Source organism: Balaenoptera borealis, assembly GCF_965194805.1.
Source record: "Balaenoptera borealis genome assembly, chromosome: 19".
NCBI lineage: Eukaryota > Metazoa > Chordata > Mammalia > Artiodactyla > Balaenopteridae > Balaenoptera > Balaenoptera borealis.
Genome location: NC_138878.1, coordinates 59,986,456 through 60,056,057, shown reverse-complemented (window position 1 = coordinate 60,056,057; position 69,602 = coordinate 59,986,456). Strand labels below are relative to the sequence as shown.

Sequence of the window (69,602 nt, the reverse complement as noted above, 5' to 3'; positions counted from 1 at the left end):
AGCCATTAAAGGGTTTGGGGAAGGGAGTGATTGACTGGACTTGACTTCTTAGTCAAACCAGGACATAAGGCCAGATTCAAGCGGAGGGGAAACAGACTCCACCTCTCGATGGGAGAAATACCAGGCATAGACAGGGAGGGAAAGAATTGACACTGGCCATTTTGGAGACAATTCTCCGCAGTGCGCCCTCTGGCGGCGGCTGACAGAGAAGAAGCCGGAGTCTGTTTGCCCCGCTCCAGAGCGGACACGACTAACTCCACCTTCCTGACCCCAGTGTGAGCATCTGTCAGGGGCAGGTAATAAATTGTGGGAAGATGTTGGCTTGAATAAGAATCTGTAGAGAGAAGAGTTCTGACTACAGGCCACAGCCGTAAGGTCTTTTTTTTTTTTTTTTTTGTCGCACTGCGTGGCATACGGGATCTTAGTTCCCTGACCAGGGATGGAACCCGCGCTCGCTGCAGTGGAAGCGCAGAGTCTTGACCACTGGACCGCCAGGGAAGTCCTTGTAAGGAAAATTTGGAACAGAATCTTCTGGGAACCATGGTCACTTCAACAACTTTTTTTTCATAGACAGCTGGTAACCAAAGGATATCATGGAGCAAAAAGATGGACCGTAAAAGGTGGATTTGTTTAAAAGGAGTCCTCTGTTGATTCCATTCACCTAGAAGTCCATGATCTGTCATTCCTGTGACACTCTCTAATCAAATTGTTTCATTTGATGACTCCCAAGGCATTCATTTTAAGTTTTGTGTAGAGAACATAAGAAAGTACTTGCTGTCTGAAGCCAGAGGGAAAAGATCTGAATTTTTTCAGGGTTGGCAGACTGATGTTACAAAGTGTATTCCACAACAGAAAAATGGCAACGACTGTGGAATCTTTTGCTCCACACACAGAAAAAGGCACTGCAAGTGCCTCTCCAGAGGGCAGCCTTTCCAGTGTTCACCAGAAGACATGCTTGAGTGTGGAAGAGGATTTACAAGTTGCTGTGTGAGTGCTGGCTCCTGAGCTGAAACTCAGCAGGGACTCTGGGAAGTCTGACCAAGTCAGAGCAGATGATTTTGTTGCTTGAATCTCCAAACACCTATTTGAGTTCTTACAGGTATTTCAGATCAATGATGTTGGGCCACTCTTGCTACCTCAGGTTTATCTTTTTGTCCTTATTCATTTCTCCAGTTACCATGTACTATTTTTTAATGCTCGGGTTGGTTTCATTTTTAATTTGATGAATTCCATGCATCCCCTCTCCCTCATATTTAATATTTATATCCAAATGCATGCATACAGACAGAGCATGTGGTACAGAGGGTGTTTTTAAGTCTAAAAATGAAATAATCTATTTAGATATATAAGACTCAAATTCTTCAATTTAGGTTTAATCGGGGTGAGGGCTTTGTGGCAAAGTGAGGCCAGACTGTCCTGGTCCTTGTGGGCTCTGCTAGGGGTTTTATCCTGGGAACACTGGGGGCTATGGAATTGCTTAGAACGGGGAAGGGCATCATCAACGCTCCGTCTTGGCAAGAAACCTCGGCCAGGGTGACAGGTGCTGAGCCCCAAATGGGGCAAACGTGGGGAAGATGGGAGGGTCACTGCCTAGAGCTGTGTGGGAGGGGCTGAGGGGAGGGGAGGGGCCAGGGCAAGGCCAGGGTCATGCCCTGGATGACAGAGAGGGCGGGGCAGCCGCCCCTGAGATGGGGCAGAAGAGGAGGAGGAGGAGGAGGAGGCTTGGGATGAGAGGATGATTGGGTCATAGTGAAGGTTTACCTGTCTTCCTCAATATGGTAATAGATTTGTTTTTTATTACAAAAGTAATATAGGCTAATGGAAAGAATTTGGATAAATATAAAATCTCACACACACACACACACACAATGAGCTAGGATTCTACAACCAAAAAATAATTCCTATTGTTATTTGGTTGTATACTTATAACCTCTGTTACATAGATATAGATAATGATATAGATATAAATGTAAATAAGGATATACATATGGATATAGATGTAGATAAGGATGCAGCTATAGATACGGATATAGATAAGGATATGGTTATAGGTATGGATATAGACTTAGATACAGACATAGACAGATATATATTATAGTGAGTTGAATGGTAACCCCCCCAAAAAATATATGTCCACATCCTAACCCAACCCCTGTAATCTGTGATTGTGACTTCATTTGGAAAAAAGGTCTTTGCAAATGTAATTAAAGATCTCAAGATGAGATCATCCTGAGATAAACAACAAGGATCTACTGCATAGCACAGGGAACTATATTCAATAACTTGTAATAACCTATAATGGAAAAGAATCTGAAAAAGAATATATGTATAACTGAATCACTTTGCTGTACACCTGAAACTAACACATTGTAAATCAACTATACTTCAATAAAAAAATAAAACCATATTCCATATTAAAAAAAAAGAGATGAGATCATCCTGAATTATCCAAGTGGGCCCTAAATCCAATGACAAGTGTTATTATGAGAGAAAGAAGAGAAGCCCATGTAAAGATGGAGGCAGAGATTGGAGCCAAGAAATGCCAGGAGAGAGAAGCTGGAAGAGGCGAGGATGAAGTCTCCCCTAGAGCCCTGCTGACATCTTGATTTCAAACTTCCGGCCTCTAGAATTGTGAGAGAATACATTTCTGTTGTTTTAAGCCACCCAGTTTGTGGGGATTTGTTACGGCAGCCTTAGGAAACTAACACAAATCTGGATATAGATTGGATCTGGATATCATTGTAGATATACATACAGATAAGGACGCAGCTGTAGATACGGCTGTAGCTCTAGATAAGGATACAGCTGTCAGTGTAGATATGGATGCAGATGTACTTAGACGGAAACCTACAGACAGAGATAACACAGATCTTGAGGAAACCCTGATACAGGAATGGAGCCAACCTGGGCTAACCATGGGGCACTGCCAGAGGGAGGCCGCCGCAGATGTCACAGACACAGCCTCCCACAAATGCTCCACAGCCAAACTCTCAAGGTTTTCTGGAGAATCCCAAGTATCTGAAACGGCTTTCTTTAATGGCCTCAGAAAGCCTGCTCTTTTCTAGTTGCTAGATAATCATTTTGCCCCCCACCACCAAAGTGTAAAAACAAAACTCGTCCCCAAACCGTCTGAAGCTTTCTCTTATCTTTCTTGTATAAATCGTGTTTTGCCTTCACGCACTGACAGCAGTCCAAGGCCGTCTGCCTCCCCTTCCCATGCTGATAACTGTCTTCAAGTTAGACACAGGGGTTTGGAGCCCAGGAAAGAGGAGGGAGCTAGAAAGGGCTGAGAGAGGGGGCGCTGGGCCACTAGGGAAAGTCAGGAGGGGAGTGCCCACCAAGCCGCTTGGGGATCCAGCAGCCAGGGCCTTTAACCCAGCTCCGAATGAGTCATGGGGCAGCTCTGGGAAAGAGGTCCCAAGAAAACTCCTTTAAACATCTCTGTCTTAGGGACAGGAAAACAGGCCCAGATAGGAGGGGACATAGAAAAGGGTAAATGCCAAATACTTCGATTCGGGATCAGTTAAAATTGGTAGTTGAAACCAAGTGATGCAAATTAGAAATATGTGTGTCATACAAATGATTAGGGGAAAAAATGCAGAATAGAGAAAAGGTACTCCCTTTACCCCGGTACTTTACTGCCATCTGCTGGAACGGTGTTGTAATGAATATAGAACACCACTACGTTAACAGCGCCCCCTAGAGCTGTAGAATAGACAGTCACAAAAGTACCTAATGAGAAATCTTGAAAGGACAGATGGTTAACAAAAATGCTTTGAGAATTGCAAAGCTCTGAGGGATTTATAAGCCTTTATTATCCGCGGTAAGACTGCAAACCATCTGTCCTAAAAGGAAAGAAAGAGATCATCCAGGTGGGATGAATTCTTATTTAACTTAAATCTTTACATATTCTGTGTCTCATCATCGTGAAAATTTAGTTTGTCTGTTTTGTTTGCTGAAAGGGGTCAAAAGCTTTCCCCCAAATGTTCTGCTTTTAGCATTAGCGTCAAAGGTCTCATTATCTCCGATTCAAGAAGCTCTGCCCCTTCCTAGTTGTGTCCTCAGGTAAACTGCTGCCTGACTCTGTGCCTCAGTCTCCTCATCTGTAAAATGGTGATTCTTGTTATGAGGAGCCAATGTGTTCATGCCTGCAATGCGCCTGACACAGGGAGTGCTCACTATTACTGCAGACTGGTTAAAGGCACAGACTTGAGCCCAGCTCTGTGTTCAAATTCCAGCTCTGCTGCTTGCTGGCTGTGTGACCTGGGACACATAACTTAACCTCTCTGTCCTTCAGTTTGCTTATCTGTAAAATGGGCATCAGAAAGCGTGCCTATTCACACAAATGAACTTATCTATGAAACAGAAACAGACTCATAAACATAGAGAACAGACTTGTGGTTGCCAAGGGTGGGGAGAGGGAAGGATTTGGGATTGGGATTAGCAGATGCAAACTAGTATATATAGGATGGATAAACAAGGTCCTTCTGCATAGCACAGGGAACTTATATTCAATACCCTGTGATAAATCATGATGGAAAAGAATATGAAAAAGAATGTTTATGTATAACTGAATTACTTTGCTGTACAGCAGAAATTAACATTGTAAATCAACTACACTTCAATAAATTTTTTTAAAAAGTGCGTCTATTCATAGTGTTGGCATAAGAATTAAATGTTCATGCATGTAAAGTCCTTAGAGCCGGCCATGTAGCAATTACTTTATGAGTTGCCTGAAAAGGTGTCCATTTTATAGGTGAGGAAACTGAAGCTTGCACAGATGCAAGGGTTTCCTTGAAGGTCTTCTCTCGAGACCTAACTCAATGTTGGTGGGAGAGAGCCCACAGGTCTGGGCAGATTGCTATCCTGCCCAGGGTCTCTGCGAGGCCAGGGTGGGTGGTGTCCCCCCCACCCCTGCCCTGCCTGACTTCTTTCCCCCCACATTTGCATCCCACATCCCTGTTTTTAAAGTGAATGCGTTTATTTTTTATTGTGGAAAAAATACATAGCATACAATTTACCATTTAAACCATTTTAAAGTGCACAATTCAAGTGCATTTAGTACATTCACTGTGTTGTGCAACTTCCACGTCTATCTAGTTCCAAAATATTTCCACCCTTAAAAAACACTCGTATCTGTTATGCAGTCACTCCCCTTTCTCCCTGCCCTCCAGCCCCTGGCAACCACTAATCTTCTTTCTGTCTCTATGGATTTGCCTCTTCTGGACATTTCAGATCAATGGAATCGTACAGTGTGTGGCCTTTTGCGTCCCGCTTCTTCAGTTAGCATCATGTTTTCAAGGGTTCTGTTGTAACATGGATCAGAACTTCATTTCTTTTTAAGGCTGAGTTGATATTCCATTGTATGAATAGACCACATTTTTTAAATCCATTCATCTGTTGGTGGGCATTTGGGTAATTTCCGCCTTTTGGCTATAGTGAATAATGCTGCTATGAACCTTCGTGTACTAGTTTTTGTTTGAACACCTGTTTTCACTTCCTTTAGGCATATACCTAGGGGTGGAATTGCTGTGTGTCAGGACTGTACCTAGGAATGGTATTTCTGTTTAACCTCTTGAGGAACTACTAAACGGTGTGCCACAGCAGCAGTGGAAGTTTCCATTCCCACCATGAACATGGGAGGGTTCCAATGTCCCCGTGACTGCTGGATTTTAAAGTACAAGCTGCAAAGCATGAGGCCCCCTGAGGCTGCCCCTTTAGTCATCCCGAGATGGACGCTCACGCCAGCCTTCCCGACACTCTCAGGCTTCAGCTGCTTCTGCCCATGTTCATTCTCCAATTCCTCAAGCTGGCTCCCTCATTCTTTGGGCCTCTAGCCTTGTGGTCATATTAACTCTGGATGTAGGCAGACCTGGGGGTCCAAATCCTGACTCCTTGCTTATTCTGTGTGCTCCGGGCAAGTGGCCTCAGTTTCCTCACCCTCATCGTGCAAACACCAGAAGGAAACCTGAGGGAATTTCCCTGAAATCTGGGTGGAGGGAAAGGCGTTCTAACTCTGACTCACAAGCCAGAAGCAATAAAAGAAAAACCAATACATTTGATTTCTTAAAAATAGGGAATTCCCTGGTGGTCCAGTGGTTAGGGCTTGTCACTTTTACTGCCGGGGGCCCGGGTTCAATCCCTGGTTGGGGAACTAAGATCCCACAAGCTGCGTGGTGAAAAATAAAAAAATAAATAAGTAAACTCTTACATGGCAAAAACCCCACAAGCAAAGCCTAAAGATAAAAGACAGGTTGGGATATAGTAAATTTTATGTGATGTGGTTTTGTTTTTTTTTTCCCCACAATACTAGTATTAAAAAAAAAAATGGGAGAAAATTATTTGCAACATACATGACAAATACAGGGCCTTTTAGTACCTCACTATGTACTGTTCTGGCTGGAGATCCACTACCAGAGTCTGATCAGGAAGAAACATCAGACAAACATCAGACAGACCCCAAATAAACGTTCTTTAAACAAAGAGGATGGGGAGAGTTGTCTTCTTCACAAATGTCAATACCATAAAAGATAAAGAGGCTGAGGAAATGTTTCCGATTAGAGACCAAAGAGACAGGAGAACTAAATGTAACCCAGGGCATTATTGATCGGGTCAACAGATGCAATTGGAATACAGTCAGTAGGATAAATACAAATAGCACAGCAATGTTAAATTTACTAGTGGATAACTGTAGTGTGATTATGTGAAAGCATCCTTAATCTTAGGAAAAACACACTGAAGTGCATAAGGATAAAGGATCATGAGGTATGCCATGCAATTTACCCTCAAATGACTCAGGAAAAAAGTGTGTGTGTGATACATACAGAGACACACACACACACCAGTGCAAGCAAATGGAACAAAATGTTTTGTAATAGGTGAATCCAGGCAAATGGTACACAGGGGTGTTCTTCGGACCTTTCTTGCCACTTTTTACGTTTAAAGTTGTTTCCAAATACAGAGTTAAAAAAGAAAAAAAGAAACCGTCGCTATTTTAAGAGGACTGCCAGCAGTATGCAGTCTGGAATCGAGTCATCCTTAAAATAAAAAGCCAAACCGAACAGCTGACAAATTAAATGCTAGCTACGCGCCTCTTTCTATAGGAATAATTGCATCTCTGGGCTTAAAGTGAATTCTAAGCAACTTGAGACCAACCAATAAATTTACTTTTAAACAGAAATCTAAGTAAATTATTAAAAAAACTTCCTCTGAATGTGCAGTCAACATGGGTCTTGGTGAGGCCTCGCGTGGCAGGCAGTATTCTGGGGAGGGGACTGGTCCAGTGTCTCCCATCTATTTCCCCAGCCCCTTGAATCTGGGTCGGTCTACATGACTTGGTCGATGGACACGATGTGGGGGAGGGGATGCATCGGGACTTCCGAGAGCAGGTCGTGAGGTCCTGCGGCTTCTGTCTGGGCATCCAGGATGCTCCCTGGTGGGTCCCGGCTGCCACGCTGTGAGAAGCCCGGGCCACAGGGAAGGCCAGTGTGGGCACTCCAGCCACAGTTCCCAGCCAGCAGCCCGCCCCGGCCGCCAGGCGTGGGAGTGAGCCATCCTGGACGTCCAGCCAGGCCAGTCTTCAGGTGAGTCCAGGCCCAGAGGCCACCTGACCACAAATGCCTGAGACTTCAAGTGAGAACTGCACGGCCGCCTTGTCAACCCATGAAACAGAGAAAGATGGGTGTGTGTGTGTGTTTTTAAAGTGAGTCTTAGGGTTTGCTGTGCAGTAAAGGATTCACCTCGCCCAAAGAAAGGTCTGGCCAAGGCGGGGCTCTAAGCCCTGGGAACATCCTCCCAGATAAGGGTCTTTTTTTACTCTGGGTGGCCTATACGTACCCGAGATTTATGCTGGGGACCCTGGGCCACATGGCATCAGCTAGTCCCTCTGGAGACTAAGGTCAGCCATGTGGGATGGGTGGCCAACGTGACCAAGCCCAGTAAAGACCCTTTAAACCAAAGCCCAGGTGACCTTCCCTGTGCATGTTGTCACATGGTTGCTGGGAGAAACCAGCGCCATCCGTGTGACTTCACTGGCAGAGACGACCGGAGCCCGTGGCTGGTCTCTCCTGGGCTCCGCCCTGTGTGCCTCTTCTCTTTGCTGATTTTTTTTTTTCCTTGCTGTGATAAACTGTAACCGTGTGTATAACAGCTTTTCTGGGTTCTGTGAGTTCTTCTAGCAAATGACTGAACATGAGGGTGGGCCTGGGGACTCCTGAACTCCTGGGTTACCAGCAGGAGTAACCACAACACCCAGGATGCCGGGCGTCTCACCTGCCGGAATTCCCCCTGTAGGTCTGAAGGACTCCTCAGAACACCTGTTTCCCATGGGAAGTAAATGCAATTGGCACGTTGGGATTCGTGCCTATTTTCCCCAGGACAGCCCAGTGCATACCCCTGGAAGGTGGTTCATTCACACCCACTGCAATGCCGACTTGCCGTGGAGAAGAGGACCTACCCGCAGGGCCTCTCTGAATGCCCAAACAGAATCAGGACTGAGATCGCCTCATTTCTGTCCCCGGCACGGGGGGGGGGGGGGGGGGGGGCAACCTGAGGGGGTCAAGGTACTCACTGGACTCCACCCTCCATCTGCTGTCATCTGGAAAAGGTGGATCCAAAAGAGCTCAGACTTAAAAACAGACATCTCTCCAGTGGCCCAAGCCAGGGAGAGCAGCCTGAAGGGGATGCAACAGTAACCTCTGACGGAGAATAAAAGGGGAAGTGGTAGAAAATACCTCCAGGCTTCCATGGCGGGTGGAGACGTCTGCTTCACTGTGTGATGCAAGGACCGAGGCCGGCCTGCCCAAGAGGGGTCTGCCCCGCTGGGCCGTGAGCAGCCTCAGTGAACACTTGCCGACGGGGATCGGCAGAGGCAAGGAGCAGCTTCTGCTAGCTTTTGCTCTGCCCTGGTCTCCCCCACTGCACGTGAGCCGTTGATGGGCACTCTCTGTCCCAGGCGGCAGCTCTCCCTCAGGAGCCCTCTATGATGGGCAAAGGGGCTGCTGGGCTGGCTGGCCCCAAGACCGGCCTGTCCAGCTCCAGGGTGCCCCAGGGAGATGAGAGATGAGGGGATGGGACTTTATGAAGCGGTCACCCCCATCCCCAGCAGCTCCCAAGGCTCCACCATCGGAGACAAGCTGACTTACAATAATGACTTTATTTTAACATATTTAATTACAGACATAAAAGAGCCAGGAAGGGGGTGAGCCCCAGCCTAGCCCCGCCCTGCGGCTGCCAGGAGCGGGTGAGGTGCAGGTGAGGCCTCCCTGATGACCCTCCTTCCAGGGGTCTTCCTATGGCGGGGACCTATTGCTTTAGCAGGGGAGGGGCCACGCAAGCAAGGGGGCGGGGAAGCCTCTGGGCCCCGCCCCACCCAGCAGTGCTGGCCTCCCTCCAGAATGCCCGCTCGGTGCCCCACCCTCCGCCTCTCCACCTCCTTCTTCTTTGTCCAGGGAGCAGACCATCTGGCCAGCCCCCCACCCCCTCTGCAAACCTAAAGGGGAATAAATACAAACTTTACAAAGTAAAAGGGGGGTCCAACGTTGCCCTGGGCCGGGCCTGGGGTCGGATGGGGAGCAGGGGCCCTGTCACGTGGGCCTCACATCATCCCTAACTGCAGCAGCGTGCTGGCGTAGGCCATGGGCTTGACGTCGGGATGAGGCTGAGAAACCAGAGGCACACAGGTTAGACACGGACAGAAATGGGCCGGTGCGTGGAGGAGGGTCTTCTGAGCACCAGATGCAGAAACCAGCCCTACCCCTGAGAGCCGTTATGCACTCATAAGAGCCTCTTCCCCCCGGGGCCCAGGCCAGGGAGAGCAGGGGACCCAAGGGGGTGACTCACCACTGCTGTGAACTGGTGGAACTGGGGCCGCAGGTCAGAGCCCCGGAGGTGGATGTAGGCAGCTTTGTTCCCCATCTGGTCGCTGCGGGGACAAGGGCAGAGGGGCCGGTGTGGTCCATCAGAGGCTGGGTGGGCCTGGGGCATCAAGGAGGAGGAGGAGCAGGGAGAGGGAGGGAGAAGAGCCCTGGACAGAGTCAAGGACACAGACGGACAGAGAGGCTGACCAGGCAAGAGAGAGGAATCCAGGTGAAGAGGGGCCCAGGGGGCCCAGGCAGAAGGAGTGAGGATGAGGGGGAGAGAGGGCCACGTGGGAGCCGGGGGCGGGGAGAAGAGGGCCCAGGGAGCAGGGCTGGCAGAGGGCCTTCCTGACAGGGTGGGCAGAGGGCACGGGCAGCCCCACAGAGGCAGGACTCTTGCCAAAACCTGGTCTCCAGGCTGACCATGCCCTGGCTCTAGTCAACAGGAAACACAGGGGACAGAGGAACATGGTGTCTGGCCACCTGGGGATGGAACGGCCAGAGCACAAGAGACTCTGGTTTCTTCAATCAAAAACCAGCAAGGGGGAGGGCAAGAAGAACAGGCAACTCGAAGATCAGGAGACTGAAAACGTGGCCCTTGTTTGGGTCCTGCTTGGAAGAAATCGACTAAAATGAGACACTGATGAGAGACGTGGGGAAATGGAACGCTGGCTGGGTTCAGGTGACCTCTTTTCAAGGTGTGACAGTGGTATCACAGTTACATACAGAAAAGAAGAGTTCCTTCTTTCAGAAATACACTAGGGCAACAACGGGCAGAAGAGAGAATGCCTGGGGTTTGCTTTACAATAGCCCACGGCAGGGGTAGGGGTGGTGAGAGCTGGTAACTGCTGAACCTGGGTGACAGGTACGTGGGCGTTCATCACACTATTTTATCTACTCGTATGTATCCTTGGAATTTTCTATCACAAAAAGTTAAAAAAAGAAAACCACCAGTGGGCGGAGAAGACAGGCCCAGATGGGTGGGGCAGGCGGGGACGTACCAGTAGTTGGGGGCAGAGAAGACGGTGACGCAGCGGCCGCTGTGCGCCACCTCATAGCCCTCGGCCTTGACCTCGTGGCTACGGATGATGTAGTCCAGGTTGTTCTCCTCCAGGAAGGCCTTGGTGACGTCGGGCCCGAACTGGCAACTCACACCCCGCTTGCTGACCGAGCGCCCGTTCTGGGGAGACAGGGAGCTCAGGGTGCCCGCTGCCCCTCCAGCCCGCCCGCTCTGCCCACAGCCCGCACCTGCCGGCCACGGCCCCGGGCAGACTGACCTGCGGCTGCGGGTCCGACCAGAGCAGGTCGCACATGGGACCTGGAAGGGAGCAGAGGGGAGCGTCGGGGCCTGATGGAGGGCAGGGGAGGGGCCATCCACCGCGGAGCAGGCATGGGGCACGTGGGACAGGACCCTGAGCCGCTGCCCGCCTCCCCGCTGACCTCCCCCCGGGAACAGACCCCATTCAATCCGTTAGGGCCCCAATGCTGGAGGGAGCGTTTTTTTTGTTTGGTTGGTTTTTTTAGCCGCACCACACGGCATGCAGGATCATAGCTCCCCAACCAGGGATGGAACCCGAGCCCCCTACAGAGGAGCGCGGAGTCCCAACCACTGGAGCGCCCTGGGGCCAGGGAAGTCCCTGGAGGGAGCTTTAAACACTGCAGTTCTGACCAGATCCCTCTGTTGCTCAAGCCTCTGTGGCTCCCACTGCCCTAGGAACAAAGACCAAGCTCTCCACCCGGACCTGAGGCCGGACAGGCTCTGGCCTCACCAGCCCCTCCGCGCCCCGCGCTTGCCGGGCTGCACTCCTGCGAGAAGGCACCTCCTCCTCCCGCCCCGTCGGCGTTCGCGTGGTGCCCCCAGGAGGCCCCCCCACGGCCCGCTACCTCCCCACTCCACCCACACCCTCTCCCCACAGCTGTGTGCGGTTAACACTCCGCTGTCTGTCCCATCACGTCACTCCAGGGGCAGCCGGTGAACTCACAAATAAACAAATGACCGCTGTGTGCTGCGGACACTCATGCTCCCCGGCCAGCACTGCCTCACGAGGGAGGTGCACTGACCCAAGTTACAGGTCAGGAAACTGAGGCTCAGCCTTGCTGTCTCCTGCCGAGGGCGCAAAGCCCATCCGGGGCAGGGCTGGAGCCCCCGAGCCCCAGGAGGGAGGGGCTGTCCCCAGGCACCTGAATCTGGGGGCTGCCGACTCCGCTCGATCTTCCTGATGTCGTCCAGGGTGACGCCGTCCTCACTGAACAAGCCCCCGTGCATGATCTGGGGTTCAGGAGGGAACAGCAGCGTGAGGGCAGGGGCCAGCCACACCCCAACCCTCTGGCTCGCTGCACCGCATGGCGGCGGCGGCGGCGGCGGGGGCGGGCCTGCCTCACCAGCACTTTGCCGTTGATACACTGGGCCAGCGGGAGCCACTCGAACACCTCGCTGAAGAGCTCGTACATCTGGGCTGTGTACTTGGCCTTCACCTCACCCTCAAAGCCGTAGATCTGGTTCATGTTGTCTGTCTCATGGTTGCCTGGCCGACAGCAGGACAAAGAGAAACCTCAGCACCGCTGGGCGCCCTCTGGCTCAGACCCCGGCCAAGGCTGAGGAGGACAGGCCGGTGGCCCCAAGCCAGTGGCACCCACACAGCAGCTCACTGGTCCCTCCCAGAAACCCGGCGGGGTGGAGACACAGTTTTCAGTCCCCTTTCTAGAGGGGCAAACGGGCCGAGAAGGCACATGGCCACAAGGCCCAGGCCTGCACTGATCATCACGGAGTGGGTGAGGCCTGGGTTCAGCCCTGGCCCTGACCCCAAGTGACCAGAAGCGTGTCCCTTGCCCCGGTGAGCCTTGGGCTCCTTCTTGAAGGACTTGCCGTACGTTTCCGGCTGGAAGTACCAAGGAGGGGGAGGTATTGACAAAAAAGAGGCCCCCTGCAGAATGCCTGCTGTGGGCCAGCCCCACGCCGTGCTCTTATCTTCCCACCCGCAACCTCATTCCTCCCTCCTGGGGCTTGGGGGAGACAAGGAAGCTGCCAGGCCCCCACTGAGCATCTGCCACATGCCAGGTCCTGCTGCAAGAACTCCCCGAACCTGGCTGTGAACCTGCCCGGTGTCAGCACTCATGCACCCAGGAGCCCCCAACCCAGCCCGCTGCCCTCACTTCCTCCTGGTTCTCGTCCTCTCCTGGCTGCATCTCCCGCTCAGCGCCCCACCTCTCAGCAGGCAGGTCCTCCACCGGCGGCCCTCACTCCCTGGTGAGCTCATCCTGCCCAGTACCACATGCACGCTGAGGAACCCACACTTTACAGCCCCCCAGGCGCCCCCAGACCGCTCCTCTCAGCCTCACAGCCACGTCCAGAGCCAGGCTGCCCACCCTCCAGCCCACACCCTGCTCCTCCTGCCCCCCCGTCCGTCAGTGGCAGCCACAGGCCTCCAGATGCTCCAGTCAAAACCTTGGAGTTCCCCCTTTGACCCCTTCTTTCTCTCACACCCTCCTCCAGCCCACTGGCAAACACTCTGCGTTCTTTGAAAAGTGAGCCCCAATCCAACCACTGTTCCCACCTGGGTCCAGCCACCACCAGTCTCCCTGCTCCCACTCTCAGCCCTTGGCTTGTTCCCCACACGGAGGCCCAAGGGATCCTCTTAACACCAGAGAGAGCTCCTGACCCTCCTCTGATCAGAGCCTTCCCATGACCAAGTCCTCACCGGGGCCCACAGAGCTCCATTAACGTGATGCCGCTGCACAGTGCACAACCTGCCCGACCTTACAGGGCAGGCCCGTGCATGATCTCAGTGAAGACACAAAACAAACACAACTGCAACTGGTATCCCCACTTCTTAGATAAGAAATGGGAGGCTCACAGAGGAAAAAGCGAGGGCTCTGCCCAGGTCCCCACACTGACCCCAGACCCTGCTGCCTTCCAGCTCACCTCGAAGTAGGTGAAAGTGATCAGGGTACAGGAGCTTAAAGCCGAAAAGGGTGAGGATCACTTCTACAGAGAAGGAGCCGCGGTCCACGAAGTCGCCATTAAATATCTGCCCTGTTAAGGAAAACAAGGGTGGGGGGAAGTGCTCCCTCCTCAGCCCCTCCACACCCCGGCTCCTCTCGGCACTGCCCTGGGGTCGAGAATGCCAGCAGGGCTTGGGGCATCTGGGCTTTCGTCTCTCCTCACTGTGTGGGTCTGGCCCAGCAGCTTGGCCTCTCTGAGCCTCGGGGTGGTAGTAAGGTCTCCAACCTCGTCTGCTCCTCAGGGAAACTGATGGCAGAGGGGGAGACCCCAGGTGGTCAGCCGGCTTCAGCTCTCCTCCCAATACAGGCCCAAAGCCACAGGGCAAATGAGACACAGGCCCTCCCACCCGACACTGCACAGGCCTGGTAGCCCCACCCAGTGGCCATTCATCAGGCAATTGTAACATCAGCAAATACTTATTCAGCATGGACCGCGGGCCACTGAGCACGTCACAGGTATTAACACACTATTCCTCTCAGTAGCCCGATAAGGGAAGCCCACTTTACCACTATCTCTTCTCCCCATTTTACAAACAAGGAACCCAAGGAACTGTGAGGTGAAGTGACCTGCCACAGCCATAGCTGGAAAACGGCACAGCCAAGAGGGAAGCCAGGTGTGGGCAGGGCCAGGCGCCCCACATATATGCTCCTATACCACACACATCCAGCCCTGTTTCAAGCCGGGGAGAAGCTGGGGCTCGGACACCCTGGCCACCTGCCCAGGTCACACAGCAGGCGGGGACTGGCCCTGGCCTGTCTGGCCCCAGAGCCCGGAGCGCAAGGCCGCCAGCCGCTCCACCCCACCTCAGTGCCAGAGCAAGCACTCAGGCCTCTCCCTTCTCAGGCTCATGCCTGCCTCCCAGAAAGGGGTTCCTCTCCCTCCTGCACCCCACACCCGGGAGGCGGGGCAGGGGAGGGGCCTGCCCTTCCGAGGAAGGATACGTAGGGGTTGGTGTCCGAGGGTAAACCGTTGAGCTCAAATATGTTGAGGAGGTCATAGAACTGGCCGTGGGTGTCCCCGCACACTGTAATCTTCTCTGTCTGGAAGAAAAGAGGCCACCGGAGAGGGAGGGGCCCAGAGAGAGATGTGGGGAGGGGGCAGGGGGGAGGGGAGGGGTGAGAGGTCACAGCAGACCGAGAAGAACCATGCAAAACACACAGGCAGAAGGCACAGAAATGAAGAGGGGAGGAGAGAGACAGCCAGGAGGAGAGGGACAGGGTGGGGGAGGAGGGCAGACATCAGGGAGAGAGAAGGCAGACCAAGCCCGGTGGGTCTGTGAGTTTCTGAGCTCCGTGGCCCCTCCCCAGCCAGGGAGCCGCCCGCCCCGGCCCGCCCGCCCGCACACCGCCCCCAGCGCGCACCTCTTTGAGCGTGGTCTCCACGAGCGTGCTCAGCTTGGAGAGGACCTCTTTGACCTGTACCAGAATCTGGAAGGCAGGGCAGGCTGTGAGTGGGGCCAGCTGGAGGGCCTGCCGCCCACCCCAGCCCCAGAGAGACTGTACTGGCCAGGAGACGCTGCTGGGCTGAGGGTGAGGGCGAGGCGGGGAGAGGAGACGAAGGGGCGGGGGAGGTCTGGCCGCGCGGGTGCTGGCCGGGAGCAGAGGCGGCCCCCAAGCTGTGACCCGCGTGTCCTCTGCGGCATTTAAACATCAGGATTATTTCATGGGAAAACCTAGATTCTTGGTTTCTCTTAAGACAGTCAGCATGGATGGACCTAGAGACTGTCATACAGAGTCAAGTAAGTCAGAAAGAGAAAAATAAATACTGTATGTTAACACATATATATGGAATCTAAAAAAAAAAAAATTGGTTCTGAAGAACCTAGGGGCAGGACAGGAATAAAGATGCAGACATAGAGAATGGACCTGAGGACACAGGGAGGGGGAAGGGTAAGCTGGGACGAAGTGAGAGAGTGGCATGGACTTATATATACTACCAAATGTAAAATAGATAGCTAGTAGGAAGCAGCCGCATAGCACAGGGAGATCAGCTCCGTGCTTTGTGACCACCTTAGAGGGGTGGGATGGGGAGGGTGGGAGGGAGATGCAAGAGGGAGGAGATATAGGGATATATGTATAGCTGATTCATTTTGTTATAAAGCGGACACTAACACACCACCGTAAAGCAATTATACTCCAATAAAGATGTTAAAAAAAAACCAAAAACAATCAGCATCATGAAGAAACACACAGGATGAAGCCAGATGTGGAACACTTTATAAAACAACTGGCTTGGAAATGTCTAAATGTCAATGTCACGAAAATCTCCCAAAAAGGCTTGAGACTGCTCTAGATGAAAAAAAGGTTAAAAAGGCAGGTCATATGCAGTAATTGATCCTTCAATGGATTCCGGATTTTGTTTTTTTATTATTATTATTTTTGGCCACGCCACACAGCTTGTGGGATTCTTAGCTCCCCAACCAGGGATTGAACACAGGTCCTCGGCAGTGAAAGCACAGAGTCCTAACCACTGGACTGCCAGGGAATTCCCCAGATTTTGGATTTTTTTTTTTTTTTTTTAAAAACAGCTAAAAAGAATGTCTGGGGGGAAAAACTGGGGAAAATTAAAATATTTGTCTAGAAACACAGAGTATTAGTTCTTTCAGATTGAAGATGACCTTGACAATGTCATGTACACCTGACAATGTCTGCAGATCTTATGGACAGCCTGTGGACTGTTTGCATTAGTCAGTATTATTGTATTGGTACTAAATTACTAAGGTGGGATGACTAAATCATAGTCACGTAGGAGAACGTCCTGTTTTTAGGGGATACAGATTATGATGCAACTCATTCTCAAATGGTTCAGGAAAAAGAAGAAAGTGTATGTGTATACACACACCCATATACATAGAAAGATGACGTGAATGTGTCAAAATGTTAACGGTGAACCTAGGTGAAAGGGGTATGATGTTAACCGCACTGTTCTTTTGACTTTTCTGTAGGCTTGACAATGTTCTAAATACAAAGCTGGGAAAACAGAGTGTGAAAGAAAAGAGGAGGGAATTCCTTGGTGGTCCAGTGGTTAGGACTTGGCACTTTCACTGCCAGGGCCTGGGTTCAATCCCTGGTCGGGGAATTAAGAATCCCACGAGCTGCACAGCAGGGCCTGGAAAAAAAAAAAAAAAGTAGGAGATGTCCACTTCAGGTCAGAATGTAAAGAGTTTGTAAAAGACTGTCATTCTTGCCCTAATGACGAGGACAAGCCAAAAAAAAAAAAAACAAACAAACAAACAAAAAAACCCCTGAAACATCTGAGAGCAAGGACACAAAGAAACCTAAATTAATCAACCCTTCCCTGGGAGAAAGGGACCGTGAGTGCATTCCTCCTGGCAGCGCGCCAGGAGGGCAAGACCCTTCAAGGCTGAGAAGAGGGGAAGCCGGCAGAACCCTCGTGCCTGCGTGGGCTGGCATTACAGAGCCCCGAGGGGCCCCGCCGCAGAAGGCCTCCGCCCTCGCCCTCGGATTCTCTCCCACGGCCACCCAGAAGGCGAGGCACAAGGCGGCGTGGTAGATAGAGGCCATCTGAGGCACAAAAGTGGGGGTGAGACTAAGGGCGGAGAACTCCCCAGCCACCCCATCTTGGCAGCAGGGCTGAAAATCAGAGCGCTTTCCTCCAGTTCCAAAAGCTGGAGACTTTACAGCATAAAGACATCCCTGGGATTTTGCCAGGACTAAGATCCCAAGCCCTGCTGATGGGAGAGTCCTGATTCCACTCCGAAAACATCTGAAACCGGCGGTGAACTAAGTCTAATAAGACCTGCCCCTAAACTGCAGATGAGGTGGACACAGACCCTCACAATAGCAGCCCGACAGAATCAGGTCCTGCCGTTACCTGAAGGAAAGTTTTGTCTCGGTCGCTACTACTCTTTTACACAAAATGTCTGGCATACGATAAAAAATTATAAGACGCAGAGAGCACACGACAGAAGCAGACCCAGAGATGGTGGAATATCCAGACAGAGACTTTAAAATAACTATGAAAAAAATGTGTTAAAGGATCTAGCAGAAAAGGTAAATGACATGCATGAACATATGGGGAAGAGAGATGAAAGCTATTGAAAAAAATAACCCAATGGAAATGCTAGAAATAAAGAATTCATTTGCAGGGTGCCCGGCACACCACGGGCTCAGCAAGTGTTCGCTGCCGGTACCACCCTTCTCCTCTCGCGCCCTGTGATGGGGTTCAGGCCCGGCTGTGATGCTATCCTGGGGTCACAAGCGCGTTCAGCCCTCGACAGGGGCGTTACCTGGTAGGCGCATTTCCGGTGCAGTTTCTTCTGGTCCTTGTACCACTGCATGAGCTCTTTCATGAAAGTGATTGTCACCTTGCCGTCCTCAAGCTTGGGTCCGCTGTACTCATCCTCGATGGCTGGTGTGTGAATGGGGGGATGAGAGTCAGAGGCCATGGCCACTGTGAGGGTGGGAAGTAGGGCCTGGCTCCCAGGCACGGGGCAGACACGGCGCTGGACACACAGGTTGAGAGGGGGATGGAGTGAGAGAAGATGCCACTCCCCGGCTGGGTCCTCTCATGGCCCGCTCCTCCCGTTCAGGTCAGCTCAAAGGCCCTCTCCCCGACTTGACTTGACGGCACTTAACACTGTTAACTGACTAGTCAATCCTCTCTCCCCACTAGGACACCAGCTCCAGGAGGGCAGGGACTGTTTTGTTCTCAGCTGTATCCCCAGTGCCTAGAACAGTGGCACCTACTAGGTGCCCAATAACCATCTGTGGAATGAATGACAGACTCAGCTGAGCGCCCAGAGGACCTATGGACAAACCAGACACAGGAGGCCCGTGACGGGTGAGTGCAACCGCGGAGGGCAGGGTGGGTGGTACAGCAGGGAAGCTCGCCCAAACCCGGGACCTCCAGCCCCAGCTCTGGATTGTGGAGTCCCCAGAAGCGCAGGCGAAGGAGCAACAGGCAGTGTGTGCGGACAGGCACCAGAAGCACCAGAGCCCCATCCCCCCGGCGCCCCAGCATGCACTGGGAATGGAGGGCTCAGGCAAAGACGAGGAACGCTCTGGGCCAGGCACAGCGGGGCACCCCGGCCTGACTCACTCATGCTCTCGATGTCGAGCGAGTCCACAACGGAGCGCCTGTGCTCGTCGCCTGCGATGGCCCGCTCGAAGGCCTTCTGCTTCACGATCTTGTTGCACTCCTGGTATTTCATCTTGGCATCCTTGTCGTGGGGCTTCACCTTCACCACCTGGGTGCATGGGTGGGTGAGAGGGGAGGGAAGGAAAGAGGCATCAACAGCCAGGCCGGGGTCGGGGCAGAGGAGCCATAGGGAGACGGGGACGCCGCGGCTGCCCTCGGCCTGCCTGGCCCGGGGCTTCACGACTGCTGAGCAGAGCAGCCGCGCCGGGTGCACTAGGGGTGCAAGCCTGGGCTCGCCTCACCTCTAGGCCTCGGCCTCTGCATCCCCAAACTGGGCCTGACAGAGCTGCCCACACAGGGCTGCCGGGTGGGTAAACGTGCTAACCCACGCAGATGCTCTTAATAAATCGTAGCTCTGACCATCATCAAAATAAAACTGGCCCCGCTTCAGCTTCCTCATTGGAATCAGAGCGGGCTGAGGTGCACTTTACTGATACCGTTACAGTCAATGCCAAGGGGGGCGGGATTGACAGGAAAGGGTGGGACGGATCCAAAGTCCTAATTTACAGCCCAGACTCATCTGAAGAGGCAATGACTTGCTGGATAACCCGGCCTCGCTGAGCCGAAGTTTTCTCATCTGCAAGATGGGGGAGATGACAGGCTCCACCTGCCAGGGCTGTTGGGGGTGATACACAGGGCCTGGCATGCAGCCTGGGCTCTGCGGGCAGCAGCGGGCACCTAGTGGTGACGTGGCCCTTGTTCAACCTTGGGCGCTGGGGAGACCCAGGACAAGTGAGTTCCCTCAGTTTCCTCCTGTGTAAGGTAGAGGTGACAGTGCATCTACCCTAGGGGGCTGGGAGGACTAAACAAGTGAACACTTGTGAAGTGTGTGCAGCGGTGCCAGGCGGGAGTCAAGTCCACATTAGCGCAGGCTGCTCTTCACGGCCCCCTTTCGTGGGCTGCTGCATTCATTAAACGAGATCGTATGGAGGAAGCAGCAGGCACACGGCTTTGGGACACACTTAGTTCTCAGGAAAAGGAGCCTGTCCTCTCCGCTCTCCCTACCTTCTATCCCGCTTCCTACAAACTCTGATCCTCCAAGCTGAGAGGCAGGCAGGGCTGCATTCAGATCCCAGCTCTGCTACTTACTTGCTGGGTGACCCTGGGCAAGTGAATTCACCCCTCTGAGCCTCAGTTTAGTTATCTGTAACTGTTCCTGTAATTATTAGTGGACCCTGCCTGACCTGCGCACTCTGTTGGCCTCCCCAGGAGCGGACTCCCACAGCTCCTGTGCCGGGGGGCAGAAAGGGGGGTGCCAGGACTGGTCCTCAAGGGCAGGGATGCCCCCCAGTGGAAAGCCTGGCAGAGTGAGTCAGAAGCCTGGGAAAAGGCATCTGCTAATAACCCCTGAGGGTCGGTGTGGCTCACGCCCCTGAGAATGGGTGTGCAGGCCAGGCGGTGGGGCAGGAAGCTGGTTCGGGGCAGGCTCAGGCTAAGGCACCCTGCCAGGCAGCTCCACCCGGGGTAGGGGTGCGGTGCCAGGCTTGGGAGAAAGGCAGCACCAGACCTTCCCTGGAGTCCTCCCCACCAAGGAGACCTTACGAGTCCACACCTCAGGACGAAGTCCAAACCACCACTGGGCCTGGCCCACAGAGGCCCGCCCACCCCTCCACGTTCCCTGTTTGCCCAGCACTACCAGCCAGACCAAACTCCCAAGTCCCCAAGTGTGCCAGCTCCTTCTCACCTCCAGGCCTTGTACAGGCTGCCCCCGGCCCAGAACACCTCATTTCTACCTCCAGCGACTTTCTAGCCCCTCCTCCTCCTCCAGGTCTCAGCTCCCCTTTCCCCTCTCCCCCAGGCTGGGTCAGGCACCCCCTCTGGGCTCACACAGGGCCCTGGGCTCCCCCCGCCCGCCCCAGCCCTGAGCACTGCTGGAGACGGGTCTGCCTCCCCACTGGAAGGCGGCCATGGCCATGAGGGCAGGGCTGAGGCCGTGTCCCAGCTGTGAACGAATGCCCGGAGCGGATGGATGCCCCACTAAGCATCCCCTCTGAGCCACCACCCTGCTCTCAGAGAGCTCACAGGCTGGGCTGCGGGATGCAGGCAGACACCGACGACCCCGGGAATAAAGGGGCGGCAGCAGCGACAGCACACAGCTAAGTGTTCCAACACTCACCATGTGCCTGACGCTGTAAGCGATTACCTTGCTCACTGTATCCTTAGAGCAGCTCTATGTGATGTTATCACATCTCCATTTGACAGATTAGGAACCTGAGGCCCAGAGAGGTGAGGGCACTGACCCGAGAAGACAGGATTCAGTTCTCTCCCTGCTTAAGGTCCTGCTCCCCTAGGCACGCTGGGATGTGCTCCCCCCCCCCACCGACCGCTGCCACCGTCCCCACAGTGCCCCGCACGCCCTCCAGGGACACACCGTCGTGGTCACGAGTGCAGGCTCTGGGGCCAGGCCTCCAGGGTCTGCATCCAGGCCTTCCAGGGCAGGCAGCCATACCTCTCCAGCCTCCCTCAGCTTCTAGAAAGCGAGGGAGGTTGGAGAGGTGGAGGGTGGCTGTGAGAATTTAACATCAGGCCCAGCGCAGGGCCCAGCAGCGAGCGAGTGCCTGTTCCAGGGCCTGGGGCTGCTGCGACTGCTCCTATAACTGGCTGCCTGGCTGGGAAAGGGAAGTGACCCTGCCAGGCTCCCGCTCCTGGGGAAGGTCGTTTGCTCCAGGTTGGAGGGGCCTAGTGGGTCCCAAGGCCTGTTGGGTCAGAACTGAATGCTGGACTTTTCTTTAACAAGTGGGATCTGGGTTGTATCCGTGTCAGTATCCAGATTCTGATCGTGATGCCAGATATGTCACTGGGAAAACTGGGAGAGTGGGATCTCTGTGTTACCTCTTACGGCTGCGTGTGAAGCTACAACGCTCTCAAAATAAAAAGCTGCTTTTAAAAAGTGGTATTTTCAGCTGGGGGTATTCACAGGCAGTAACTACAATGACTCGAATCAATGAAACGATAACATAGGCTTGTGATCCCCACGTGAAGCCATGGGGGCTGCGCGTGTTTGGGAATTGGGAACTCTTGGATTTTAGAAAGGTGACACAGTGCACCCGCGTGCTGTATGTTACAGGACACCTCCAGCAAGTCCGGCTGGCACCTGGTAACCACACACACTCCCGTTTCTGCAGTGAAACTTCTAGTCGCACTACATGGGGGCAAACGAGACCATCAACGGCCTATTAGTTCAGGTCAGATTTTGCCACCAAATGAGTTGCCCAAACTTACCAGACTATTTTTCACAATGGCTCGGGTTTAGAACTGAGGTGAAGGACTGTAGTCTGGGAGCAAAAGCTGACTTCAGGGGACCCACATGACAACGTGTGGCGGGCCATTACGATTATTTCCAATGCAGAGGTGATGGGATGCAGCCCAGAGAGAGGCCGTGCCTGCCCGTGGCACACGGGCAACCAAAGAAGCCAGGGGTCTGGGGGAGGCAGTGGGAAGCAGGACACTAGCGTTTTCACCCCACGGGTCGAGACCCTCCAGTGAATTCATCTAGGAGGTCACACCAACATTCCTTCCATAATAAATCAGAGTGAGACCATCGGAGTACACTGCCTGAGCTAAGGGCGATGATTGTGTCAACAAGTCTGGGACCAGGCTGTGCCTTCCTGGCTGCGGGACCTTAGGGCAGTGACTACTCTCTGGGCCTCGGTCTTCTCACCTGTAAATCAGGGATAGTAAGAGTCCCCACTGCGTAGGGTTGTCATGAAGATCACATGAGTTACCACAGCACGAAGGTCACCAGCGCGCCCGGCCCCTGAGAGCGCCGTGTCAGGTGTCAGCTGTGACCGTTCCTGTTACTATCATACGTCCATACCTTAGCGGGACGGGCGTTCGTACAGGCTAGCGAGGCAAAACGCATTGCTAACTGACTGTGTTGGGCTATGCTGTAAGAAGAAACCCAAACGCAAACCATATTACAAACCAAACCCCAAAAATCCCAGGAGAGGGTGAGGAGTGCTGAAGGAGTCCCCCAGATCCGGCCTGGGCCCGTGTGACTCACCACCTGAGTTCCAGCCACAGACGGGAAAGAACACAGGTGGAATCTTCTGAGAAGAGGACCCAATAAGGGGGCAGGGAATCCTGGAGCCAGAGTCCCCCGGAAAGGATGAGCTTGGAGATGAGGGGCGTTGGTGGGGGGATTCAACATGGACCCATGGAAAGGGGAGATCAGGTCCTGCCCTGGAGGGAGAGCAGAAGAGAGATGCCCCACCCCCCCCCGCCCCCTAACAAGGCCCTGTGCCTGCACACAGCCCTTCCTGGGGGCCGCAGGCTCTTCCCCAGACACCCCCAGGAGAAAGCGCACCCAGTACTGAGCAGGGGCAGGCCCTACTCTGAACGTACTACTCTTGCCGAATCCTCACAAGGCCACTGAGGCAGGCTCTGCTGTTCTCTTCCGTTTACAGATGAGGACACTGGGGCCGAAGATCCAAAGCTCTCAGAGATACACAGCTCATAGCCGGGCGTCCTGACCGTGGAGCCGGTGCCTCCAGCCCCTGCATGAGTGACCTTCAGAACCTGAGACTATGACTCACAGTAAGAAATAGATATTTTATCAAATCTAATACACATCCGTATTCACATAAATGAAAAATACTCTTTCACAAATATATACGTACTTCCTCCAAACAATGAACTGCTGTCTTCTTCTCTATTCTATTTGATGAAGACAGAAGTGCTGGTCTCCAACTGTTACACTGACTTCACGGCCCACTAACCATTACAAGCATGGACTATGGGTTCAAGTCTCAGCCCTGCCACTTCGCTGCTGGGTGACCTTGGAGGAGGGACTTCCTCTCTCTAGACCTCTTTTTCCTTCTTGTAAAGTGGATTGAACGCATTTTCCTTCTTGTAAAAAGCATGTCAAGAGCTCACAGCAGAGCTAGGCCCACAGTGAGTAGGCAGGTGAGGAAACTGAGGCTGAGAAAAGAAAGGTCCTTCACCTGAGGGCCCAGGCTGCTGTGAGACAGAGCCTCAGGCTCTTTGTTTAACCAAGGTCACATCTTGGTTCCGCCTCCAAGGATGCCATGATTTAAGAGGGGGCCGGGGCACATCCTCCGTGAAACTCCAGCATGTCACAAGATAGCCCTGGAGGTAGAGACTCTGGATGGGGAGTCACCCCAGGGCCCAGCCCCTCTGCCCTGCACCCAGAGTCTGATGAAACATGTCAGAAAGGACGGCCTGCAGGCAGGCAGCTGGCCCAGGCGGGCAAGGATCTCAGGCTCGTGCAGGGGCTCCCCAGGGCTGCTGGCAGAGTCCTCACAGGGCAATGGGCCGTGACCCAGCCCCCAGGGCATCCTCAAGGCCCGGGAGAAAACTCAGAAGCAGTATGTCCACAAGACGGCTGCAAGTGACCTCTCAGCCTCATGGAATATGCGGGGCGAGGCCCCAGTCTGGGCCAGAGCTGTGCCGCAGACCTGTGCTTGGGGTTCCTCTCATCTCCTGCCCCCTCCCATCTCCTCCAGGCCCCTCCCCCCATTTGGGGACCTGCAGGAAAGCCCTGCCCCCATCCAACCCCACCTGTCTTCCGAGTTACTCTTTACTGAGCCCTCCAGCCCTATGATCTTTACGCACACCACTTCACCAGAGCCCAACAGCCGCCCAGGAGGTGGCCACTCCTCTTGTCACCATTCTCCAAATGAGGACGCCAAGGGACAAGGGAGAGGCTTGGCTGGGGAACGGCCTGGGAGCCCACGCTTGTAAGGGCTCTGTTCCGCTGCTCCTTCCTCCCTCCTCCTCCCGGGGGGTCACCCCAGCCCCCTCCTCCATTCCGCCCCTCAGTCTCTGAATTATCTCCTCCTCCAGGCCTCTGCCCCACCCTGACACAGGTGCCCCCGGCCCAGCGCCTGGCTCGAGCCTGCACTTGGCCTGACAGCCGCCCTCCTCTCGGGGCCAGCAGCCAGCCCCAACCGTCTGACCTGGCTCCCTCCATCTGCAGCCTGTGGCTCTCAGCCTCCCCTGTCGCCTCTCCCGACACAACAGAAGCTGCTCAGAGTGCGTGACAAATGACAGGAAAGGAGGGAGTGCCGGGTGCGTTGCGGGGAGGGGGGCAGAATGATCATTCATTCAACGAACACTAAGCCCCTGTTGGATGCCAAGCACCAAGCCAATGTCCAGAATAAACAAAACCCCTACTCTCGAGGAGCGACTCTCTCGAGTGGGAAAGACGCAGGCCGGAGGGCTGGGCTGCCTGCGTTCAGACCCCAGCTCTGCCGCTCGCCTGCTGCGTGCTGGTGGCAGGGGACTTGAGCCGTCTGGGCCTCAGTCACCCCATCTGTACGATGGGAGTAATCACAGTTCCCACCTCGCAGGGCTGCCGCGCAAGTCACTCGGCCAGCTGACGAGAAGCGTATAGCGCATGCCTGGCACGAAGGCGTGTGCTCCGGGGGTCCTTACCACTAGCGCTATCATCAGAGCACTTACAGTGATGGGGTGGCAGATGAGCGAGTGAACTGGTGAATTCTTGCCGTCCTCTGGGTCCCCTCCCTTGTCACCTCGTTAAAACACACCCCCCGTTTGCTGTCCCTCTACAGCATATCACCCTAGTCTATTTTCTCCCAGGCCCATATCCTCACCTGCAACGATTCTGTGTACCCTCACAATGACGGGTTTGTTTTTTGCCCTCCTCTGAATTATAAGCTCCACCAGAAGAGCTGTGTGCCTCTTGTTCACCAACAATAACAGCAACAATTATCATAATACTTAATTATTACAGAACAGCCCCTAGCATGACTACATGCTAGGGGCTGTTCTAAACACTTGGAAAGCAGAGGCTCATTTATTCTTCACGGCAACCCTGAGAGGTAGGTCTTACTGTCCTCCCATTTCACAGATGTGGGAAAGAAGGCACAGAGAGGCCAGGCAACTTGTCCCAGGTCACCAGGCAACGATGGCAGAGCTGGGCTACAAGCCCGGCTGGCATCTGTTGGATGAGCAGGCGGTGAGTAAACGTGTGAATGGCCTCCGCAGACCTTCCCCATCTAGTCCAGCCGCACACCCAGAGGCCGTCCTCCCCCAGCCCGCCCCGCCCGCCCCTCAGCACCCGCCCGGCTCAGAAGCTGCAAGCTGGCTCGCCCCCCGAGGCCCGGCTCACCGTCTCGTAGTCGCGCAGGGCGGCCCGGAACTTGCCCAGTGCCATGTTGCTGGCGGCCCGGCGGTAGTAGCCCTTGATGTACCTCTTGTCCATCTCGATGGCCCGCGTGGCGTCGGCCAGCGCGTAGCCATAGCACTCAGTGCGCAGGTAGGCCAGGCTGCGGTTGCCATAGTAGATGGCATTGCTGGGGCTCAGCTCGATGGCCTGGCTGTAGAACTTGATCGCGTTCTCGTAGTCCTTGGCTGTGAAGATGGAGGAGGAGACGCATGAGGCAAGGCTGCCACCGCCCAGCCAGAAGAGGCCCCTAGGCTGGGTACTCGCCCAGTCCCCCAATTTACAGATGGGGAAACTGAGGTCCACAGCTGAGCTCAGAAACGTCTCTTCAGCCCACCCCCCTTCCCTGTCCTGACTTGTCCCACCCTAGCACAGGCCTTGTCTCCTCAGGCCCAAATCCCTAAGACCCCAAATCACTTCCACACACCCATCCACCCAACCATCACCCCCCACAAGGCCCCAGGTGGACAATACTTCTTCCAGGACTTCAGGAGGGTCTTACTGAACGTTCCCCATGGCCTGGAGAGGATATGTTACTGAGTGCCAGACCTGAGCTGTGAACCAGCAAATGTGAGTCTGCCCTGAGCCCCTTGGTTGCCCAGCCCCCCAAAGCAAGTAAACAAGCCCGAAGAGGGGTTCTAGTAGGAGAATAAGAAGTGGGAAAGGAAAAGGAACCTACTTAGGTCTCAAGAAGGGGACATTTCAGCAGAGACCCAAAGGAAGTGACAAACCAGACCAGAGGAAGAGCTTTCCCAACAGAAGGAACAGCAGGTGCAAAGGCCCTGGGCGGGGGGGGGGGGGGAAGGGGTGACAGAGTATTATTTCCAGGACCAGCAAGGGGGTGGTGTGGCTGGGGTGGAGGGAGCTGGGGGAGGGCAGGAGATGAGGGCAGGGAGGCTGGCAGGACAGATCCCAAAGACCACAGCCAGAGCTGGGTGTGGACATCAATGTTCTAAGTGTGGAGTGACAGGAGGTGACATCTGGCCAAGGGGAAAGGTCAATTTTATTTGAAATGAGCTACGGCCATGCCTTGCACGTTACATCTCGGCCCGTGGAATCCTCACATCCCCACGGCATAAGCACTGCCTGGTGCTCACTTTACAGCAAGCCACAGAGGTCTTGTTCAAGGTCAAACACTCAGTTTGTATCTGCAGAGCTGTCTTGGGCCCCGCCCGTGTGGCCATTCAACAGGCAGGAGACCAAAGCTAGGAGGTGTACCCGAACTGCGGGGGCCATGATGTGCCAGGTGCCACGTGGGGCTCTTGGTACCTGAGTCGCCTCACTGAACCCTCATGGCAACCCTGAGGACAGCTGCTTTAGCCCCATTCTCCAGACGAGGCTCTAAGAGGGAAACCCCATCACACAAAGTGGCAGGCAGGAATTCTGAGCCAGGCCAAGACCCAAATGCTCCCACTCTCATCCTCCGTACCAGGTGGCCTCTCAGTGGGAGCCTGGCATAGAGACAGGCACAGACACAGGGGCAGGTAGCCTGGGCCCAATCCCTGGCTCCACTCCTTACTAGCTGTGTGTCCTTGGGCAACTTACGTGCCCACTCTGGTCTAAAGTTTCAGAGAGTCCTCCAGACACTGAGCCTAAAATGAAAATTCCTGCCCTAACTCCCACTATTCTTTTCTCCAGAGCCATCTGATAAACCATGGCTTTCCTTTGTTTTGTTTGCTTATAATCCATCGTCGCAATTTGAACCTAAGCCCCATAAGGGCAGGGGCCCTGTTTGTCTTACTTCTTTGAACCCTTGCCCTGTCTGAGGACACAGCAGCCCCCAGCCCTGCCCTCCTGGGGCGCACAGTCCAACTGGGGGGTGGGAGTGACACAGCACACACAGATCCACCCCCAGAGTTGTTACAGCTGGGGCAACCCAGAGGGGATGCTGGAGCTGAGACCTGGAGGAGGAGGAAGAGTGAGTCAGGTGAAAAGAATGGAAGAAGAGGATTCCAGGCTCCATGAATGGTTCCTGAATGAAGGAAGGAAGGAATGAAAGAAAGAGAAAGACAGGACACACCTACACTAGAGAAAGAAGCCAGGTGCTGGGAGATGCCAGGAACAATATAACAGCGATTCCTTCTGCAGGCTAATGTCTGGCAATCTTTCAAATGGCCCGGATGTCACCTCCTTTGGGAAGCCTTCCTTGACACCCAGGCTGGGTCAGGCACCTCTCCGGCTGCCTCGGCCCCTGGGCTCCCCTATCCCAGCCCTGCCCCCTCTGGGTAGTCACCGTTAGGCGATGGGTGTGTCCCCCAGGATGGTGAGCGCTGGAGGGCAGGCCCAGGACTTCCCAGAAACACGCAAGGGCAGAACCAGGCAGCCCGAGTCTGACTGACCCTCCCTGGAACACCAACACCTTCGAGGGCTCCTTCCAGCCTCCCGGCTGGGCTCCAGAGGCCGACTGGCCAGCGCTCTTGCCGGGCCGTTCGGCATGGGGTGGGGAGCCTGGTGTCTCGGAGCCTGACATCTGGCTCTGAGGATCCCGACCACGAGACCTTGGGCAGACAGCCTCCCCTCTCTCAGCCTCAGCTTGCTCATCTGAACTGCGGGAACCACAGTCGGCCCTGCCTCATGGGTTGCTTGTGAGGGTTAAAGGAACTCCTGGATGAAATGTGGCTACAGCAGAGAAAGAGGTCAGCAGAGGCTTGTAAAAGAAGTGAATAAATGACTAAATGAAAGGAAGAGACTAGAGCAGAGGAAACAGGAGGGGCCTGTGCTTCACACAGCTACCCAGTGGCACCAGATCCCAGCCCTGCTCTATGTGCTCGACAAATATGAGCGCATTTAATCCTTAAGAGAGGCCCCATTTTAGAGGAGGAAACTGAGGCACAGAGAAGTTAAGGTTTGCCCAGGGGTCACACAGCAGGTAAGAGGAAGAAACAAGATTTGAACCCAGGCAGCCGGAGCTCTTAAGCCTGTCTACAAACTCTTAGACTCAGAGGCCTCCTGGGGGGTCAAATAGAACCCCTCTCTTTTTACAGAAGGGGGTGGGGGGCAATGAGGCCCAGAAAGAGGGGAAGAGAGCTGAACGACATTGGGGATCAGGCTCTGCCCCACCAGGGCCTCTGGAATGGGCCTGAGTTCACAGAAGTGATCCAGCCATGCTGGTGGGGGCGGGGGGCCTGGGGCCCCTCTTCTCCCACCACGTTGAGCCCCTGGGGCCCCTCTTCTCCCACCATGTTGAGCCCCTGGGGCCCCTCTTCTCCCACTGGGGCCAGGACAGCTCCAGGTGAGGCTGTGGGTAAGGACTCTGAACGTGGGCGCCAAGCACGTGGTGAGGAAGGGGGATATCCGGGCTGTGCCGCTCACACACTCTGACCTTGGGCAAGCGGTTTCACTTCTCAGAGCCTCAGCTTCCTCTATAAAACAAACAGGCCCGCTCCCACCTAGTGCTCGGGGGAGGATTAAACAAAGTGGTGTACCTGGCCACCATGGGGGCTCAATTAAGGCGAGCTGTAATTATTCTTTTTATTGTTATTCCCCCAGCCCTGGAGACTGGGGCTCTGTGCCTGCAGCTGCCTGCCAAACAGCAAGGGACCTGGACCAGAAGGGGCATTCCCCTCCGTTCCAGCTCAATGCCAGGACCGCTGGCTACCTGCCCAGTCTCAGGCCTCCTAAGAGCTCAGATCCCAGGTCCTGGAGGGCAAGGAGCCCTTCCCGATGGCCCACTGTTTCCCAGAATTCCTCCCTCGCCACAGCATCACCCCCATACTTGCTGCCCCTCTCGATCCCCATTTCAGGAACAGCCCCACCTTCCACACCTCCACCAGCTGGAGACTGGACCCTGTCCTGGACACCTGATCCCTCAAGCCCCAAAGCCAGGCAGTCACCCTGTCCTGTCAAGTCAGCCTCCAGAACATCTCTCAAATCTATTCTCTCACTTCCAAGCCGAGAACCCCTCTCTGCCCTGGTCTGGCCTTCATCCTCTCCTGCCCAGCCTCCTCCCAGCTCTCCCAGCATATGCCCCCTCCTGCCCCTCCAGAGGGGTCTTCCTGAAGCACAAACCCAATCCAGTCCTTCCCCACTCAGAACCATCCACGGCTCCTCGAGTCCTCAAGTGGAAAGCTCAGGCTCCTGCCTGCAGCCTCACAGTAAACTCCTCTGGCCTCTTACACTCCAGCCCCACTCACTTCCTTGGTGCCAGGCTCACCTCTGGGCCTTTGTCATCCAGCTCTTCCTGCCTGGGGTTCCCTCCTCCCTCTCTCCAGGCGGCCGCTGTCATTCTCCCTCTGAAACATTTCTTGAGTCGATTTCCGTCTCTCCAGCCTAGTGGGCAGCACCCCCCTCCCCACTCACCTGTCCACCATTCTAGTCTCCTTCCTGGTCTCCAGCCTTGCCCTCGGATCCAGTCTCTGCAAGGCCGCTGAGGGATCGCCTTCAAACACGCTAATCAGACTGTGTCGCTCCTCTCTTCAAACCTTCCTTGGCTTCCTACCACCCTCGGGATCACGTCCCTGACCTGCCTCCAGGGCTCTACCTTCCAGCCTCACCTCTCACCAGTCCCACCTCCTTCTCGCTGCTCCGGCCTGACCTGACTTTCCCACTCTTAAAATCTGTTCGTGCTCCCACCAGAGGACAGCTCTCCACTAATGCTCTGGATTCCTCCCATGCCCCACCCCTCCTCCAGGGCTCTGCTGCTGTAGCTCTCCTCTCTCTCCTGCAGGATCAACTCTCTCTCTATAGGACCATACTCTTAGTCTCTTCTATTCTTAAAAAAAGGCACCCTCCCCCCCCATTTCTCCACTTCCTCTCAGAACCAAAATTCTCAAAACCCTTGTCAACACTTGCTGTCTCCACTTCCTCCTTTCCCATTCACTCTTCAGCGCCCTTCCCTCTGGCTACCATCGCCATCATCCCCTAGAAACCGCTCTGGTCAAGGCTCCCACCAACATGTTACGGAGGCAAATCCAACGGTCAATGCTCGGTGCTCGCTTTGGCAGCATCCGACCTCAGGTACAGCCCCTCCTTCTAGAAGCACTCTCTTCTCTCAGTTTTCCTGATTTTCCTTCCACCTCACTGACCACTCCTACTCAGCCTCTTCTGTTCTAAATCTTAGAATCCCTTGAGGTTCCGTACTAGGCCCCTTCTCTTCTGAGGAGACCTCACCCATTTCCAGGGTGTTCCAGTCCGCGCATAGGCTGATCATGCCCGAATTCCTCTCCAAAGAGTTCCAGACTGGCCCGTCTACCTACTCAATGTCTCCTCTTGGATAGCAGAGTCAAATCCACACTAGTCTATGCAGTGACTTGTGACACCCTACGTGATCTGGCCCCTGTCCTAAGCTTACCTTGTACCTGTTTCCCTACTAACTCGTTAAAGTTCCAGCCAAGCCAGCCAGTCTCTTTTCATTCCCGACCTCAGGCCCTTTGCACAGGCAGCTCCACCCACCTGGGCCACTCCTTCCCAATTCTCCTTCTCAACTTAAATGCCTTCTCAGTACGATCTTCCTTGACCGCCCTCTCTAAAGTAGTAGCCTCTAATCCTTATTCTCTACTTCACACTCCGTTGGGGTTTTTCCAAAGGACTCATCACAGCTTCTAAATATTTTATTATTTATGTGTGTTTACTCAATGTCTGATTCTTCTGCTAAATTACAAGATATATAAGGGCAGGGCTACATCTGTCTCATCTGCTGCTACATCCCTGAAGTCGAGCATGGTCCTTAGCACATAGCAGATGCTCAATAAACGTAATGAATTAATGAATGTATGGGTGCCCCCGCATCTTTCTTTCCCAAGATCCTAAGTCATACTATTCTTGGGATTGCCTCACCTCTACTCCCAGAACCTCCCTTCTCCTGGTGTAACCCCAAATCTCCTACTTCCTTGCCCTCCCATCTAATGATCTATTCTTCACTCCCATGATTTCCTGCTCTATTGGGACAGTCCCCCCCTCCCCCCCACTTGGTGTCTCTCCACTTGGTAGCGCCATCACTGCTCCGCCCCATGTCACTACTTGGTAGCGCCCTCTTCAGGTCTCACCATAAGCTGGCACCTCTGGGGTCTCACATTTGGTAGTGCCCTCATTCCCGTCCCCCTCCCGTTTCACACTTGGAAGCGCCTTCCTCAGTCTCCCCACTTAGCACCCGCTCCGTACGCCACTTCTAGGTGTCATCCCTTCTCTCAGAAGGCCCCTCTGTCGCCCCTTGGTAGCGCCATCCTCGGCCTCCCCACGCCCAGTCACTTGGTAGTGCCTGCCCCGCGCCCAGGCTGCCGCTCCTCGTTGCCATGGTTCCGCGCGGGCCCGGCACCCCATGACCTGGGCCGCTCTCCACCCTCCTTCGCTCCCTCCAGGGCGGGCGCACCTTTGAAGTAGTCGTTGGCCTGTGTCTTGAGCTCCTCTGCCCGCTTCAGAGCGCCATCAGCCGGGGGCTCATCCCGGGGGGGCTCAGCACACTCAGTCCGCTCGCCCTCCGCCATCGCCATGCCGCAAAGCGACCCCCCACCCTGGCAACCGCGGCCAGCGGCACCCGGCCGAATCGTCGCGAAGGAGTGCCGAGTTGCCGCTGCCGCTGCTGCACAAGTGTCGTAAAGCGCGGGCCCTGAAGGCTCCCTTCGCGCGCCTGCGCAGGGCGCTTTAGCCGTAGAGCGCGCGGAGAAGGTGACCAGAGGGCCCCCCGACGGCGCCCTTCCTAGCATGAGCCAATGGGGAAGGCGAAAAGGGGCGCGCGGGCAAAAAAGGCCCGGCGTGGTCCCGGCTCCCAAAGTTCCGTGTTCCGAGCTGCAGAAGTTTCTCGGGGTCTTAAAGTGGGATTTCCCTGCCGTCTTCTCCCGTTGGTAGGTGGGTTGCGAATGCTGCTGGTGGGTGTGGCTTTTCTGCGAGGCAGCACCATGCCCAACGCGGAACCGGAGCCGGGGGTCCAGCCCTTCTGTCACTTTACCTGCGTGACCTTAAACAAAGAAATCTTCCCTTCCTCTCTAGGGCCTCACTTACCCCTCTCTGAAAAATGGGCGGTTTCTCAAACCAACACCAGAAAGGGCCAGTGTTTCTAAGTTATTAATTAAAGGTGCCCTGGATCCCCTAGCCCTGAGCTAGGGTTAGAAGTTTGTTGCACCATTTCCTTTCTCCTTCCTCACCCCCCAGTCACCAGCCTTCCATGGCTCCTCAGTGCCCTTAGGAGAAAACCCAGACTTTTTCTGATGACCTAAGAGACCCTGAATAGTTTAGCCTCAGGCAACGTCTCCAGATGCCACTCCCATCCCCAATCTTCATTCACTGTACACCGTTCCAGACTATCCTTCCTAAACCCACAGCCGCTACTCAATACCGAACTGTAGCACTAAATCCTTTAAGGCTCCACTCTGGCGCCCCTCCTGGGGATAGCACGAGCTATCCCACCCCCAAAACTTCTTGTCCTGGCAATCTGACCCTACCACATCCAACAATCACCCGAGAAGGTAAATACTAGTATCATCTCCATTTTACAGATAAGGACACTGAGATTTGCAGAGGTCAACGTATTTGCCCAAGGTCATACAATAAGAAAGTGGCAGAGCCAGAACGAACCTGTCCCACCTAATTCCTGTGCTCTTAATTCCTAGTCTACTGTTCCTGTATGCTCCAGAGCCTACGCTGTGGGTTAGATTTTTGAGATTTTTTTTTTTTTTTTTTTTTGGTGTGTGTGGGAAGAATGCCATAATGGATTTGAATCCTGGATTCCAGTCCAGCACAGCCCTTCCCTGCTGTGTGACCTCGGGCAAGTGATCGTCCTCTTTGAACCTCAGTTTCATTCTCTGCAAAATGGGGATAATAACTGTCTATTGTATAGGATGAGAGGAGAGTTTGATAAGATCACGTAAGTAAAGTGACAGAGGGCCTGACACAGTGTAAGTACTTTTTATATCCACTCCGTTATAAGTACTCAAAGTGGGACAGAGTACCTAGAGCTGATGGGGTGGGGGCGGGGGTGCGGGCAGCTCTCAGGAGGTTGTGGGAGGACCTCACCCAGCTGAGGTAGGCAGGGAAGACTTCTTGGAGGAGGGGATGTCTGAACCAAGATCTAACGTATGAGTAGGAGATAATCAGGTGAAGAGAGGGGAGAAGAGAAAAAGGCATTTAAGGCAGAAGGAACAGCAAGTGCGAAGGCTTAAAAGTGGCTTTCTTTTCTTTTTTTAAATTTTTATTTATTTATTTATTTTTTGCCACACCTTGTGGCTTGCGGGATCTTAGTTCACCCCAAGCAGGGATTGAACCCGGGCAATGGCAGTGAAAGTGCCAAGTCCTAACCACTGGACCACCAGGGAGTTCCTAAAAGTGGTTTTATTCCTTTGAAAAGATTACTTTGTGGAACATAGGAGAGGGGTTATGAGGGTGACATGACAGAACAGCACACCCGTCCACACATGAATCTGTAGACACAACATCTCTCTTTTGCACGTGCGCGCACGCACACACACACACTCAAGTACAGAGAATCATGTCACACAGACAGACATCAGTACACAGAATTATACTGTCAAACAGCCCCATACGTGCATCCAGAATCACAACACCACACAGACAACACACAGGTACAAAAAAAAAGAAAAATCGCAATGCCTCCTACACTCAGGAACACAGAAATCCAAAGTAATGAGAAACACACATAAGGCTGAATCATTTCACCCAGACACGAACACATGTAGGAGGAATTACAACCCTCCCCACACACAGGTTCACAGAATTATGTCACAATGACCCACACAGAACAAAAACATCACCAGACACACAACGTTACATAGACCTATATCACAAAGTGACGTGGACACCCAGTCATCCGGTGCACCCACACCCCCTGAAGCGACCCCACAGATGAGTCAACACACAGAGCTCTGGTGCCTACCAAGGTGAGATCTTTATGGGGGTTTAGAGATCAGTGGGTTTCAGAGCCAGCATGGCTGGTCCAGTCCCCTCCCCTCCCCCAGCCCACACAGTTCCCTCCATAGAGGGCCTAGGTCACCCCCTGAGAGAGGGAGGGGTCAGACCCTTCCCCTCATAGCACCGATCTGGACAGGCCATCCCTTTACAAAACAGTGAGAAGTGCCTTCCATAAAGGGGGTGAATTGGGTTGAGAGAGGGAGGCCTTTTCCTGTGGGAGACCAAGAATAGCACCATCGTCGAAAGAAGGTTAGGGGAAGGGGACGGGGACACATAGGTGGTGGTGGAGTACTGAGGAGTCCTGGCCTCTCTCCCCACCCCATGATATGCAGATAGGGCTGTGCGTGTGCCTGTGCGGCTGGGGAAGTCACCTGGATTGTGAGGGAGCCCCAGGTTCCCCAGATACCTGGGGTTAAGTAAAAGTAAGTACATATCTGGAGGGCTGAGGTGGGGAGGGAGGGGGTTCTAGGACAGAGAACTTTTAGGGATATGAGACTGAGAATGGAGAGGCTTGAGCATGAAGTCCATTAGCTCAAGGACCTGGAGGGTAGGGATCTGGAATGGGAAGACTTAAGGCAGAGAGTAGTAATTAGAGCAAGTTGAGTTGGGCGGGAAGCCCAGAATAGAGTTAGGAGGGTGGGGTCTGGAGTGAGGGAGTCAGAGGTCTTAAGGTTCAGACCTAGAGGAATCTACAGGGCAAGGTCCAGATTCTAAAATCAGAAGCCTTTGGAGGCTGAGTTCTAGAGCCAGAAGAATTTGGATCTGAAATCAGAGGCACTTGGACGCTGTGAGGTCTAGAACCAGAGATACAGAGTAAGGACTAGAATTTGAAAAAGTCTGAAGACCAAGTTCTAGCACCAGAGGGATTTGGGAGTTGTAAGGTCTAAAATCAGGAATTTAAAGCTGTAAGGTCTAGAACCAGAAAAATTTATAAGGCAAGGTCTGTAATCAGAAGATGTTTGAAGGCTGAGTTCTAGATGCACGGTAGTTTGGAGTCATAAGATGTGGAATAAGGGGGAATTGGAGATTGTGAGGTCTAGAACCAAGGAAATTTATAGGACGAGGTCTGGAATCAGAAGACATTTGAAGCCCATTACTAGAACCAGAAGAAAGGGAGATCATCAGATCTGGAATCAGAGGGCCCTGGAAATTGCAAAGTGTAAAGGTTGTATAGTCCAGGACCAGTCAGTGGTAGCGATGATGAGGTCGAGAGCAAAAGAGAACTGGAACATTGTGTCTGGTTCTGAAAGTACTGGTTATAAGGTCAAGACATGAAAGCCATTTTACTTCTTTTTGACCGGAGAAGCAAGTCTCGACTGTAGAGTTGAAAAGGGATGAGCTGGGCATCATGAATCAAAATGATTGAGACATTACAAAGTCTAGATTTGGAACGAAATGCATTACAGATCAGGAAGACTAGAACCAATTCCAAGCTTGGGGATGTGGGGTTCCAACATCAGAAGAAATCTGGTTGTAAGAGCTGGAATCAGCAGGAGTGGGAAAGTGCGCCATTGAGAACAAGGGAGATCTGTGGGGAGAGCCCTAGAACCAGAGGAAGGCAGAGAGTGAGTTCTAGAGCCAGAGGATTCTGGTGGTCCTAGGCCTGAGAGAGTTGGAGGTTGTGAGGCCTAGAACCAGACAACTTTGGAGAGCGTGAAGTAGAAAGATAGAGCTGGAGATTGTGAGGTCCAGAAGGAGAAAAAGCTGAAGACGGTGAGATCTGGAATCACAGCAGTTTGGAGGATGCAAGGTCTAAACCAGACCATGTTGGGGGTTTTGCAGCCTAGAACCAGAGAAGGCCGGGAGTGGCACAGTCTAGAACCAGAGTAGGTCGAAAGCTGTGTGGTCTAGAACCAGAAAGGGGTGGAGGTGGTATGGTCTGGAAGCTACACCTGGGATAGGAAGACCACCTATGGAGTCGGGGTCCAGGTCAGGCAGGAGCCAGCAGAAGTCCAGAGCGGAGGGGTGGGCAGAGCTGGGTGGCCGCTTGGGAGGCTAAGGGCTCAATCAGGAGTCGCCGGGGGTGAGGTCTGGCCCAGAGGCCTCCCGTCCCCATTGACACCTGAGTTGGTGGGGAGATCAGAGTCCCACATTCTTATGGACCCCAGGCAGTTTGTAGCGATGAAGAACATATCATGAAAGCAACAAAAATAAAAATAAGAATGAAAGAAAGATGGATAGAAAGCAAGGTGCTTATGGTTATCAATACTCCCCCAAGCCCAGAAATGCAGATCTGAGCCCCAAACTCCCCCACCCCTAATTACCGAAAATAAAGCCAAGAGAATTGGAGAAAAGGATGAGGTAACCGGTACTGAGAACCCCAAGGGAAGTCCTGAGAGAAGCAGGAGAGGGCCAGGGACCCCCTCCCAGAGGTCACTGAGCTGAGACCACCCCGGAGCACCCCCAGACAGTGGGGGTGGGGCAGAGGGGTGGGGACTGAGGTAGGCCTGAGGCGGGCGGGGGTCACCGAGAGGAGAGAGGGAACCCCTCTCCCGGCACCTCCATCCTGTGCATTGGCTGCCGGCTTGGAGTATGATTGACGTCCTTTCTTGGCGGGGGGGAGAAGGGAGATGGGAAGAGGACCTGGCTCAGTTGGCCTGGGCCAAGCCTGCTGCTGGCTGAAAGTGGCTCCTGGGCTGGGTGGTGTCCTCGTCCGGGTAGAGAGAGAGCAGGGAGGGGCCCAGGCCTGTGGGGGAAGATGGAAGGTAAACCAGTGGGGAGTTATCACCCCAACCCGTCTTCAGACAGTTAAAAGCATGGCTGGTGAGGCAGGCGTGCCCGGATTCAAATAGGAATGAAATCTTGGGCAAGTGCTGTTCTCTGAATCTCGGGTGTCCAGATGTTAAGAAGCCTGGAGCCAGATGCCTCCTGAGTTTGAATCCAGGCTCTGCTATTTACTTGCTGTATGAACTGGGACAGGTGACTTTACCTCTCTGTGCCTCAGTTACCTCATCTGTAAAATGGGCTAACAACAATACCTCCCCTGCCTCCCACAGGGCTGTCAGTGAGGAGTAAATGAGTGAATCCACGTAAAGTGCTTTGAACAGCGCCCAGTGAGCTGTGGTCATCTGGGAAACAGGGATACTTAGACCTACTTCATTCATGAGAATTCACTCATTCAAAAAATATTTGTTGAGCACCTACTGTGTGCCAGGCACTGGGGACACAGTAATGAACAGGACAAATGAAACTTCCTGCCCTCGTGAGGCTGACATTCCAGTGAGGGGCGTCAGTTGGATCATGTACATAACAGATTTAGCACAAAGCTTGGCACAGAATGAGCTCTAGATAAACGTTAGCTCTTCATTTACAAATATGTACTGAGGCCCTGCTCTGTGCCCAGCCACTGCCCAGCCTTGCACACACGGTGAAGCACAATGACCAAGACAGGCCAGGCCTCTGCCCTGTGAGGAGTAGACAGACAGTAATAAAATAATGTTACAAACTCCTATGTGAATGTAGATTGTGATGAGTGTTTCAAACCATAGCTTGGGAAATGAGGGACGGCTCTGTGGAGGGAGTCGTATTTGATCTGAGATCTAAAGGATGTGGTAATTAGACAAAGAATGGAGGGAAAAGCATTCCAGGCAGAGGGATCAGCATATGCAAAAGCCCTGAGGCAGGCTCCTCAAGCAAGATGACTTCACAGTCCTCACAATGCCCCGCAGTGGCCCTGTGGAATCTGCTTCTCTCCTCTCTTCTCTGTGCTTTAGCCACACTGGCCTGATTTTTCCCCATAGAAGACAGATACACTCCTACCTCAGGACCTTTGCATTCGCTGTTCCCTCTGCCTGGGATGCTCTTCCCCCAGAAATTGTCACAACTCACTCCCTCACCTCCTTCAGGTCTTTGTTCAGATGGCACCTTCTCCATGAGACCACCCCTAATCATACTGTTTAAAATGGAAATCCCCCCACCGCAGAACTCCTTTTTCCTCTGCACACATTATTTTCCCAAGTAGCACTATTTTTCATCACGTGTACTCTTTACTGCATTTGTTTCTTTGTTCTGGACTGTCTCCCTCACTAGCATGTCAGCTCTATGAGGGCAGGGGTTTCCGTGTGTTTTGTTCCCAGTTTTGTCTTCAGCTCTTAGGACAGTGCCTGGCACTTACTGTGTGTTTAGTGAATATTTGCTACACACATGAAGGAAAGAATGAATTAAAGGCTAGTGACTGTGGCTGAAACGGAGGATGTGAAGCGGAGTGCAGTGTGAGACGAGGCAACAGTCAGACCCCGCAGAGACTGGAGTCCAAGATGAGGGGCTTGATCTTTCTCTGAAGGGCGCTAGGGAGGCATAGAAGAGCTTTGAGCAGAGGAAGGCCAGGGTCAGATTCGTGCTTTGGAAAGCTCCCTCATGGCCAATGCCTGCAGGTTTCAGGTGGAGCTATGGCTGTTCATAGTTGTGCCGGAAGGTGATGACAGCAGCACAGACAAAGCAGCTTGTCTCATACTCTGCGGGGTTGCGGGGCGGGGGGCGGTGTTCTGGGACCAGCATCACCTCAAGGGCGACACTTCTTGAGCGTTTATTGTGAAGCAGGTCTCGTGCTAAGCTCTTCCTGGGCGGCATCTCCACAAGTCCTCAAAACATCTCCTTAAAGTATGAACTCTTATACTGGGTGGGCCAAAAAGTTCATTGGGGTTTTTCCTTACAGAAAATAGGCGCCCCACTGACAAGAATGGGGAAACCGAGACTCCAGAAGCAGAAACTATCTCCCAAAGCCACACAGCTGGGAATGACCAAGGGACAATCAGACACAGGCTTGGGGAGACCTAGACTCGGGCCCGGGCTCGGCTTCCACCTCAAGGGACAGCTTTGGCCAGCCCCTGCCTCCCTCAGGGCCTCTCTTTCCTCCCACGGTGTCCCTGAGAAGAGGGAGGGACTGCCTGTTTCCACTAAGGTCATGTCCAGGCACGGACAGCCCCCCACCAGCCTCAGTATCACCCCACCCTCTCTCATCCACCTAAGGCACCTCCCACAGGAGATGGGGACCCAGAGCCTCTCTGTCTACCCAGGTTGCTACTCACCCAGGGGCTCATTCAGTTCTAGGAGGTGGGTGCTGGGATCCTGCTGGCTCCCTGGGGCTGGTCCTCCTGTCAGAAGGAAACTCTAGGGGACACAGACAAAGCCGACATCATCATCATAATCATCACCATCATCACCATCATCATCATCACCACCATATCCAAGGAGGCAGGATGGGGCAGTGGTTACGGGCACTGTGGTGTTCAGTGGCCGCTTATTGGCTGTGAATTTGGGTGAGTCACTGTCGCAGACGTCCTCCGTGGGTCCCTCCAGAGCCTTGTTCTCCCCTTCTTCAGTGCCCCAGCGGGCTGACCTGTGCGTGTCACATGTTGACTCCATCAACATGCAACCTTGCTCTGTGTGTTCCTTTGAGGTTCACATGATGGGAGATACCAGCAGGTGGGAGGAGGAAGACAAGGGGTATTTGATCTTCTAGCTGCTTCCCTGCTGGGTCATCTTGGGTTGGCTGTGTCCCGCCATGGAAGGTTTCAGCTCTTACAAGGTGGACCCTACTCTCTCCAGGATCCAGTGAGCACCCCCCTGCCCTGTGCCTTCAGGCTAGGGATGGTGTTGCTAGCCCCAGGGTGATGCCTACACCTTTGCCAACAGTCCTGTTACTAAATTCTCATCAACACCCCATTGAACATGTTCTCTGTTTCCTGTCCAGTCTCTGACTGATACAGTTGCTTAACCTCTTGTGTGTAAATGTGAATAATAATAATAATGATAATATTTCAAGAGTGGCTGTAGGGATTGAATAATCATGCAAGGCACTTTGTGCAGTCAGCGTCTGGCACGTGGTAGGCACTCAATAAATAAGAGCTGTTGATATTAACAACCATACTCTCATGTTCAAACAGCCCTGTTCAGAGTGAGGTGCCCGAGGTGCTCTCTTGTTTGGTTGGCTTTTATACGCCCATTTATCAATAGCCCACTAAGGAGCAGCTAAGGGCCTGATTTCATTACGTCTCAGGCCAGTCCTATGAAATGTAACTATCTGCTACTTCCCAGATGAGGAGACTGAGGCTGAGAGTGGTGACGTCACCAACCCAAGGTCTCACAGTTACTGAGTGACGGACCTGGGACTCGAACCCAAGTCAGTCTGACTCTAGTGTCTGTACTCTTAAAGCTACACTAATAATCCAAGGCCAAGACCTGTGCTAGGTTTGGGAGGGAGTGTTCCATGGGAGCAGAGAAGATTCCTAGAGATATTCACCCTTGTCATTTCTCCCCTTACCCTGCTTATTTTTTCTTCTTAGCACTTACCACCAACTTACGTCTATTTGCAAAGCCCTTCGATACCTGTTGCCTGAACCAGCAGATCAAGGTCCTAGCCCTAGCTGGATGGCTGACCGTCCATTTGACCTTCAGCCAGGCCCTGCCTCTCTTGTTTTTCCATCTATAAAAACTAGGTTTAAGCCTGCTGGGTTCTGAGGGCCAGAGAATCCCACGAATCCCCACACATACCAGGCTGAGGGGAGGCAGCAGGAAGTTTCCGGGTTCTGGGCTGGGGGACCGTTTGGGGGGTCTCACTCCCAGCAGCTCCACCCCCTCTGCCTCGTCCTCTGAGCTCTGGGCCAGGGCCCTGGAGGAAGACAGGCAAGAATCTCAGAACCCAGCAAACCTGGGCAGGTGTGGGCACCAGTGTGAGCAGGTGATGAGCGTTCATTCACTCCCCCAGGCACCTGTTTATTCCTTTACTCATACAGCCACCAATCCATCCATTCATCCATCTGCAAATCCATCTTCCCATTCATCTACCCAGTGATCCATCACCCACCCACCTATACAACCACCATCCGTCTATCCTTCCATTCATCCACCTATCTATCCATCCACTCAGCCACCCACTCCCCCATCCATCCATCCATCCATCCATCCAACTACTATATTCACTAATTTCCTCCCTCTCTCACTTCACAAATCGTTATTAGGCACCCACTGTATATCCAACTCCAAACTGAAAGCCTTGGAAAATAATGAGATGTATCCATGAAAGCCTTATAAGGATAGTAACGAGACCACCCTGGAGACTAAATGGGCACATGCCTACAATTTGGAGAGCAAAAACTTGAGTATTAGTAGTGTAACATCTTTGGAAGGGGGACATGGATCCTCTGAAATTATATGCAAAATCATGTGTCTATATGTGTGTGTAAATCTTCTGGGGAAGGGTCCATGGCTTTCAACAGATACTCAAAGGTGTTAGGGAACTTAGTTCTAGGCAGTTTCTCTGACACCGTGGCAATGTCCTCTTCACTATGACAAAAATTGTTACTAGGCCAGATAGAAATATATTCTAAAGGAGAGGGCCGTGGTTGACTGGTGGGATTTGGATAAACAATGAGAACAGTGGAGGGCACTCCAGAAGGAAGGGACAGCCTAGGCAAAGACATAAAGTTTGAAACAAACATGACATGTGCTGGGGACACTGAGGGCCTGGCTGGAGCAGACGTCAGGGTAGAAGGAATAATAAGGGATGAGGCTGAAGTAGGAGGCAGGAGAGAGATGGGGCCAGGGACCTTCTCTATACTTCTTTTTTTTTTTTTTTTTTGCCACGCCACTGCTCACAGTATCTTAGTTCCCCGACCAGGGATTGAACCCACACCCTCAGCAGTCAAAGCACGGAGTCCTAACCACTGGACCGCCAGGGAATTCCCTCTACGCTTCTTTACATCCCACATCTACTGTGGCTCACCTCTTCCGAGCCCCAGCCATGGGGGAGGATGCTGAGGGGTCCCCTCTGGAGGGGCTGGAACAGCTCAGCCGGGGGTCACTCCCCCAGCGGGGCAGCAGGGAGGGCTCAGGGGTTGGGGGCGACATGCCGTGGAAGCTCCGTGCACGGGGCCGGGGAACAGCCCCTGGAGGTCTGTGGTAGGCCCTGGGTAGCTGCTCACTGGAGTTGAGCTGGAAGTCATCATCCATGGAGATGTAGGGGGCCAGCATCTCCAAGTCCAGAGCATCGACGTCCTGCGGAGGGCAGGAGGGAGTTAAGAGCATGAGCCTTGGCCTTGGGTGGGCCCGGGCTAGAGTCCCAGCTCCACCACTTCTGAGTTGTGTGCCTGAGGTCAAGAGTCTGAGCCTCAGTTTCCTCATCTGTAAAATGGGTAGAAGGACTCTGTGGTAGCCAGTTGCCAAGATGGCCCCCAAGGATCCTCACCTCTTGGTTTTCACACCCTAGTTTAGTCCCCTACTATGGTGACTAGGGCTGACCTGGTAACAATAGGATATTGAGGAGATGATGGTGTGTGACTTCCAACATTAGGTTGTAACGATACTGTGGCTTCCGTTGTTGCTGTGCTCTCTCTCTCTCAGGTCACTGGCTCTTGAGGGGAGCCCTCTGGAGAGGCCCACAAGGCAAGAAACAGACCTCTTGCCAACAGCCAAGAGAGGGATCTCGGAAGTGGATCTTCTAGTCCCAGTCAAGCCTTCAGATGACTGCAACCCTGCGTGACATCTTGACTGCAACCTCATGAGAGACCCTGAGCAAAAGCCACCCAGCTAAGTGACTCCCAAACCCCTGACCCTCAGAAGGTATATGAAGTAATACACGCTTGTATTAACCTTCGAAGTTTTACAGTAATTTGTTATCCAGAAATAGATAGCAAATAAGATTTTGATAAGGAGTGTGGGGTGTGGCTGTAACAAAAACCTAAAATGGGAGAGTGGCTTTTGCACTGGGCAGTGAGCAAGGGCTGGAAGGACTTTGAAGGGCCTGTTAGAGGAGGCCTAGATTGCCTTGAACAAGGCATTGGTCAAAATTTGAACCATGAGGAGCCTGCCACAGAGGGCTTGAAGGCAAGTGAGGAACACGTTATCTGAAGCTGGAGGAAAGGTTTTTGCTGGGAAGTGGCTGAAAGTTTAGCAACACTGTCACCTGCACTTTTGTGGAAAGTAGAAAATGTAACTAGAAAGCTGGGTGATCCAGCTAAGGAGATTTCCAGCCAAAGTGTTGAAGGGGCTGCCTGATTTCTTCTTGCTTACTTGGAGTAAAAGGCAAAGGGAGAGAAAAGATAAAGGAAGAAATGTTAAACAGGAAGGAGCTGGGGCTTGAAGGGCTTGAAAATTCTCAACATCCCTGTGTACTGAAGAATTTTACCCAAAAAGAGGTTCGGCCTTTGTCCTGGCTCCTGGGAGGTGACATCTAAACCCTTGGAATTTCCCAAGTGATAGGTGGGTGTGTCTTGGCTACTCATGATGGACCCCTTGGACCACACCTGATAGTTTATTCTGACAAGACAACTCAGGACGGGGACTATCCATGCCAGAAAGGCCAACCATGGGATTTGAGGGCTGGGGCTTTGGGCCACGTGAAATCAGCCTGACCTCCAAGGAAAATGTGTGTGTGTGCTGGGGAAGGTGGAGATGGAGGTGGAATTCAACTACATTGGCAATAACTCAGTTGATCATGCCTACACAATGAAACCTCAATAAAAACTCTGGAGACCAAAGCTGGGGTGAGCTTCTAGGACTGGCAGTATTCCATATGCATGTTTCCACACATCAATGCCAGGAGGGTAATACCATCCCTGGGGACATGAAAGCTTTGAACTTGGGACTTTCCCAGCCCCAGATTCCACCCTATGAATTTCTTCCTTTGGCTATAATATTCTTTTGCTATAATAAGACTGTAATCATAAATACAGTGCTTTCCTTAGTTTTATGACTAGTTCTAGTAAATTATAAAACCTGAGGGAGCCCATGAGAATCTCTGAATTTGTAGGCAGCTGCTCTGAAGTGAGGGTAGCCCTGGGGACCCCCAAACTTGTGGCTGACGTCAGAAGTCTTGGGCAGACTTGACAGTCTGGAGGATTGTGCCCCTCCCCTTGGGTTTGGCTGACTCTGGGAATTCCCCAGATGGCAAGTGATGCTAAAATTAAGAAATAGTTTCTGAGCAAAGAAGGGCACTCTCGGGAAAGCATGGTCTAAAGATTAAGCCCAGGGTGCGTTTATAAAATTCCTTGTTAAGACCTCAGAAAGACAAAAGGTGGTGCCTAGAATATCCTCAGTCAGACAAAAGGTACTCTAGGGTTTAAGGATGTGCCTCACAGGTCTTCTCAATCAAACAATAGGGCTTCTATTAAACCTCAGGGCACTGTCACTCAGCCATCTCAACAGAAGCCCGAGGTAGGGAAGGGTTTATCTCAGAGATTTGTGGGTATGGCTTTTGTCTAATGGAGTGAACTCCAAAGAGGTTCATTTAAGACATACAAAGTTTTTTGTTTTTTGTTTTTTTAAGAGACTTATATGCACAGAAGCATTGCCATCTTGGCCTGAAAGCGACAAAGATGGTACAAAATGAAAAGAGATCTTTGGGCCATCAAAGTTCTAAAAGCAGGAAGCAGGTTATGAAAACCACTCAGCTGCAAATACATGTTACCTTTTTATGAAAAAGGAAGGATGACTCAGAGTGAATTGCCAAGAGCCCAGAGGGTGGAGCTAAGAACCATGGAGAAAAACTGGGATGTTTTTGAGTCAGAATGGGTTCTGACCAAGGAACTTTTGATATTTGCCCAACTGGATTTCAAAACTGCTGTGGACCAGTGATACCTGTGTGCTCTCCTTTCCCCTTTTTTTTGAATAGGAGTGTTTTTGGCAGTTATTCTCTGCCTGTTCCATCACTGGATGTTGGGTATGTGGGTGGCAGACAACTTGTCTCTCTAGTTCACAGACCAACAGATTGAGAGGAACTGTATTTGAGGTGCTTTGCCACACCCAGACCTGACTGAGGTGACGAGATTCTGGACTTAAAGTTGATGGTGTAGTGGGAAGAGACTTTAGGGGACTTGGGAGGGGATGAGTGAGTTTTGTGTGAAGGAGAGACATAAATCCCAATGGTCCTTGCCTTTTGGTGTTCCCACTTGTTTGTGGCTGCCTTCCACATTGTACCAGGTTTGGTCTGTATGACCAATACAATACAGCAAAAGTGATGGTATGTCACTTCTGAGATTAGGTTATAAAAGACTGCATCTTCTGTCTTAGGTTCACTCTCTGTCTCTTGGATTACTTGCCTTGGGGGAAGCCAGCTGCCATGTTGTGAGAATGCTTAGGCAGCCTCTATGCAGGCCCGCATGGTGAGGAACTGAGGCCTCCAGCCAAAGCCAGTGCGGGACTGAGGCCTGCCAACAACCATGTGTGTGAGTTTGGAATTGAATCCTCTAGCCCCAGATGACTATGGCCCTGCCTGAGAGCTTGACTTCAACCTCATGAGAGACTCAGAAAAAACCATCCAGCTAAGCTGCTCCCAGATTCCTGATTCTCAGAAATTGTGTGACATAATAAATGTCTGGGGGTTTTTTTTAAGTTTTTTTTTTTTTGGATGTGGACCATTTTTAAAGTCTTTATTGAATATGTAGCAATATTGCATCTGTTTTATGTTTTGGTTTTTTGGCCCTGAGGCATGTGGGATCTTAGCTCCCTGACCAGGGATTGAACCTGCACCCCCTGCATTGGAAGGCGAAGTCTCAACTACTGAACTGCCAGGGAAGTCCCATAAATGTTTGTTTGAAGGTACTGAGTTTTGGGGTAATTTGTTACACAGTGATATATAGCTAATACATCTATGCCACTGTCATTTATCTCTCCAGACCATCAATCATCCAAACATTATCCATCTATCATCCATCCAACGGTCTATCTACCCAGCTACCCATCCAAACATACATCATCCATCCATCTGTCCATCCATCCATCCGTCCAAATACCTAAGCATTACCCATCCATCTCTCTACCATCATCCACCTAGTGAATTCAATGACCCATCTATCCATCCATCCACTCATCCCCTTAACCATTCCACCATCCTTCTCTAAAACTTAGATATGTCACCCAGAACCCAGAGGTAAAGACTGTTCCTTCCATGCCAGCCCTTACCTGAGCTATATCTAGATCTGTCTCCACTGCCTCAAGGTCTTTCCCAGAGGCAAAGAGTTTGTGTGCATTCTCCACATCCACAAGTAGTTCATCTGGGAGATCAGCCTGTGGGGAGAGAGAATAGAGACTTAAGGAAATCTTGAGCCTGGGAGATGTTAAGCAGTAAGGCAGTCTAAACATTTGAGCTCAGGGGTAGAAGTGAGGGTCAAATGTCAGACAGCTGGGACACCAAAGGGGTCAAATAGCAAATGTGAGTTTCTGCACCTGGGTGTTCAAAAGTCTGAGTGCCTGGGCATAAATTTTTTTTATATATAAATTTATTTATCTTATTTTATTTATTTTTGGCTGCGTTGGGTCTTCGTTGCTGCATGCGGGCTTTCTCTAGTTGCGGCGAGCGGGGGCTACACTTCATTGCGGTGCGCGGGCTTCTCATTGTGGTGGCTTCTCTTGTTGTGGAGCACGGGCTCTAGGCGCGCGGGCTTCAGTAGTTGCGGCACGCGGGCTCAGTAGTTGTGGTGCAGGGGCTTTAGAGCACAGGCTCAGTAGTTGTGGCGCACAGGCTTAGCTGCTCTGTGGCATGTGGGATCTTCCTGGACCAGGGCTCGAACCAGTGTCCCCTGCATTGGCAGGTGGATTCTTAACCACTGCGCTATCAGGGAAGTCCCTCTGGGTGTAGATTGACAGAGCAAACATCAAAGGTTCGAAAGACCAAAGCCTGAGGCCAAGATATTCTGGCCCTCTGGGGTTATGTGTCTTGGAGTCTGGAGGAAAACAATGCCCAGTCCAGCTTCCCAAGGGTAAAGGGTGAGGTCAAAGGTCACAGTCTATTTCTCCGGTGGAGAGAAGATATTTTGGGGTGGGGGGGTCACAAAGGTGGGAATAAGGAAAGTCAAGACCAGATAATATGGACCCCTGAGTCAAAGGTCAGACTATCTGGACCCTTAAGTAAAAACAGTAACCGTTATGGTCTCTTGAAGCCTTTACTACGTGCTTCTCATGAATGATTTCGTTGAACCCTCACAATAACCAATGAGGTGGCTACTTGCTATTATCTGAATTTTGCAGGTGAAGAAACCGAGGCCCCACTTGTCCAGGGTAACACAGCTATAAATGGCAGAGTCAGGATTTGAATCCAGGTTTGTGCAGTTTAAGACATTAGACATCCTGGACTCTCTGAATTCAAACTTCAGAAAACCTGGATGCTTGGTCACAAGCAATGAGGGGGTCACCCATGCCAGTCCCAAACATCCTAGGTTTTGGTCCAGATAATAGCTGAAGAATCTGGAGTCTAGGTCTTGAAGGAACCCCAGACTCGTCTCATCCCAGCCTTTCCACTACATAGATGGAGAAACTGAGGCCCAGAGAGTAGCAAGGTTCAAGCCAAAGGCCAAAACAGCCTAGATCCTGAGGGCTGAAGTGGAGGGGACTGCTTACCGGAAGAGGACTTCGGGGGCGTCGTGGGGCTGGGGGTGCGCTGGGGGTAGCGGCTACTGAAGTCCCATCCAGGATCGGTGCCAGGAGGCGACGGAGGTCAGGGCTACAGAAACGTCGGGGGTCAGCGGCCAGGGCGGCCTCACTCAGGGCAGGGGGGTGCAGGAAGGCTAGGATCCGGGGACCAGAGGTGTCTGCAGGACACATCAAGATGGGGAGGACACAGGATGGTCACCCAGGGCTGAGGGGCAGAGCCCTCTGTCAACCCCCGGGAGCATAGCTGACTAGGTCATCAGCGTAGACCCCGTTCACAGTGCTGCTGAGTTCTGGAGAACTCCTGCTGTCCCTTCAGTTGCCCTGGAGGGGCTAACATGGGGTGAGGGCACACAGTAGGCTGGAGACTGTAGCAGTTGCCCAATGGTGGGGAAATGTTTTAATATTTAAAATTGACATGGCTGGACCATGGCACGTGACTGACCCAGTTCTCCGGTGGCACAGAGTAACATTCAGCCTGGGGGGCTGTCATGTTAGGAGAAAAGACTGGCCCATGATCCTCAAGGAGATTCTAAGGTCCCTGGAGGTCAAGATGTGGCCCCGAGCCAGTTCTAAGCCAGAAAAGGAAAGGATATGGGGGACCTCATTACCACACCCAGGAGCATGGGTTGCCAGCACCAGTTTGGAGACGGTGAGGCCCTGAAGAACAAACAGGGAGGGAAACTCATCCATCCAGGATTGGAGGGGGTGGGGTGTTAAGCAGAGGAGAAGGAAGAGGTAGAAAGGAGCCAGACGTGGAAGGGTCAAGATTACTGGAAGCCAAAGAACAGTGAAGTGGGAGCACGGAACAAATGGAAAGTGGGGGCGATTGGAAGCCACAGCAGGATTCAGAGCAGAGAGCAACAAGACTGAAGCAATCATCCTGGGGACAGAGGAGAAGAGGGAGGAGGGAAGAGAGAAGGGCGTTCTGGGCAGAGGAAACTACATGTGCAAAGGCCCTGAGGCATGAAAGAGTTTGGTTTGTTCCCAGAGCACTAAGGAAGCTGGTGTGGCTCAGAGAGTAAGAAGGGGAGGGAAGCAGGTCACACAGGGCCAAGCAAGGGGCATTAAGGCACTTGGGCTTTCTTCCAAGCATCCTGGGGACACAACCCCTCCCAGCCCCAGCCCTGCCCCATACCAAGGCTGTCACCAGGATTAGGGGCATCCTTCTGAGAGGGGGTGCCCCGCTGAACGTGTCTTCGAGAGTGTCGCTCCGTTTGCTCCAGGGACAGCACCACTTCGGTCTCTTCCACCCGGCTGGGGTACAGGGCAGAAAGGGGAGTGGGAGTCAGGTAGCAGCCCCCACATATGATGTCCCATTAGAGGAGGGCAGTCTCATCCGGGGGCTGGTGGGCATTGTGCAGAAAATACTTTGCCACATTGACTTGTTTTAAAGATTTAAATTTTGTTGAATGCTTTTTATTATAATAGCATTGAAAAGAAAGTGAAGTGTGTCTTCCCAAGCTCCCTCTGTGGAAGGAAAGGCAGAAAAAAAGAGTTGGCATTTAGCACAGCCTGGGGAGAGAGAGAGAGAGGAGAGACTGAGGGGCCATGAGGGGCAGAGAGCAGGGAGAGTGAAAGGCATGAGAACTAAATATTCTCTTTATAGATATTTACTTATAAATACATTCTTATAAATGTATTGATGAGGAATATGTACTTACTATATTCTTATGTTGCCAAATATGAAGAATTTATGGGGATATATTTTTCTGAATAAGAGATTTTATTTATGAAGCTTCTATTCATAGGCATTTGTCACATTCAAGGGAACGAATTTATAAATACATCCTTATGTCCCTCGCGCCTTCCTGCCGCCCCCTCCCTCCCTAGTCTGTAGCTGCAGAAGCAACTCAAATGTTCTCTCTGCAAATTGGCTTCTGGAGAATGGGTCTGGGGTGGAGGACCAGACCTTCATTTGCATCTCATTTGCAGAACAATATCCAGGTCAGAATGTGGGTGGTCCTTCTACCAGCTCTTTGAGAAGCTGTGATCCTTCCCCATCCTCACCCACCCCTTCTGAGCTGGAAATATTCCAATTTAGGCTGGATCCAAAGCCACCCCACCCCTCTTGAAAAACATAAGGTCGCACAGTCACACGTGTATGCACCCTCGGCACTTACAGGCACAAACAGGAACTCCCACATACGCCCAAGTGTATACATCAGATATGCACACATGCTCTATACACTTGGGCTCACACATATGCATACATGCCACATGAAATGCACGCGTTCATTCATTCCACAGACATTTCCTACACAACCAGTAATACTTAGTGGTTAAGAGCAAGGGCTCTGCAGCCAGCAGCCTGGGTTCAAATTCCAGCTCTGCCACTTATGAGCAGTGTGACCTTGAGCATATGGCTGAACCTCTCTGGGCCTCATTTTCCTCCTCTGTAAAGAGGGAATAATAATAGTACCTCCTCCCCAGGTTGTCGTGAGGCCTAAATGAGTTAGTGTATGTCAAATGCATAGGACCGTGCCTGGCACGGAGTGAGCTCTATGTAAGTATTTGCCATTATTCTTTATTGAGCAACTACTGTGTGCCAGACACTGTTCTAGGCGCTGGAGATTCAGCAGCGCACAAGACAGACAAAACTCCCTGCTCTCATGGGGCTTAAATGCTAGTGGGAAAAGACAGACCTTCAATAAAAGATATTATTTGTTGGTAAATGTATCTATCTAGTTACAAAATATATATTTCCACTAATGAAGCACTTGAAACATGGCTGGTTGGAATTGAGATGTACTGTCAGTATAAAATACACCCCAGATTGAAAAAATTGAGTATGAAAAAGAATCTAAAATATCTCATTAATAATTTTTAATATTGATTACATGTTGAAATGACATTTTTGGATGTATTAGAATACACGCACATATACCTATATTACAATGTATAATACACTGAATAGTGTATTATTAATTACATTAATTAATAATGTATTACTGATTTAACAATGTATTATTGATGTGATATATTATTGTATTTAATAAAGTATTATTGAAACTAATTTCACCTGTTTCTTTTTACTTTTTTGGGGGGGGCGGGTATAGTTGTTTTACAATGTTGTGTTAGTTTCTACTGCACAGCGAAGTGACGTAGAGTTCCCTGTGCTATACAGCAGGTTCTTATTAGTTATCTATTTTGTACATATTAGTGTATAGATGTCAATCCCAATCTCCCAATTCATCCCATCCCCCACCCCTCACCCCCCACTTTCCCCCTTTTTACTTTTTTAATGGCTATTAGAAAATTCAAAATAACATATGTGGCTCATGTCACACTTCTTTTTTTTTTTTTTTTTCTGTGGGGCTGGCTTGAGGGATTTTACTTTCCTGATCTGGGATCAAACCCAGGCCCTCAGCAGTGAAAGTGCGGAGTCCTAACCACTGGAGTCCTAACCACTGGACCACCAGGGAATTCCCATGTCACCCTTTTATAGGACAGTAAGTATTAGGGGAAAAAAAGGCGGAGAAGGAGATATGCAATTTTGAAAAGGGCAATCAAGGAAGAAGGCCTGGTTAAACACACAAATAAATAATTACAAATGGTTTTCACTGCTCTGAAGCAAAAGGACAGGACCAGGAGGGAAAATGGGGAGATAGGACCTCCTGTAGGGGTTCAGGAAAGGGTCTCTCAGTAAGTAATGTCTGAGCTGAAACCAGAAGGATGAGGGGGCGTCATTCAGGAGAAAGAGGAGGCGGGAAGGGGGAGGAGCATGCTGGCAGAGGAAACCGCATGTGCAAAGGTCCTGAAGTTTGGAGTGACAAGGGGAGGCATGCAGGAGTCAGGTCACACGGGGCCAGATGAGCCATGTTAAGGTTCTTGGGCTTTCTCTCCTGGATACTGGAGAACCACAGAAGGGCTTTGAGCAGGGGAGAGACATGAACCAATTTGTATTTCAGAACCTGCCCCCTGACCTCGGCAGTTGTGTGATCAGTGGAATCCAAACCAGCTTTAGATCTCAGTTAGGAGGTTAATGCTATAAATAAGGTGTGAGATGGTGGTGGCCATGGAGACAGAGAGAAGGGAAACAAACTCAAGATCTATCCCAGAGGCGGATAGAGTGGATGGGGATAGGAGGGGATGAGAAAAAGGATGCAGGAGAGACTTCTAGGTTTCTGGCTTGAGCAAATAAGATTGTGTGGTTTGGTAGTTATTAGCGTAGCCTCCTGACCAACCTTGGGTCAAAACCCAGCTCTGACATTTACTAGCTGTGTGACATCAGGCAAATGACTTTCCCTCTCTGGTCCTCAGTTTTCTCTCCTCAAAAATGGGGATCGAAATAATTGCTATACCTCATGGGGTGGTTGTGAGCACAAAGCCCAGGGCCTGGAATGTTGTAAGTGCCCCGTGCAAGTGAGTTGTATTTTTATGGAGCAGGTGCTCACTGCAACGGAAGGAGGCTTAGGTGTGGAAGAGGAGGGATGGATTCTACAAAGTGTCAGCACCTGGGCACGCACAAAGAGTCACGCAGCTGCACGCCACACAGTATGTACACAGCACTAAGCATGATTTATACCATATGCTTCTTATCTCACTGTTACTAAGTAAACACCTATTCTTTCTTCACCCATTTTCTGCCAGTAAAACTGAACTCGCCAGATTGAAATTCCAGGGCCTGGCCATCAAAAGGCAAATCTTCATAATGAATAAAAGGAGCTTGCCGGAAGAGATGGGGGTGGGTCCCCTCTCCTTAGCTCTAACAGTGAGGAGACTTCTTCCCAAGGCAACAAGTTATTCAAAGATTCTGATTTTAAAGGGTGTTAAGGAGAGAACATTCCAAAGATGATCAGCCTTGTTTTCTTGTGTATGAAAACTTATATGAATATTCCTGTTCCCAACCTCTCTTTTCTAATAGAATCTGTTCTTGATCAAAAACACCCAGGGAAACTCCTATGGCTTTAGAAATGAATGCCATGTCCTGGAAGATAATCTTCAAAGAATAGCTGTAAGTCTCGGTCTTAGGTGATAATTTGCTGCCCTTGTCACAATGTTGTCATGGTGAAAAACTTCTAAGATGCATGATGGAAGCGGGGGAAAGACTATGATTCACCACTACACACCCATTAGAATGTCACCCAATGAAGACAAAACAAGACAAAAACAGACAATACAAATGCTGGCAAAGATGTGGAGGAACTGGAACCCTCACGCGTTGCTGATGGGAATGCAAGAGGGCACAGCCACTCTGGAAAGCAGTTTGGCAGTTTCTTAGGAAGTTAAACATACACTGACCATATGACCCATCCATTTCATTCTTAGGTGTTTGCCCAAGAGAAACAAAAACATATGATCTCACAAAATCCTGGATGAGAATGTTTACAGTAGCTTTTTTCATAATTGCCCAAAATAGGCAACAGTCCAAATATCCTCCAACTGGCGAATGGATAAACTGTGGTCCATACATATTCATACCATAGAAGATTACCTAGCATCAAAAAGGAACGTATTGATACACACCTCAACATAGATAAATTTTAAATATATTAGGCTAAGTGAAAGAAGCCAGGCTCAAAGGCTACATACTATAGAATTTCGTGTACATGACATTCTGGAAAAGGCAAAATTCTAGAGTCAGAGAACAGATCAGTGGTTGCCAGAGATGACTGGGGGTGTGGAGTGGGGTTCACTGTGAAAGAATTTTTTTGGGTGATGAAACTACTCTATAGCTTTTTTGGGGGGCCACACTGCGTGGCTTGTAGGATCTTAGTTCCCTGACCAGGGATTGAACCCAGGCTCCTGGCAGTGAGAGTACGGAGTCATAACCATTGGATCGCCAGGGAATTCCCTACTCTATAGCTTGATTATGGTCGGGGTTACACGATTCCATGCATTTGTCGAAACTCATAGAAGCGTATACCAAAAAGAATGAAACTTCTCTATGTAAATTACACATCAATTTTTAAAAAGCAAAAAAAGCCCCCAAGATTCAGCTAGATTTCTTACTTTAACTTGAATATAGAATCCTTTTAGTTTAAATTACACGCTCACACACATTTGTGTCTACATGCAGATACGTGTGTGGCGAGTCACACGTGTTCGACATACGTGTACTTGTGCACATTCCCTCTCACACACGTGTGCACCATACACATGCACACCTGTGCATATACACACACACACACCTGTTCACACATATGCAGACCAGACGAGAACCACACACACAGTCACCCCACCTCCTTCCCGCTTACCTGATCAGGAAATGGACGCAGACGATACTCTCAGACTGGGGGCCCCGGCCCCCCGACACCACTGTGGCCTGGGTCTGGGTCCACAGGTAGCCACCACTCCGGGCCAGGAAGCGGTACTGCCCCGTTACTGCCTGGCCCTTGCTCAGCACTGGGGAGGGGCATGGGGAGGGGTTAGGGCAACTGGGGAGAGAAGGCCGTGGGAGCAGGGTGCTGGGTATGAAGGGGCCAGGGAAGAGAAGGTTCCTTGGGACTTGGGGAAGCAGGCAGCTGGTGTTGGCTGGGGCCATGCAGCACTGGAAACGGAACCTGAACACGTACAGGTATGGATGCTCTGGCCGACTGCATCTGAGTCCAGCGCATGGATGTACTCATAGGCAGAACAGCCAATCAGGTCATCAGGGCTGTAGCCAGCAACCTCCGCAATCCTGAAGTGGGTGCAGTGGACCCCGGTCAGTTCAACTGGCGAAAGTGGAGGGTGGGTGAAAGGAAGGAGAGGGGGACACGGGGATGAAGCCAGCAAGACAGAGAGAGACAGGGTTGTAACAGAGAGAAAGGGAGAGTAAGAAATAGAAAAAGGGGTGTGGCCGGTTGAATAATGGCCCCTGAAGATGTCTCCGTCCTAATTCCCGGAACCTGTGAATATGCTACCTTACATGGCAAAAGGGACTTTGCAGGTGTGATGAAGTTAAGCATCTTGAGATGTGGAGATGATCCTGGATTATCTGGGTGGGCCCAGTGTAATCACAGGAGTCCTTATAGGAGGGGAGTAGGTGATCAGAGTGAGACTAGATGTGATGATGGAGGCAGAGGCTGAAGTGATGCGCTGTGAAGGTAGAGAGAGGGGCCACGAGCCAAGGAATGTAGGACGTCTCCAGAAGCTCTCGTGGCAAGGAAACAGATTCTTCCCTGGAGCCTCCAGAAGGAACATAGCCCTTGATTTCAGCCTCATAAGACTCATTTCAGACTTCTCACCTCCAGAACACTGAGATAGAGAATTTGTATTGTTTTGAGCCACTACGTTTGTGGTAACATGATACAGCAGCCATAGGAAGCTAATAGGGGAGGAGAGAGAAGGTAAAAATGGGAAGAGTGATGAAAAGAAAGACAAAAAAGGGGACTTCCCTGGTGGTCCAGTGGTTAAGAATCCTCCTTCCAATGCAGGGGACGCAGGTTCGATCCCTGGTCGGGCAACTAGGATCCCACATGCGTGGAACAACTAAGCCTGTGTGCCACAGCTAAAGAGCCTGCATGCCGCAACTACAGAGCCCACGCACTCTGGAGCCCGCGTGCCACAACTAGAGAGAAGCCCACGCACCGCAATGAAAGATCCCGCGTGCCACAACTAGGACCTGAGGCAGCCCAAAGATAAATAAATAAATATTAAAAAAAAAAAAAAAAAGAAAGACAAAAGAGAACGTGAAAGAAATAGGAGGCGGGAAGAGAAAGAAAGAAAGTCACAAAAAGAAAGATAAAAAAGAATGAATAGAAATAAAAAGTAATCACGATGATAATGATTTAAAAAAATAGGCACTTCTAGAGTGCTTTGTACCAGGCAACTCACTGAATGCTCAGAACAACTGTTCAAAGTAGGTTCTGCTATCACCCCATAAGACGGATGAGGAAAGTGTGGCACAGAGAGGTGAAGTCATTTGGCCAAGGGTGCACAGCCAGCATTTGAACCCAAGCAGTCTGAACCCAGATACGAAGACCCACAGACAATTCAGAGACAGAGAGATACACAAGGACAGAGATAGATGGAGTCAGAGAGATAGAAACAGAGCAGAGAGAGAAGCTGGGGGGTAGGAGAGGAGACGTGAATGAACTTGGGCAGAAAGGAAGAGGAGGAGCCAGGCTGGCAGGTGGTGGGTGGGCCCCTGGCTCCTGCCCACCTCTCGTCACAGTAGGTGAACTTCATGTCCAGGCTGTGGCGGCTGAGGAAGGCCCCCCGGCCCAATGGGGGCTCCAAGCTGCCAGGGTGGGGGATGGCTTCACAGATTAGCACCAGGCATTGCAGGGGGGGCTCCAAGTTGGGGCTCCCGGCCGGGGAAGACTGTGCAGGGGGTTTGTAGGCCCTCATGTGTCCAGAACAGTGCAGTACCTGGTGGGCAGGGAGCGAGGCAATGATACACCTGGGCCTAGGGCTACCCAAGGGGCTGGGAGGTATATCCCTGCGGGCCCCTCCCCTCAGGGAGCTGAGAAGTAGAAACCCCTGAGGATTCTAGAGACCCAGCTCAGGGAGCTCTGAGGACCCCCAGACCCCAACCCCACAGAGACCCAACCTAAGAAGCTTTTGACAATCTCTAGATTCTTAAGACTCAGGGAGCTCTGAGGACCCCAGATTCCAACCCCATGGAGACTCCAGGCCCAGGACGCTGAGGACCCCCAGCCCCAGACCCACAGAGACCCAGACTAAGAAAGGATACAAGGACCCCCAGATCCCCAACCTCCTAGGTACCCAAAGGATGCACTAGACCCAGCCTGAGAATGCCCCACTGGATCCCTGGCCCAGGAGACTCCTGGACTCCAAGCCACTGTGAGAACTTTAGCGCTCAGGTCCAGCCCCAGCAGGTCCCTCGCCCTCCTCCAGGCCAGGCCCTGCCCACCTTCCAGGTGGCCGCCTTGAGGTTGAGGGTGCGCCCGCGGCTGGTGAGGGTGCTCTTCATGCGCAAGGAGAAGCACCGCTCGGTGGGGACCTCCGGCTTCTTTTTGGACAGGCCTGAGGAGGGCCATGGGAGCGGGGAGGGGGAGGGGAGAAGCAGGTCACCGGGCAGCTTGGGACAGGGCCCAGTCCCTCCAGCACCCTGGTTACTAAACTCTCCCCAGCCTCATCCCCCAAATTGAGACTTCCGACCCACAGAGGGTCTCCACGGGGTATGCTATGCTCCTTTAGACCCCCAGGGTGGAGCCATGTCCCTGTATTCCCCTGGGGCAGGGCCACGTCCTCTTCATCCCATTTTTCTCAGTCCAGTATTTCAGAGGGGGAGGAGATATGCTGAAGGAAGGGTGGAGCCTCAGTTTCTGTAATTTGGGGGCAGAGATCTCCAAGGACTCACTCTGCCGGGGGGTCAGGGCGTCCTGAAGCTCCTCTTGGTCACAGGGATGGATAAAATCAAAGATACTGTGTCCGATCAGCTCAAGCTGGGAGGGAGGGAAGCAGGGGGTGTCTTAGAGGAAAAGCATTTTTACCAGGGCCTCTGACCCATCTCCTCCCTCCCATCCTCATCATCCTGTCCTAATTCATGAGTCTGGGTTATTTCCCCGGTCTCCTTATTCATTCATTCATTCATTCATTCCTTTCTTCGGCATATAATTTGCTGGGCACCCTTCTACATGGTACGGGCACAGCAGTGGCTACGAAGACAAAATCCCTGCCTCTCAGAGCTTACTGGCTAGTGGCGGGAGACAGCCAATGAACAAACAAAACAACACACATGCATAAAACAATATACTAAGTGATATGAAGAAAACTAAAGCAAGGTAAGATGATGAAATGATGGGATGCTATCTTAGAGGCAGTAGTCAGGGACAGTTTCTTGAAGAAGTGACATTTACACAAATTGCTGAACAAAGCCAGTGAGGTGGCTCTCTGGAGTAGAGTGTTCTGGAAAGAGGGAACAGCAAGTGCAAAGGCCCTGAGGTGAGACCCTATTCCAATTCCATTTGTTGTGCAAGCCAAAGACCCAACTCCTTATTTCAATTCAGGAAATGAGCCTGGTGCTGGGAGGAGGTGACACAGATGAAAGGGGACCCACAGAGCTCACAGTCCAGAGCTCATGCTGAATCGGGGAGGAGTGAGACCTTGTAGTTGGATTTGAATCTGAACTCTGCCACTTCCTAGCTTTGGGATCTTGAGACATTCACCTGTCTGAGCCCAAGAGCTCAAACTAACGGAGAAATTGGTACCAAGAGTGGGATAACAAGGCAGGGGAAAGGAATGGATGCCAACTGTGGAGCCCATTTATGTGAGCTAAGAAGAAGAATGGTATTGCTGTAAGGATCAGCTGAAATTAGTTCTACTCTCTAAGTGTCTCTTGTTTGTCTTCCCATCCCCAGGTCCCTAATTCTACTTCTTTTCTCCCACTTGGGGCCCTGCATCCACTTCCTTATGGATTTTCCAGTTGCTAGTCTTGCTCCCTCTAATTCTATCTCTGTGAAGTACCTAGAGGGATCTTTCTAAATAAAATAAAATTCTGATTCCACCTTTCTGACACAACCTCTCCCCTGCTTAAAATCTTTCCATGGCTCCCCAGTGCCCTAGAGATAAACCTTCTCTTTTGGTCCTAAATTATGTCCTCTCTAGCCTTTTCTCTCTCACTTTCTCCCACTGCACTCTGCACCTAGCTTGGATCAACGTCTTTATTTTCCCCAAATGCTCTGTTTTATCTCACATCTGTGTCTTTGCATATTCTGTTCCCTTGGCCATGTACATTGCCAGTCTTCTCTGGTCCCAACCATTCGCCATACCCTTTGACTGGCTAAGCCCTTCAGGTTTTAGCTCAGATGTCTTCTCCTCCAGGAAGCCCTCAATTCCCACCCAGGCTGGGTCAGGTACCACCTCCACCCCCGGCTTGTACAGCCCCCTAGGCTGCCGCACCCCAGCCCTGACCATTCTGAATCTTCCTGTCTGGTGACATATTTGTCTCCCCTCTGCACTGTGGGCCTTGTAAAAATAGGGCTAAGGTGGTTCTGGTCACCTCTGTATCCCAGCATCACCTGCCCAAAGCAGGCAGCTCCTCTTACCTGACTGAGGCCCAGGTGTTTGCTGACATTCTCTGACAAGTAAGCCATGTCTCCCTCGGCGGTGAGCACCATAACGAAGCCCTCCAGGGCCTTCAGGTAGCAGGCATCCAGTGGCTCGCCCCCTGCTCCCACCTGGTTCCACTCCCCTGGTGTCCGGACCAGGATGGATGGGGCATCTCTAGTCAGCGGTAAGCCCACCCTGGCTAGCCTCCCTCTGCTTTCCTTCACTCAGAGGAACTTATAGGTACCTCCAGGTGAGTGGGGCACATCCCAGTGGCTTGGAGTCCAAGGAAGAGGGCAGGACCACCAAGGACTGGAATTCTAAGGGAGCAGAGCCTCCCAGGGGTACAGAATTCTAAGGAGATAGGGGTTTCCTAAGGGAATAGAACTCTAAGGAGGGCAGAATCTTAAGGGGATGAAATTTCCAGGGGTCAAAATTCTAAGAAGCCGGGGCCTAGGAGGAGTCAGAATTCCAAGGGGGCCAACCTTCCCAGGGGTTCAGAATTCTTGGGGCAGGACCTTCCAGATCGGCGGGATTCTAAAGAAGCAGGGACTCCCAAGCAACAGAATTCTAAGGAGGCAGAATTCTAATCTAATGGGCAGAGCCTGCCAGAGGATGAGTCCACTTTCCCCATAATAAAAGCTTTTCAGGGTCCTGGGATTCCAAGGGTGTGTGTGTGTGTGTGTGTGTGTGTGTGTGTGTGTGTGAAGGCGTCCTACAGAGAATTCTAACAGGGAGGGAATTCAAGGGGATGGCTACTAAGGGGACAAGCAATAGAACTAGGGACCTGAGGAGGGGAAGCGGGACTCTCTCAAGTAGTTAAATATTGGGCAGTGAAGCCTCCTGGGTATATTGATTATAAGGGAAGGAAGCCTAGCCCAGAAGATCTCCCAGGAGACCAAATCCTAAGGGTCCAGATGCCTTAGGGAGTTAGCCGGCCTCCTATTCCCTAGGGTTCTAACTCTAAGGAGAGGGAGCTTCCTAAGGGCGCATTCCAACGGGCGGGGCCTCACAAATGATAGACTTCTAAGGGGGCGGGGATTCCTAAGAAACTGGGTTCCGATTGGCCCAGAACTTGAAAGGGGCGGGGCCTCTCCCACTAAGTGGATTCCAGAGGGGTGGGGCTTCGCCGGGAAGACATCGGGGGGCGGGGCCTTGTGGAGATGAGGCTTCCCGGAGGAGGGGCCTCCCTGGGAGGTACCTTTCCGAGGGCGGGGTCTTGCTGAGGTGGGAATTCCCGGGGGCGGGCCTCACCTGCGGCGCAGAGTTGGTGCATGCGCAGGTAGCTGATGGTGAGGCGCATGATGGAGGCCTTGTCCAGGTGGGCGCTCACCCCGCGCGCGAAGGGCAGCGTGTGCGCCAGCTGGTACAGCACCTCGGTCTCCTGGCTGCGCCGGCTGCGGGCCGCATCCCGGGACTTCTCCTTGCGCAGCTCCGTGCTCGACCTGCGGGCATGGGCAGCGTTCACTGGCGGCGCCCCGGGAAGGGAAAGAGTTGAATGGGACAAGCACGTGGGTTGCTGCCACATGGGGCTCGGGTTCAGAGAGGGAGGGCAGAGCCGCGACTGTGCTGGCCTCGCAGTGTGGCCCTGGCGAGTTGCCGGAGCTCTCTGGGCCTGGGTGGATTATACTGCGGAGTCGCTCCTTGCCTCAGGTTTTATCTGTCCCCGCGCCAGCCCATGCCGCCCTCCGGTACTTCACTCCTCTCCGAGGCGTGCCCAGGGCCGCTCTGTCCCCTCCCTGACTTATCTGCTGTTTATTCTCCGGGCTTGGGAAGCCTGGGGAACAGGGAGGCCTCCGGCTGGGAGGGGGCTGGCAGAGCTGGCCAGGGGCCAGGGAAGGGAGGGCGCAAGAAGATGCCTGCAGCCCCCCAGGCCCCCTGCCCTACAGCCTCCCAGAACCCCCTCTTCTGCCCTTTCCCCTCCTCAGCTGAGCTGAGTCCTCAGAATCTTGGAGTACAGATCTCAAAGTCCAACGACCCACCAACAGGGGCCCTGCCAGGGTGACACAGCAAACCAACCCCAGGGCCAATGGCTAACCACTCATCCCTGCCCTTTAATCCACTTCAAATGCCTGAATTCTGCATGTGGGGTTGGGAGGAGAAGGATGAGTGTCATTTTTTTTCAGAAATATCTGCCACTTATCCAGCTTTTACTATTAGGTCAGACCCTGTGCCAAGTGTGTAACTTACATTAACCCGTTTAGCTCAGACATCCCTAGAAGGAAGGTAGTAACATTTTCCCCATTGAACAGATGAAGCCCAGGCACAGAGAGGTGCAGTGCTTGCCCACAAGGAGTGAAGCCAGGGTTTGAACGCTGGTCTTCCTGAACTCTTCAGTTTCCTCTGTTGTATGGCCCTGGGTTTATCTCCAGATTTTAGTACTTCTCCCTGTTTCTGCCACTGTCTTAAAAGTCAAACTCCAGGGACTTCCCTGGTGGCGCAGTGGTTAGGAATCTGCCTGCCAGTGCTGGGGACACGGGTTCGAGCCCTGGCCTGGGAGGATCCCACATGCTGTGGAGCGGCTGAGGTCCTGTGCCACAACTGCTGAGCAGCCCCCGCTCGCCACAACTAGGGAAAGCCCGCGCACAGCCACGAAGACCCAATGCAGCCAAAAATAAATAAATAAAAATAAACTAAAAAAAAAAAATTTAAAAAGTCAAACTTCAGGTCTGTCTGAATCCAAATTATAGTTTTGGGGAAAAAAATTATAGAGTATGTTACATATAGTATAGTATATGTAATCTTATCTATATTGATACTATTGATAAAACCATTAATAAACAGCTATAAGTTGCTAAGCATTTATGGGTCTGGCATTGCACTAAGTAAGGACTCAGCCTATGTGTACTCATTCAATCCTAAGAAAGCCCTAGGCAGAGAGCACTTTAAACCTCCATTTCACAAAGGGGAAACTGAGGCTCTGAAAAGTGAAGTCCTTTGCCCCAAAAGTCACAAAGCCATTAAGTGGTGGAGCTGGGATGTGAAGTCAGGCAGTGAAGTTCCAAAGCCTTTATTCTTCTAATTCCTTTCTTGTGACGTCCCCGCCAACCTCCACGGACGCAAAACTCTAGGAGGGGAAGCTGCCCCTTCCTAAAAGCCAGAGGCCACTTCTGGGGCATCAACCTCACCCCCAAGCAGGAGACCTGCAGCCCCACCCACAGGCATGATGGAGGGAGGGGAGCGGACTCTCCTGACTCTCCAGATGGGAAAGAACTCCTCAGTGCAAGTGGGTGGGAGGCACAGAAGGGGGCAGCTGGGTGGAGGGAGCCAGCAGTTGCCCTCATCCCCTCCCTCCTGGCTGATGGGGGGCAGGGGCCTCCAGTCCTGCTCTGCCCAGGGGACATTCCGTCCTCCTGTCCCGTTCTGTTCCAGCCCTGTTTGTCTTCCTGCCCAGAGGGTGGGGGTGGGCGGGCCTCACTGAGCTGGGGGCCCAGACAGAGGGAACAGGGAGCAGGGACAGGAACGGGGCTGGAGGGTGGGGTTGGCCCCCCACCTCCCGGGCAGCTGGGCTCTATAATCCTCTCTGTGGCCAAATGACTCCTCCCTCCATAGAAGAAGCTAGCTGGTGGCTACAGCGGGACCCTCCTTCTAGCTCCCAGCCTGTTCTCCGGATGTTCTGACAGGAAGTATGGCCTCTCACTTGCTCCACAGATGCCTGGTCTCTGGCCTTTCCCTTTAAACAGAGTCAGGCTAGTTCCTCTGGTGCAGGGTTCCAATCTCAACTCCATTACTTATTAGCTGTGTGACTCTGGACAAGTTGCACAGCCTCACTGAGCCTAAGAACAACACAAACTCATGGGGCTGTTGTGAAGATTAAATGAGTTAATATATGTCAAGGGCTTAGAACCGGGCCTGGCAATTGGTCGGCACTATATAAAGGTTCAACTTTTATTATTCCCCCTTTGTCCACATCAGGGATGGAAGGCTTAGGAGCGTCGTAGGCACTGGAGAAACCCTCAGGCTTCAGTGGTAACGCCATGGTGCGGTGTGTGTATGTGTGCAAGTACACACGTGACTTACACAACACCTTGGGAAGAAGACTAAATCATAGTGATACTAATAATAATGATAGCTTTGGTGGGTCAAACACTCATGAGCCTAGAGACCCCATTAAATCCTTTCAACAAACCCTAAGAACCTGGAAAAGTGATCTCCCTTTTACAGAGTCAGAAACCAAGGCTCTGAGCAATTGCATCACCCACCCAAGTAACCAAGCTGGTAATCCCAGGGCCCTCCACCAATGCGCAACCATGCTCAGCGCTTCTGTTAGTCTGACCACGTATCTGCTTCTACCCAGAACCCTGTCTGACTTGAACACAGTTTATTGCTCACCTATCAGGTATCCTGCCCCGAAGATCTGTCCCCTCACCACTTCTCATCTTGAGCGGGTGCAGGGGAGGGGAGGGATAACCCTCATTTTCCAGGCTACAAAACTAAGGCTCAGAGAGCAGTTGCTGGCACAAAGCCACACAGCCAGGAAGCGGGTGAGCTGCAATTTGAACACTGATTTGGGGGCCTGTGCTCTTAAATGCCATGCCTTGGTGGGCGTGCCACCCAACGGACCCCTGTCCTGCCCCTCTTCTGTCCATTGGCCCCAGTCCCTTCCCCTTGTCCCACCACTGCTGCCTCCGGATTTCCCCAGCTGGCCAGTCTCCCCAGCTGGCCCCATGCCCAGCCCTGGTCCGTCCCCTTGGCACTGTGCCCAGGTTGGGACGTGCAGCTGGAACCCTGCCACCCTTCCTCTGTGTTCCAGTAGAGAACGGGGGTGGAGCCAGGCTGGGAGGCCCCAGGGTAAGGCCTGGGAACGGGGACTAGGACTTGGTGCCCCCCCCAACCAGGAGAGGGAGAAGCCCACCTCTTCCCTGCCCTGAAGAACTTGCCACCCGAGAGCAAAGGCATGGAGAAGTGGGGACACCCTTCCCCACATTCAGGCTGCTCCTGGGCCTCTCTCTCCTGATATTCAGCTGGGTACTGGGGGTCTTGCAAAAAGTGTAGAGGATTTGGGCAGGGGCTTAGGTTGAATCCATGCAGGGACTCCTCTTGGCATTGCCCCAAGGTGGCCTAAGAGGGTTTGGGTTTGAGAAGGGACTTGGGGTGGGGGTCGGTGGGAGTCTCTCTACCCCTGACTCTGCTCATTCCTAAGGACATGATAATCCAGTGGGGTGCCTGTACCCAAAGCCCTATGTTCTCTGGGAACCCTCTGACCGGAGGGGCACCCTGGGCCGAGTGCCCATCAGGGACTTCCCAAGAATCATCCTTGCCTGGGGTGGGATGGCAAGGATGGAAGAAGGGAAGGGGGTAAGGGAGTATGGGGGGCCCACTCATCATCACCCTGACCCTCTTTGGCCCTAGCGCCATCCTAGGGGTGCAGGAGGGGATGGAGCGTGGCCAGGATCTGGGTGCGAGTTATGAGTGGGTGGTGCGTGGGCTCGGATGACACCACAGGAGAGGGCTGGCCTTGGATGGGGAGGGGGGAGCGCCCCAGCTCAGCCAAGAGGGGCCCCCACCTAGCCAGGAAGGGGTGCTGGGAGGGGCTAGGCCAGGGCTGGCCTAGAAGGGGTGGGATAGAGTTCCCTGGCAGGCCCAGAGCCAGAGACTAGAATAGAATTGGGGGGGTGTATAAGTGGGGGGGGTGAAAACATGGGGGTGTGGAAGGATCCAATCAGACCTGCGAAGCCAGGGAGGAGGGAAGGGGGTGAGGCTTCCTGGACGCCTCAGATTGGACAGGAGAAACCAAGGGCGTGGGATATTTTCCGGGGTCCCATGAAAACATGGGCAGATACGACCCCCTGGCAGTGGACCCAGAGCACGAGTTCCCTGTGCTGCCCCAGCAGATCTGCACCTGCTGGGAAGGGAACACAGAAACCCACCACCTGTCCAGGATGACCCCAGCTGGGCACTGCGACAGGGGGCGCTTCCCACAGCTTGCACTGAACCAGGCACAGCACCCTCTCTGGAGTCTTCCCCAAATAAGGCTTGGGTGCCCCTTCCCACTGTCACAGGGAGTGGGTGGGAGTGGAGGAGTCAGATAAGAGGCTAGACTTTGGGAAGTGGGTCAGGCTGTTTTCTTGTTCTTAAAGGGGGTGACCCTACCTTCCAGAAGGCCCCTGGGAAGGGTCCCAGGGTGGTTTCTGAAAGGTGACCATCTCTGCCTATTTCTAGGCAACTCAAGGTTTGGGAGACTGTCAGGGAGGGTCCAGTTAAAGAGGATCTCTCTTCTCTTGAACTCAGAAGCTGACTCCCCATTCCAAGGGACTCCCTATATCTGGGAAGTCTCAATGTGGGGGTACCCCAGATCCCCTAGGACCCTAGGGGTCTGGTGTCAAAGAACAACCTCAATTCTGGGGGCTCGGAGGCCAGAAGGGTCAGTATGTGGAGGGAGAATGTCTCCCGCAGAAGCCTGGGAACTGCTCAAACGCAACCACCCGCAATTCCGTGGGGACCCCGAGTTTCACCCCCAGTCAGGAGGGGAAGCGAACCCGGAACAGCAGGAAATCTGGGATCACGACCCCGATGTCGCTCCTGGCTAGAGGGGCGTGGCAGCCTGGACTTGGGGAAATGCCCCCACCCCTGCAGTCCCCTAGGGTGGAGGGTGCGGCGGGGATGTGTCTCCAACTGCGAGTCCGAGGGGCCCTAGGCTTGCACCCGCGCCTTCCTCACCCGGTTCAGGGGTCGCTGGAAGAGGAGCCCCCCCAATTCTTATCATTCCTGCCCCCAAAGCCCAGTACCTTACGCGCTGTAGCCCCAGCGCCATGACTCGCCAGTCGCCGCTCCGGAGCCCTTCGAGGCCCCTAGCCCCCTCCCCTGCCCTGCGAGCCCCCTCCCCAGCTCCTCCCCCCGCCGAGCGGTTGGCTGCGCAGCGCCCGGCCCGCGACTCTGGTTGGTTGACCGGTCTGTCACTTCCATGAAAGAGGCGGGACAAGAGACGAAGACTTGGAATGCCGGGGGGGCGGGGGGTGCAGAGAGAGAGAGAGAGAGAGGTGTGTGTGTGTGTGTGTGTAGAGGGGGCGGGTGCCGTGGAATACACCCCCCCCCCCAGCCATACTCCTTGCCGCGGACTTCTCAGCAGTGTCGCCAGCACGGTGCAAGCAAGGTCGGCTGGCCGCGCCTTCTGGCCCAGTATCTCCCGCCAAGTTCCGACACCAGTACTCTTCTGAACCCACCTAGTTCACTCCAGCCTCCACCCTCTAACTCGCACCCCCGGCTCACTCCTCCATTTCCTACCCCCGGGTGGGCCCCTCCGACCTCCAATCCCACCCCCTTCAGTGGCCCAGCCCTGCCTCCTGAGTCGCCCAGCTCCGCCTCCTCTCTTTCCCTATCCACTGAGTCCTCCGCTTTTCCTCTCCGCCCCCAACTCCCGACCCCACCCCAGTCCTACAATCCCTCCCCGCTCTGTACCCCATCGTTCCCTCTCAGTCCCCAGCCCCTTCCTTCCACCTTCACCCCTCCATCCCGTGCCCAATCCCTCAGCTCCCCACTCCTCCGGTCTGGCACCCTCTGTACCCCAGCCCCACCTCCTTGCCTCTCTAACTCCCTTTTCAGGTTCTCACTGGTGAGTGATCAAGTTTATGTCAAGTAAATATGTAAAACTCAATCACACCCACTTTTCAAAAGAGCGGAGAAATGATCTTTCTACCAGTGAAGTAAGAAGGGAGAGGCGCAAGGTCACCAAGGAGTGGTGAAAGTGTTACAATTGGATAAGGAACAGGGTGTGTGTGTGTGTGTGTGTGTGTGTGTGTGTGTGTGTTGGTGGTGGTTGGGTTCTAATCCACAGCAGACCAATGTTCAGGATGCAGCTTTGGGCAGGGAAGAGGACACTATAGCAGAAGTCTGTGGTTTTTGCCCACCCTAGTGTCCCACTCAGTTTTCTTTTGGGGAACCACTTCTCTCCCCTCTCAGTCTATTTAATTTGAATAGGGCTGGCCATAACCCTCCCCTCACCAGCTCCAGGGACTAGACCTAGCCAGTTTATTCTGTTTTCCTGATCACAGTGATTGGTTCAGGGAAGGCATGTGACCTAATCTAGTCCAGTGAGAACCAACCCTGAGACATTTGCTGCAACTATCACAAAAGAGGTTCTCTTTCTACTGGAGTTGCCAAGCTGGTGGGATGTGAGCCTGGAGCTCATGGGACTCCGTTACCATGAAAGAAGAGGCTTTATGCTGAATGTCAATGCAGAGGAAAGCAGAAATGAAAGTTTGTGAAAGACAGTCCTAATGCTAGCACTTAGGTGCCTGGATCCAGCCATACCTGAAGTCCGTTTTAATCTTAGAACCATTATGGGTTTTTTGGTTGTTGCTGTTGTTGATAAATATTGTTTTATTCATTTACTTTGTGCTTAGATTAGTTGAGTTGATTTCAGCTGCTTACCCCTAAAAGAATCTTGATAAACTGAGAGAATATCTCCTGAGCCTCAGTACAGAGACATGTGAATGAGAGGTCAAAATTAGGAAGGGCTGCAGGAGAAGCAGGTCCTATCCGAGGAAGCAGAGGCTATCTGAGTCATAGCATATAGCCAATCTGAGGATTTAAGGAAAACTGGCATTTGTTAAACAAACATTAAAACAGGACTAAAACTTATATACACAGATGTGCCAGGCGTCTATGATCTAGGTTAGTGTTAAACTTCACTTGATGGTTCCTGGCAACAAAGGTGATATGGGAAATGTGTTTTTCGAAACGGTTTCCAATTTTTGCTAAAAGGATATGTTCTTGTTTGGGGCTTCCCTGGTGGTGCAGTGGTTAAGAATCCTCCTGCCAATGCAGGGGACACGGGTACAAGCCCTGGTCCAGGAAGATCCCACATGCCGCGGAGCAACTAAGCCCAGTGCGCCACAACTACTGAGCCTGCGCTCTACAGCCCACGAGCCACAACTCCTGAGCCCGCACACCTAGAGCCTGTGCTCTGCAACAAGAGAAGCCACCACAATGAGAAGCCCGCGCACCGCAACGAAGAGTAGTCCCCGCTCGCTGCAACTAGAGAAAGCCCGCGCACAATAACGAAGACCCAACACAGCCAAAACTAAATAAATTAATTAATTTTTTTAAAAAAGGATATGTTCTTGTTTGTCTGGAGAGACAAGTTTTGTTTCTGAGCTGAAGCTTAGGGGAGAGCTTTTCATTATTAAAATGCAGAGTGATCCGAGCCACCAGGAACTATGGGAGCTTGGTGGAGACACCTCACCCAGCCTGGGGGGATTGTCAAGAAGGTTTCCTAAGGAGGAGACCTCTGAACAGAGACTTGAAGGATGAATAAGAGTGAAGAAGGTAAAGAGAGGGGGAGAGAGGGCTTCCCTGGTGGCGCAGTGGTTACGAATCCGCCTGCCAATGCAGGGGACACAGGTTTAAGCCCTCATCGGAGAAGATCCCACATGCCGTGGAACAACTGAGCCCGTGCGCCACAACTACTGAGCCTGAGTGCCACAACTACTGAAGCCTGTACGCCTAGAGCTCGTGCTCTGCAACAAGAGAAGCCGCCGCAATGAGAAGCCCGCGCAGTGCAAGGAAGAGTAGCCCCCGCTGGCGGCAACTAGAGAAAGCCCGCACAACGAAGACCCAACACAGCCAAAAATAAATAAATAAAATAAAAATTTATAAAAAAAGAGAGAGAAAGGGAGAGAGAAAAGTATTCTGGGCAGAGGGAAGAGAATGCAATGGCTTGGAGGCAAAAAAAGAGCTTGGGACCTTGAGATATTTGAAAGGTACCTGTGGCTACAACGTGGAGTGTAAAGAGAGGAGGTGGGCAGTGATGGTGGAATGGTGCATGCAGGTGAGATCAAACCAGATCTGAAAGCCATGAAAGAAGTTTGGGCAATATCCTGGTAGCACTGGGGAGCCATGGCAGAGTTTTGAGCAGGACAGGAACACAATGTGTGCCTTATAAAGATTCCTCTGGTTGCTATGTGGAGAGTGGATAACAGGAGTGAGACTGAAGGTCAGAAAACAGGAAGGAGGCTGGGGTGCAGATCTGGGTGTAAAGAAGAGACGCCTGGGCCAGAGAAGGGGCAATGGAAGTAAAGGAGAGGAGACAGATTGAAAAGATATTGAGGTTCACCCATACATCAACATATTAATATACTGATATGGATAAACAAACTGTGGTACACCCATACAATGAATACTACTCAGTAAGAAAAAAGAATGAACTATTGATACACATACAACACAGATGATTCTCAAAATCATTATGCAGAATGAAAGAAGACAGACACAAAAGAGAATTACTATGTGATTTCAATTCCATGAAGTTCCAGAATGGGCAAGGCTAATCTAC

General features: G+C 52.3%; 2 protein-coding genes and 1 long non-coding RNA gene across 7 annotated transcripts; 1 reads left to right on the top strand and 2 right to left on the bottom strand.

Moving 5' to 3' along the window:
- Nucleotides 1-9,135: 9,135 nt before the first annotated feature.
- PPP5C (protein phosphatase 5 catalytic subunit) lies at nt 9,136-32,633 on the bottom strand. Its single transcript, XM_082370187.1, has 13 exons — nt 32,475-32,633; nt 26,114-26,355; nt 18,922-19,069; nt 18,110-18,231; nt 15,222-15,287; nt 14,802-14,900; nt 13,780-13,885; nt 12,240-12,382; nt 12,039-12,126; nt 11,135-11,175; nt 10,859-11,037; nt 9,841-9,922; nt 9,136-9,658 (listed from the first exon to the last, which is right to left on the bottom strand). The coding sequence occupies exons 1-13, from the start codon at nt 32,593-32,595 to the stop codon at nt 9,596-9,598; spliced, it is 1,500 nt and encodes a 499-aa protein (XP_082226313.1). The 5' UTR covers nt 32,596-32,633; the 3' UTR covers nt 9,136-9,595.
- A 1,121-nt stretch (nt 32,634-33,754) lies between these two features.
- HIF3A (hypoxia inducible factor 3 subunit alpha) lies at nt 33,755-66,102 on the bottom strand. Of its 5 annotated transcripts, XM_082370155.1 has the most exons (15): nt 66,058-66,102; nt 60,584-60,774; nt 59,329-59,474; nt 57,642-57,726; nt 57,192-57,304; nt 56,478-56,686; nt 54,907-55,013; nt 54,589-54,736; nt 49,527-49,645; nt 48,359-48,549; nt 46,925-47,029; nt 42,750-43,021; nt 41,519-41,636; nt 40,054-40,135; nt 33,755-37,712 (listed from the first exon to the last, which is right to left on the bottom strand). In XM_082370155.1, the coding sequence occupies exons 1-15, from the start codon at nt 66,081-66,083 to the stop codon at nt 37,615-37,617; spliced, it is 2,010 nt and encodes a 669-aa protein (XP_082226281.1). In that variant the 5' UTR covers nt 66,084-66,102; the 3' UTR covers nt 33,755-37,614. The 5 variants fall into 5 exon arrangements, with proteins under 5 accessions (XP_082226281.1, XP_082226279.1, XP_082226282.1 ...); XM_082370153.1 differs by lacking the exon at nt 66,058-66,102 and having other exon boundaries at nt 60,584-62,745; XM_082370156.1 differs by lacking the exons at nt 42,750-43,021; nt 66,058-66,102 and having other exon boundaries at nt 37,593-37,712; nt 60,584-62,745.
- Nucleotides 35,358-46,830, top strand: LOC309617664. Its single transcript, XR_014238097.1, has 3 exons — nt 35,358-35,448; nt 43,367-43,585; nt 46,034-46,830. It is a non-coding gene; the product is annotated as an uncharacterized lncRNA (long non-coding RNA).
- Nucleotides 66,103-69,602: the final 3,500 nt, after the last annotated feature.

What these genes read in the sequence shown, in the direction of transcription:
- PPP5C (XM_082370187.1), bottom strand. Translation starts at nt 32,595, where the DNA reads ATGGCGATGGCGGAGGGCGAGCGGACTGAGTGTGCTGAGCCCCCCCGG. An exon ending in CCTCGGACACCAACCCCTAC is followed by an intron (nt 13,886 to 14,801) that starts GTATCCTTCCTC and finishes TTAACAGGGCAG; the next exon opens with ATATTTAATGGCGACTTCGT. An exon ending in TCACTTTCACCTACTTCGAG is followed by an intron (nt 12,383 to 13,779) that starts GTGAGCTGGAAG and finishes GCTGTCGGCCAG; the next exon opens with GCAACCATGAGACAGACAAC.
- HIF3A (XM_082370152.1), bottom strand. Translation starts at nt 60,857, where the DNA reads ATGTGGCAGCAACCCACGTGCTTGTCCCATTCAACTCTTTCCCTTCCC. An exon ending in TAATCCTGGTGACAGCCTTG is followed by an intron (nt 48,550 to 49,526) that starts GTATGGGGCAGG and finishes TGTGTCCTGCAG; the next exon opens with ACACCTCTGGTCCCCGGATC. An exon ending in GCCCCCGAAGTCCTCTTCCG is followed by an intron (nt 47,030 to 48,358) that starts GTAAGCAGTCCC and finishes CTCTCCCCACAG; the next exon opens with GCTGATCTCCCAGATGAACT.